The sequence below is a fragment of the Populus trichocarpa genome, chromosome 13 (assembly GCF_000002775.5).
Source record: "Populus trichocarpa isolate Nisqually-1 chromosome 13, P.trichocarpa_v4.1, whole genome shotgun sequence".
NCBI lineage: Eukaryota > Viridiplantae > Streptophyta > Magnoliopsida > Malpighiales > Salicaceae > Populus > Populus trichocarpa.
The window spans coordinates 9,304,856-9,376,944 of record NC_037297.2 but is presented as its reverse complement, the minus strand read 5'-3'; the positions used below and the strand labels follow the sequence as shown (position 1 = coordinate 9,376,944).

General features: G+C 33.3%; 2 protein-coding genes, 1 long non-coding RNA gene and 1 pseudogene across 5 annotated transcripts; 2 read left to right on the top strand and 2 right to left on the bottom strand.

Moving 5' to 3' along the window:
• Positions 1-9,237: 9,237 nt before the first annotated feature.
• Positions 9,238-13,210, bottom strand: LOC7494384 (bZIP transcription factor 18). 2 transcript variants are annotated; one of them, XM_024583321.2, is made up of 5 exons: positions 12,463-13,210; positions 10,790-10,922; positions 10,608-10,692; positions 9,725-9,869; positions 9,238-9,654 (listed from the first exon to the last, which is right to left on the bottom strand). In XM_024583321.2, exons 1-5 carry the CDS (start codon positions 12,879-12,881, stop codon positions 9,474-9,476), a joined length of 963 nt encoding a protein of 320 aa, XP_024439089.1. In that variant the 5' UTR covers positions 12,882-13,210; the 3' UTR covers positions 9,238-9,473. The 2 variants fall into 2 exon arrangements, with proteins under 2 accessions (XP_024439089.1, XP_024439088.1); XM_024583320.2 differs by having other exon boundaries at positions 9,238-9,869; positions 12,463-13,206.
• A 20,125-nt stretch (positions 13,211-33,335) lies between these two features.
• Positions 33,336-34,353, top strand: LOC7479035 (RING-H2 finger protein ATL74). Its single transcript, XM_024582952.2, has 2 exons — positions 33,336-33,393; positions 33,499-34,353. The coding sequence occupies exons 1-2, from the start codon at positions 33,336-33,338 to the stop codon at positions 34,104-34,106; spliced, it is 666 nt and encodes a 221-aa protein (XP_024438720.2). The 3' UTR covers positions 34,107-34,353.
• Positions 34,354-49,952: 15,599 nt separating this feature from the next.
• On the bottom strand, positions 49,953-56,194 carry LOC7479037 (uncharacterized). Of its 2 annotated transcripts, XR_008057054.1 has the most exons (3): positions 56,010-56,194; positions 55,853-55,919; positions 49,953-50,593 (listed from the first exon to the last, which is right to left on the bottom strand). It is a non-coding gene; the product is annotated as an uncharacterized LOC7479037 (long non-coding RNA). The 2 variants fall into 2 exon arrangements; XR_002977317.1 differs by lacking the exon at positions 49,953-50,593 and having other exon boundaries at positions 55,651-55,919.
• A 6,383-nt stretch (positions 56,195-62,577) lies between these two features.
• Positions 62,578-67,465, top strand: LOC7494386 (uncharacterized; annotated as a pseudogene).
• Positions 67,466-72,089: the final 4,624 nt, after the last annotated feature.

Genomic DNA, 72,089 nt, shown 5'->3' with positions numbered 1-72,089 from the left:
TGCCCAACACATCACAAAACACATCAAACCTATTTTCCAAATCCTTCATCTTCACAATTATTTATTTTCAGCCATATTAGCAAAACAATCAAGACAAATTAATTCTCTATTAGTCAGGCACATAACTGTCCTATTGATATCTACTACATTGACATACACTGATTGTATGCCTTTGGTGGAGCGGATTCTTTCCAGGATAAAGTTGTGGACCTCGACTTCTCTTACTTATACTGGGCATCTTTAATTTATCAAATCAGTTCTCTTTTCCATCCAGGTATATTGGTTCTCCAAGTTTATTCTTTCGTGCTCTATTATTGAAAGGATTGATTGTATCTTGGCTGCCTTTATTTGAAAAGGCTTCTCTTTTTCCCACCTAGGGGCTAAGTTACCTGGGTTTCTATTTGTTATCCCTTGAAAGAGGGTGGCCTGGGAATTAAAAGGATTTAAACTTGGAATAGAACAACTATTCTCAAGTACATTCAGAGACTCATTTCGTATAGATCATCAGTTTAGTTGGGATGGGTCCATAATGTTCTTCTCAGAGGTAGATATTTCTGGCATATCATGCCTCTTTCAAAGATTAGTGTAGAGAGAAGTTTGTCTCCTGTATTGATGATAAGACTTCTACTTCTCTATGGTTAGACTATTGGTTGCCAAATAGGTAATGATTCTACGACCTCTTGCCTTTTAGGGTGATAAAATCTTCTAAGCTCCACTAGAATTCCAAAGTCTCAGACATCATTAAGAAGGGTACCTAGACCTTTCCATCAGGTAGTCCGAAGCTTCAACGTATTTGGGACTCAATTCATTTTCACCCTATAAGTGTCTTGCCAGACCATTATCTCTTGAAAGGTCATTCTTCAAGGAAGTTCTCTATTGACTCAACATGGGAGGTTCTTAGAGATTCCAGACCCATAAACTCTATGATCTACTATGGTTCTCAGGATTCATCCTAAGACATTCATTTATCCTTTGGCTTGTTTCTATGGGTCGTCTTTACAATATGGACAAATTACATACTTTTTAAATCATTCCCTCTTTAATGTGTATCCTTTGTGGGTCTCAATTTAAGACATATGACCATATGTTCTTTTAGTGCCCCTTTTCTACTGCATTTTGGGGTGCTATCATGAGTGACACGATCAAAAGATTGATGTTTTATCCCAAGTGCAGGAGTGTCGAAGTAATAAATAACCCGGCAAGACCGGGGTCGAACCACAGGGAGGTGAACTATATAAATTACAAATAATATATATATATTCAATAAAACAAAGAATTTATGAGAATTTTATGGGATATTGATGTAAGGATAAAACAATTGTCAATGTTAGTGGTTTCACTAATGGTATTTCCAATAAGTATAATATAAACTTTTTCTACTCAACTGGAAACCACACACAAAGGAGATTCCAATCAGATTATAAATTGTTAACATGATTACATTAGTTATCTTATTCGAATAATGCTAATACTTGTAAATGTTGTCAGGTATTCATGATGTTAACTTGTGTTAACAACAAATCAAGTTCCTTTCATAGCACAGGTGTCGGTTATACCATACAGTTGGGCTATGAAAGTGCCAAGTATTTATTGTACCAAAGGTTATACAATATAAATCTAGATTAACCATTTAACAAGCAAAGTATTAAGAGTGAATAAGATAACAAATACAAAACATGTTAGTATCAAACATTAAAGTCCATGTTGAGTTTACACTATACTTATTCTTACACCATTAGTGTAACCTTTTCACCTTGACATAATAAACTTAGCTGAATATAATGAAAAAGAGAAAAAAAAATAAACAAGAGGAGAACATGATTATATAAGTATAGTAAAGGAAATGAAAGGCATAAACAAGAGATTAATGAAAGCAAAACTTAAGCATTACAAAAATATAAAGAAAGAGAGCAAGAACATGATCTTGATCTGAAAACCAAGATGCCTAAATGCATGGTAAATGCCTTCTTTTATAGGCCAAAATTCGAAACTATTTATTTGATGACTAATTGTTGAGTGGGTGGCCACCTCTTGACTTGGTAACAATCCTTATCTTCTTGTCTGCAGAAAACGTCATTGCTAACATTAGAATTTGAGCAGATAGTCCTTATAAAAGTTCTGGGAAATTGTCTTAGCTTTCAACAAAATAAGAATCGGTGCATTTGAACTTCTAGAACTCGAGATATGGGCTGAACACTGAATAGTGTCTGAGCTGCATGACAGATTCCGACTTTTCTGTTGTTGCTACAATTTGAACTTGAAAATGGTCCTTTTGAATCTTGGACTCTTCATGAAAGTTTTAGGCCTATGTCTTAGCTTTTCATACATATAAACCGAACCTAAATCCAAGCTCTACAGCTCCATTTATGATCCAATAACCAAATGGTGTTTCAGTTTGGACTGAAGCAGCATCTCTTTTCTAAGCTTAGCCCTCTCTTTGTCTTTTCAATTTCAGTAGTTAAACTCATTAATCAATCCTTTGATTTATGTGATATGCCTGCATTTAAGATGAAGATTTACCATAAATTAAAGGTATCTTATATTATCTGACATGCTATTATAAAACATGCTCTAGTTAAGGAGATATTGACACATCAAGTGCAAAATAATGATATAAAACCTTGATAAAAATGCACTTTTAAGTACTAATCACACCTCCCAACCAGCTTATTACTAATCCCTAGTAATCAAAGCGTTAAAATAGAAAAACAATTTGCAAGTTCCACAAAGCAAGGCATTCATCATTCAACTTCCATTAATCTATCCAAATAAACAAACTCTCATTAAATTTATATATCTCCTTCATACTGTTGAAACAAGATATTAATAAACCTTCTTTTTATGTGCTCAATGTATGAAGACATAGATGATGGGGCTTTTATTGGAAGAAAACATTATTCTGTTCTAATATTTTTCTAAGGTTAACTTCCTTGGGTTGGGATTATTATCTTTTTTTTTCTTTTTTTAATATATATACATATAACTTAAAACACAATGCATCTTTAACCCATGTAACGAGCTTTCGGCTAATGACTCCCAGACCAGTTGGTCTTAGGGCATTAGGTGTTGAGACACCCCTACGAGCTTAGTAACTCGGGTTGCAGATACTGATACATAGATAATGCAATATTTGATTCCCTTAAGCTTTTCTCCTTAACCCATGTAACAAGCACTAAGCCAATAGCTCCCAAGTCAGTTGACTTTAGAGTATTAGGTGTTAAAACACCCCTTCGGGGTTAATTGCTTAGGTTAGGGAGGCTACGAAACCAAACTTATCTACGTTTTTATTATCATCAATATTATCAATTTGTTTTTTTTTTTTGCAAATTATATACTTTCCCTTTCCCTTAATTGTTACCTTTAACAAAAGAACATAAATAATGTAATAATCCAATGTGCAACCCACAATCATATGTTAAAGTGTGTGTGTGAAAATGAAGGTTTAAGAATACTTGTTAAATGAGTATATGAGCAGAATCAAGTGGTAATAATGCAAGAGTTTGTAAACCTAAATATTTCAAGAAGTATTCTGATAGACCTTGTTAAGAATGTTTATCAAGATGCGTCTCAAGAGTCACTAAAGTTCCTCATTTACTCTGCCATCATAGTAACAACAGTTTTGCAAATGGTTTTAATAATAGAAAACACAGTTAGATATTTTTTTTATAATATCAACTAGTACCCTCTACCCCAAACCAAAACAAAACATTGTCCTCAATGTTCTAAGGTAAAAAGATAGAGTATAGAAGACATCACCTGAAACAACGACTACTAACAAACCTGAAACACACTTAAACAAATATAAGAAACAACAAAACACAAATATTATGCTATTAATAAAATCAAAAGACACAAGGTTTCACAATTGAAGGCTCAAATCCAATCTAAACTTTTTACGGCTTTCCATAGTTGATCAATTTATGCGACTCATGGAGGGATCAAGTACAGGGATGAACACTGAATAGTGTCTGGGCTGCAAGATAGATTTCAACTTCTCTATTGTTGCTACAATTTGAATTTGAAAACGGTCCTTTTGAATCTTGGACTCTTCATGAAAGTTTTATGCCTATGTCTTAGCTTTCCATACATATAAACCGAACCTAAATCTAAGTTCTACAGCTCCAGTTATGATCCAATAACCAAATAGTGTTCCAGTTTGGACTGAACCATCATCTCTTTTCTAAGCTTAGCCCTCTCTTTGTCTTTTCAATTTCAGTAGTTAAACTCATCAATCAATCCTTTGATTTATGTGATAGGCCTGCATTTAAGATGAACATTTACCATAAATTAAAGGTATCTTATATTATCAGACATGTTATTATAAAACATGCTCTCGTTAAGGAGATATTGATACTTCAAGTGCAAAGTGATGATATAAAACCTTGATAAAAATGCACTTTTAAGTACTAATCAATGAGCAGGACCCTTATAGACTAGCCTTCTATGACATGGCAACCATTACTTCAGTAGGCATACACGTACTTAGAAAAGAAGAAAGAGTTCATGTATCTAATTGCTCGATTAGTCATTTCAGCCACAATTTACTTCATATGGTATGAGAGGAATAATCGAGTCTTTAACCAATTTTACCTATCTCGTGAGGATGTTTGCGATGAGATTTTTGAGCTTGTCTAGTTCCAGCTGGTTGAGCTTGAACTAATATATCAGGTTTCAACTGCTTTTAGGTACATCTGGTGCATCCCAAAGTCATAAGGTATCATTACTCTTGCTGCTTTCTAGTTCTACTTTGATTTCCTAAGTTTCTATTTTAACCACTAGTCAACCGGTTGTGAGTTTTCTAGAAACTGGTTGACTAGTTAACCAGATGTTTTGTATAACAGTCTGTTTTCACTCTCTTGAGTTTCTTTTACCTTTTGCTTCCTTTTCCTGTTGCTTTTGGTAAGGTTGACCTAGGTAACAGACTTTTATACTTCTTGGGGTATACCCCTCGTACTTTTGTACAATTTTTCCCTTTAATATAATTATTTTTATATAAAAAAAACATTATTTAAAGCACCAAATCTCACACATTATCATCAAATTTCCATACTTTTCTTTTTACCCTTTTTTAACCATAATTTGATACTTAAGCATTTTATTTCATATAGATCCAAATCATGCATAAACACAAAGCCATCACATATCAAACACATCATTTCTATAATATCGTTTGAACATCAAATTTCAACACCATTTAATCAATTTCTCACATTTCCATCTTGTTATTAAACCCACACTCTTACAATATCATTAGAATATAATTCTCAATACAATTTATCCAACCTTCCACATTTTCATCATTATACAAAACACACAACTTCCTTAATATCCTTAGAACATAGATTTCAATATAATTTATACAATTCCTCACATTTCATTTTTAACATACAATATGTCATTTTTGGCTTCCTATACTAGCTTTCATCAAGTTATTTTGGTTACCAATTCATCTACTCTATACAAGTATTCATCATGCCATTTTAGTCATTAACTCGCCTATTTCATACAAGCATTTTATCAAGTCTTTTTATCAACACTTTAACCACTAACTAAATCATCTATTCCAAGCATTTTATCAAACACCTTGCATCCAATTTGAATTATTCTTTACCTAGAGACTTTGCATTCCAAACTTTTCAAGATATATCAATAATGGTTCAACCATCACAATTCCGTATATCTTCATTCATTCGTTTTATCAAACATTTGGTATGTATTTGAATTTAAATCATCCTTATTTAAGGAATGTATATAATATCTATTCTTCCAAAACATAACAATGATCCCATACATCATCAATCAATTCATAATGAAAATTTATATATTAAATATATCATTACATCATATAATTTATATAAATCTTAACTCTAATGCTTAACATTTCAAAACACAAATGCTCCTACTCAAAATTATATATTCAATTCATTTCCTCACATATACTTAACATAAATTTTAGCACACAATTCCAGCACTATTCATCCCTACTTAACCTTCCAAAACACGCCCAAAATGATTCCATACATCATAGTTCAATCATACAACAATTATACACACAAATATACATTCAAATCATCTTTATAACCTATAAATACTAATTTACAACATCTATTTTTCACTTACTCAACCTTCCAAAACACACTCATATTGGTTCAACACATCATAGTTCAATTTTACAACAATTATGCACACAAATATACGTTCAAATCAACTTTATAACATATAATTTCAAAATTTTCAACCTTAAAAAGACCCCCCTTTGGCCAGCCCTAGGTAGCACTAGTTACCCATTGATTTATTTCAATGTTTTCTCTTGGTTTATCATTTTCATCATCATTTCCATAACTATTAAGTCAATTTACAACAAAATACCATTTTCCCCTAACTTAAATCAAGAACACTACAATTGAAAATTAGGGATTTCATCCCTCTCACAACAAAACCATCAAAACAAAGAAATAGATTATGGAAAACATCTTATTAACCAAATTTGCAGCACCCAATTAGTAGATTTCTTTGCAAGCTTTTCCTCCTAATCTTTTTTTCCTCACAAATGCTTGATTCTCTTTCTCAAAGCTAACCATTTGTTCTTCCTAACCCAAATAGGTTTTTGGTGTAAATCTCCCCTTAATAATCCTCACTTCTACCTTCTTAAACCAAGTCTCCACCAATAATTTAAGAAAAAGATGAAGAATGAACAAAAATGAACAAAAACGTTGGACTCTCGTTTTTTTTTCTTTGCTGGAACTATCAGCCTTTATAAGAAAAACAAGGAGGGGTGTTTGCTTATAATTATAAAAAATGCCACCCATTTGATTTTTAACTAGTTTCCGTAAAGCTCTTGATTGCGGGATCTTTCGTACACAATTTTATTTTATTTTGTTTAATCAAATATTAATAATACTCTTTTAAGACATTTTACCCCTAATCATGATAAATTTTCTTTAGAATTTTCACCATTTTTTATAAAATTTTATAGGGTAAAATACTGGGTTTACACTGACAGTCAATATTATTCGCTCGCAAACTCAAACATTCATTTATTTGGAGTTCCATTATATTTTCTAAGGATTCTCCAACTCATAAGGATTTTGTTTTAAATAATTATATTACCTATTTGGAATTTATTCAATTTATCACAAAGTTTACAATAGGGCTGGTATTTCACGTATTAATTTATTATTTTATTTCATCCAAAAGTTATGCTAATATTATTGGAGATTTTCTCCTCTAATCATAAGAATCTTTCTCATAATTTATTGTCTTTCAGTTGAGAATTACCCTTTTTTTACATTGGTTTACAAATTTTAAACTTGTAGTTTATATTCTTACACTCTTATCCTATACTAGGTTGTTAAACTCCTCCATTACATCTACTCTACTACCAAACCTCATGCAAATGACCCTTATAAATTCTTTCCGGTTAGCTAAATTATCTCCTTCTAACAAGAACCCTTTAAATATGAACTTATTAAAAAAAACATAGAACTTAGAGTTCATTTGATATGACTTTTAAATAGTAATTTGACTTTAAATCATACTTCAAAAGCTGTTTTTTTTATAAATAATTTATGACATAAATGAATTAAAATGATTTTAATTTAAGAATATGTTTGGTAAAGATGACTTGAAGCAAATTTTTAAAGAAAAAACATAATGCAAGTTCAAGAAAATTTAACTTTTGATTAAAAAAAATTGACTTAATTTTATAACAAATCAAGTCAAAAGTTCAAAAATAACTTAAATCAATTTATAAATGTTATACCAAATATAACCTTATTCATCTTTTAGTTATAAATGAACTTTTATTGTTATTGTTGTTGTTGAAGATGATGATGATGCTGATTTTTTATTTAACTTTTCTTGTTTAGAATGTCACTTGTTTATGAGGATTACTTGATCATAGGTTGAGCTGCTTAACAGGCTGGTAAGAGAGCTATTAGTCGAGTCTGAGTAAATGTTCTTAGCATGTTAGGCTGTTATGCTCATCATTTTCTAATTCACCCTGACCAACCAGATTGAGTATATTAAAGATCCAAGAGAAACCTAACATTAAGGCCTATATTTATAACTAATATGTATAAGGAAACTCGTCTGTTTATGTGTACTTTTTTAGTATTACTACCAAATCTACAAACTACAAGCAAAATGGAACAAGGATGATATCTAATGATGTCACAGAGAAACTTCAATGGATCTTAGGCTTCCACGATTGATAATGGACTTGATTACTTCTTCGGTATGCGTGTAAAACAAAATCCTTTATATGTTTTAGAAAACCATATGATACTTAAGTTAACAAGGGTATCAGAGGTTGAAGGATGTAGAAATTATTGAGGTCGGAGTATAGAGGTGAAGGAGAGGAAATTTTTCTATTATCCATCCTTATTTTACTAGGGTCGTCTCTATCTTTTTTATCTCATTCCTTTCTTACTTGTAAACTTGTTTATCCTTCTTCTATTAAGGTCATCCGTGTCCTTTTCATTCCCTTCCTTCCTTACTTATAGCTTTGCTCTGCTTAGTCCATTGTAGCTTACCACATAGAAGAGTTGGCCATCAAAATAACTCACCATCTATGAGAGGTGGTCATACCTACTAGATAATTATGGGGGGGGGGGGGGGGGGGGTGGTGAAGATGCCTAACTTATTAGTTAAGTTTGAAAATAATGCTCATGATTTGATGTAATTAATAGCCATGTCAATGGCTGGGTATTCTAATACCCACCATTCTACTGAGTATTCCACCATTCTAATTCCTCTTAACATAATTTTTTAATAGTTGTTCTGCATAATAACTATTTTGTTAGTGATGAAAATAAATAAAGAATAATTAAAAGAGAAAGAAGAGAGAAATTGAGAGAGAAGAAAAAACATAAAGAGAGAGAAGAAAAATTATATTGTTCACCTATGCCAGACCGGCATAGACCCAGGCAACCAAGTCGCCTAGTGCAGCCCGTGCAAACACACACACAGGTCACCTAGGGCAGCCCGTGCATAGGTCGCTTGGGCCAGGGCCAGACACACACTTATTATATATATATATATGAAAAATAGTACGGCAATATGAAAGCCTGGGAGATGTTAAGCAGCCTGGATATGCATGTAATATGAAAGCACCAAAGTTTAAAAACATAATATTTGGATTTGAACTGAGTGTGAATTGTGATGACTACAAAAATATATATATACAAATATTGAACATGAACAACTTCACAAGTTTCTACAATGAGGCTCATAACATGAAAATACCCATCTCGGTCAGGAAATAACCTTGTAGTCCAGTAAGTTTCTCCAGAAAAAATAAAAATGAAATTTTAATTTGTACAGACAAATCCTCATGAATAAGTTACTTGGAAAGTTTCCAAATACCGTTGAGTACACTTACAGTTAAAGAATCAACATCAAATGAAAAATGCATTTGGTTGTCAATATGGTCAATCTATGAAGTATGAACAATCCAAGAAACAGGGTGGGGGTCAACTGTATATCAGCAAAATTTCGTCAAAGACTGCTGTCTTCACTGGCAGATATTGAGGGGCATTCAGATCTAACCAGAACAGAGCTTCTGCTGCTGATATCAAAGCCCTGCAACCATCTGAGAGGATCCTGTGGCAACATCTCTGACAAGGCATGGGAATGCGATGCAGCAATTCCTGGCTGACGAGGTGACAAGTTAGATTGGAGAGGATGAAACTGTGGGATTTGTATGTTTAAGGCATCAACTGACCCAGGTCGTGGCCTTGGTGAAACCAAGGGAGAATGGTTATACGGAATATGCTGAATTCCCAAATTATAGCTATCTGTTGGTGTCATTATTTCCCCAGTGGCAAACTTGAGCCTCTCTACTTCCTTCTTTAGCGCTTCATTCAGAGCTATATATCAGAGTCATACAACCAAAAATACAGTCAGTCAGGATACTTCCTGTCCTATATGTCAAATGAATGATGACCAAAGAAAGATGATACCCAACAAAAAATGTGCAAGGGGATTGATATTATATCTCATTGCATATTGGTAGATGTAGAACATAGTTATAAAACTTGGACCATCCTGGCGGGTTGACCGGGACCCGCTGACCCAATGCCTGGGTTGAAGAAAAATTAGAAGTAAAAAACCTGGCTGACTCGGTAAAAAAACTCAAGTCTGACCTGGTCAAAACCCAAATCTAAACTTTTTTAAAAAAAAAATTCAAAATGATATCGTTTTGATTCTTTTTTTATAAAAAATCTGGAGGGTCAAACTAAGTTGACCCTCCCGACCTGTGACAGCCTAGTATTTGTTGTCTTTTTATACTTAGAAAATACATCTAGTATTTTAGTGATATCTAAAGAGCAAATATCCCAGAGCCGAGTTGACGAAATGTCAGCTAGACTACAATTATAAATGGTAGTGACATGTTGGATGACAATCATTATTCAGGAGTACATAATGCTTTGAAGTTACAAGTAGAACCCCCATTTATTGGAGGAAAGTATTACGCCTGAACAGCACAACAGCCTTCCACTTCACCGCATAAAATGCTAAATTGTCTACTAAGAACTTCCCAAGAAAGATGCATCCAACAATAGAACAGGGATTAGCATTTAAAGCAGAGCAAGGTTATAGTATACCATCACGTAATTGAGCCTGTTGTTCCATAGCTTGTAATCGAAGCTTAAGCTCTGAGTTCTCAGTAGTCAGACTTGATGTATCCCTCTGAAATGAGAATATAAGACCACAGATAACTGGCAGTTTAGAGAATTAGAAACTCTTATTCATAGCCTTCTAAACATACATGAGTTGTTTGCCAAACCTGGAACAGTGTAAGTTGTGCAGAAAGTGTAGTTGCCTCTGTCTGAAGGGTATGCACTTTTCTTTCAAGTTCTGATACATACCGGGCTTTCCTCTCTTTCGAGCGAGCAGCAGACTGCCGATTGGCCATAATCCTAGATAAATAATATAACTGTTTAGAGGAAACTTAAAGAATTAAAATGTTGTGCATCTACATGACAATCAGATCTATCAAAAGCAATTCTATGATTAATAAAGAATCACTCTTTAGAGTCTCGTGGACAGGCTACATCATTTACTTCAGAAAACAAATACTTCACCATACATTAATAAACATAAAGTACCATGAAAAAGCTTTCAATAGTTTCCTAGCTCATCGATGTAAAGTCAAAAGTGTTCATCTTCGGCAAAAGCAGCAACATGAAAATTGTTTTTTTTTTTTAAAGAAAAAAATAACTGATAAATTAAGGTAGCAAATCACTAAAAGCCAATTCATCCCTTGAAGTTTCTATTCTAACCTTTGGAAGAGCTATTTTTTATCTGCATTTAAATGTATAGCATCCATGCAACAGAAACAAATAACTTAGAAACATGCTTAACCGTAGAGATGTCAGGTGAAAAAAGAAAAAAATTTGGCAAGCTTCATTGCTAAGTAGAAAGGTGAGACTATGCGAGGAGGAAAGGATAGGACTATCAATCAGAAAAACTTGTGCACTCTAGGGTTCCTGAGGACTTGATCCTGTCAAAGACAGCATCTCCATCAGTAAAAAGTTTCAGCATGCATTGACGAGATACGTCTAGCAATCATAGTACCCAAATACATAGATCAGCCATGCAAGTTCTCATGTACCTCTAAAACAATATAACCCGTCAATTTGGTAGATACAACAACACCTAAATCTCAATTCCAAACTAGTTAGGGTCGCTATGTGGATCCTTTTACGCCATTCATACCTATCATAAAACAAATCCATCTAAATATCAAGAGATTTGAGCTCCTTTGAAACCACTTCTCTTTATGTTATCAATTTTGAAGATTAAAAAAAAAATTAGGCAACTTCTTAGTTTTAGGTTGCAACATTTTATGCCAATTCTCTACCACTTAAAATGGAAAATAGGAAAGTGTTCTCTTGTAATCGCCCAAATATCCACAGTGGTCTGGACAAGAACAACTAACCGCCTAGGTCAACAAAATAGGATAAAATCAAGGGGGGTTATGCATATAAAAAAAAAATCCTAACTAAACACTAAGGCCGTCTTGACATGCCTACAAGTCTGCAGTGAGAATATCCTAGAAAGTCCAATTCACATCTACCAAAACCAAATATGTTGCAAGATAACTAACAACCTAATGCCAAAACCAAAACCAAAGCCAAAGCCAAAGCCAAAGCCAAAGAGGTTTGCACTCTAAATCAAAGCCACATGAAGTTTTATTACACGATGTTGTCCTAAGAAGTAATCATTCAAAACTTACTCTCAAATTCAATCTCTCACAACTTCACAAACTAGGTCAAAATTAACAAAATGGTGTATCCAGAAGGAAAACCCAAATGCTCAACAGCTACCCACAAACATAAAAACAAATTGCTTGTTTATGTATTGCCACAAAGCAAATAAAATGAGAAAAACATCAACCCATTTGAAAAGCTATATAAACCAAATCCATTTCAAAGCAAAACCCAGAAAAGAAAATACCTTTTGGCTCGTTTAGGATCAAGAGCCCACAACTCAGCGAGTTTTTCAGGAGCCATAGCTTTCTTAGAGTCAATAGATTCCATTAAAGAAGACCCATCAACTGAATTGCTATGCTTATGCCTCGGCCTCACATATGCTTTTTCTTGCTCTTCCTCCACGTCTTGAACCCCATCACCACCACCACTAGCTGACTCATGACCGGCATTGTCCTGTTTCAGCCCAGAGGGTCCTTCTTCAGGTCTGGATCCAAGTTTCTCCATGTTCATATAAGAGCAAAAGAGGTCCTCTTCAGATACCAACTCATCAGGAACCAGATCCAAGTCATCCGTGACCCGGAATGGAACATCTGAGTGGGCCCGCCTGTGACAAGAGCTTCGAAATGGAAATGCTGAAGCATCCGAGTTGGAGGAATCATGCATTCTTCTTCTTCTTCTTTTAACAAGGACCTACGTCTCTTCCCTTATCTCTTTTTGTTGTGTGTGTGTGTGTTTTAAGAAAGAATTAGAAGAGAGAAGAAGGAGAATTCTTCTCCTTCTTGTCCCTTTTGCTCATATCTTGCTTGCTCAATCACATTGGGGAAGTGGTGGTGCTGGTTTTTGACAAGAGATACCCAGAGGCTTGCTTTCGGTTTCTGTGTCCTTGGGTCTTTTTAATTTTAGCCAATTTTCCAGAATAGTAGAGAGAAGAAGAAGCTTTTCATTTTTGCCATGCATTTTTTATACCACCTTAACCTCATCTGAATTTTTATTTTGGTCAACTCATCCAGTATCCATTATCCAATATTGCTTAAATATAGATAATCGTTCTAAAAAAAAAAAAAACATTTTATATATTAGTTCATTGATAGTAAATGTTAGATGGAGAAGGGGGGGAAATTGTTTCTTGATATCAAATTAGGCTTCATCTTGGTCAAATTTATGTTAAATAATCTTGGTAATAATCAAAACCAGATTGTTTTTCCTCTCACTTTTCTCTATTATGCTGTTCGTCATATATTTTATTTTTTCGTTTTCCTATCTGTTGTGAGAAGAATGACGGGGGGATTACAAAAGAGAAGAAGAGTGATGCGCTCATAATATTCTTAATGTTTAGGCCGGTCCACACAAAGATTTGCTTCTCTTGATTTATTTATTTTTTAAAACTTTAATAGTTGAATCATCGCTTGTTCAGATTTATACTTCTTTTGTTAGGTTATGTTGATAAATCTATTTAAAAAAAACATGAAAATCTTGTGCACAAAAAAATCAAAATAAATGATATTATGAGTGGAAAATATTTTACTTGTAATAGTTGTGAGATTACAATGGTTGTAGTGAAAATAGTCGTGATAGTGGTGAAAAAAAATAATGGTGAGTTGGCAATGGAAATAAAGGAGATAGTTGTAATGATGATAGTGAACATGAAGGTGATGGTGAAGTGGCAATAATGGTAGAGATGATGGTAGATAAAGAAGAGGAGGTTATGGTGACGTAGAGGACGAGGTGAAAGAGTTAATGGTGAGATGATAGTGGTGCTAATGAGGAGATGGTGATGATAATAAGATCGAGGTGTTGATTAAAATAGTTATATGATATTGTAAGTGAATTACTTTTTGTAAAATATTTTATAAAATTTCATGTACTAAAAATATTTTTTAATAAATAAACTAAGTTTAAAAATTGATTGTAAAATATTTTATATTTATCAATTTTCTTGTAAAATAATTTACTTTATGAGAAACAAGTGCAAAAACAATTTTTAGGAAACAAACACAAGAGAATCTATAAAATATTTTCCTATAAAGTATTTTAAGCGAAACAAACAATTCTAAAAAATTAAATATTAAACAATATTAAAAGCAAAAGGTATGGACAAATAATAAGAAAAGTCCCAAAAAGGTGATACAAGAAGATAAATGATTTCTTCTTTTATTGTTGGCTTGAAAGTTGATAAATCTTGAACTTTTAAGGTGATTATTTCTTATTCTTGCTAAAAAAAACTTTGTAATGAATTGCATTTGATTTGATTTCTTCTTTTGTTGTTGGATTATGATATTTCATTAGAGTCGGATTGATAATTATAGTATTTATTTTTAAAGGAATTTTTGGATGAAAAATATGTTTTTGTATGCAACTTCACATATTTAAAGAATATAGCTAATAAAAAGAAGAAATTGTAACTACTTATCCAATTTCAAGAGAGTTGTTCTTCTCTCCTTCTTTTTGGGGTTTTTGTTTCAATATTTCCTCCTTTTAATTTTTTAATGTGGACTAATGTTTTATTTTCCATTTATCAAGTATTTTGAGTTTTTGATTGTATATGTGATTTTTAGGTGCTTTTTAACTGATTTATTAATGAAAACTAGAAAAAAAAAGTATACTAGAAAAATTTTATAAAATTATTTATTTTTAAAAGTAACCTTATTAGTTACAACTTAAACATCATAAAATTTTATAAGTATTTGTTATAATATTTCTTCCTCCCTTTATTTTTATTTTTATTTTTATTTATCATCTTTTTTATTATTATTTTTGTTATACAATGATTCTCACGAAATATTTTATGGATTTATTAACAAACTAACAAAAAAGAAAGTAAACTTAAAGATGAAATAGTTAAATTATTGAAAGAATAATTTATTTTGGCAATGTAAATCAAAACGAAAAAAAAGCTCAGGAAATCTTAGGGTGGGTTGGTATAATGCTTAATAAGAAATAACATACAATTATATCGTACAACTTATCCTATTTTTTTTATCCAATAAGAGTAAAATATTCATTAATCCATCATCATTATTATTATTGCTAGTATTATTATATGCATGTGTGTGCATAAACTAACTTTTTAAAGCAAACAAAACTAGAAATGAGAGTTTTTTTTTGTTATAACCCAATTATGGGTTATTATCTAAAATTCACTTTTTTTTTTCAAAATCAAAATAAAAAAATAAAATAACGGCTGGCAACGCAGAGAAAGCAGGTCAGATAATATAATTGCAATTTTAGAAGAAATTCAAGGGCTAATTGTAACCCATTATGCCCAAATATAGAGAAACAATGCAAATTAAAGGTCAAATTAAATGTTTATTGGACAAATTTGCATAAAAATTAAGTTCAATGACATGATTAAATTTTTAATAGGTCAATTTGATTTAATCAAGGGCCAAATTGAATTTTAATTATGTTTAAGAATTAATTTGGGTCCAATTGAAGGATTTAATTAAGTGCAAGGACTTAATTACACTTTAAATGAGTCAAATTAATTTTATTTGAGGCTCAATTGGTAAACAATTAAGTTTGGAGGTCCAATTTGGGTTTAATTAAGAAGATTGAAATTTTAAGAGACAAAATTTAATTTTTACCAATTTAATTGATTGAAATCAAGGGCAAAATCGCAAGAAAACTGAAGTTTTAGGGTCAATTAGGGGTCAAATTGAAGAAATCTGATACCAAGGACCATATTGAAAAAGACGTGTAAATTCAGGATTCAAATTCAAGTTCGGCAGGGGCTAAATTGCACTAAATAAAAAGTATAGGGTCAATTAAGGGTGCAATTAAATCAAATTTAAAGGTGGAGGACTGAATTGAACTTTGGAAAAAAAACTCTAGTACTGTTCATTATCTTCTTCATGATTTTGCTAAAAAAGCTACCTGGGTGGCTACTTTTCAGATGCATTTAATGTCTCATATGTCCATCAAAATTGACGAATATTGAACCAAAATGATCCATTGACATTTATATACAACCCCATGTGAACCGTTCAGGCCGAATGACAACACAGAATCCCCGGCACCGACGTAAAGTGACCACCTCAGGCAGCATTAAACTGTTGGATTTGACAGTTCATGGTGCCCACTTTGAACCAACGATTGGGATACTTCCCAACTGAATCAAGGGCCGCAATTTTTTTCAAGTGAAGAAAAGATTACCCTCTTCCAACACCTATAAATACGGGTGGATTATAATTCCAACAGCTCCAACCACGAGCTTCCCCTCTTCTTTGCAAGCCTCTGCTTCTTCTTCTTCCAGCTGCAACCAGCACCAGCCGCCGGTCTCACCACCTTCAGTCACACCGTGCGCCACCAACCAGGCCGCCAACTCCTTCCACACTAGGTAAGCCTTACCCCTCTCTTCTTCCTCTTCCTCCCTTCTTTGCTGCCACTGCATTCAAATAGTGAAGCGTGAATTATAATTCACGCTCCACTATTCATACACTTAGTTATGAACAGAGCAACGTGAATTATAATGCATGTTGCACTATTCATGCAACTTAGTCACTAGGTTGTGCCGATGACTAAGTTGCATTGGGCTGGACATGTCTCTACCTATCCCGAACCCAAAAAGAAAAAAAGAGAAAGAAGACATGTTGGGCCGAGATCAGCCCATCCTTTTCTGGGTCTGAGCTCGACCCAGTTAGCTGGGCCGGGCCTAGCCCACATATTTAATAATATGTTAATATAATAATATATTATATGTTATTATTATTATTATTAAAAGAAAAATTTTCAAAACTCCTTTAAAAAAAATTTGTGATTTTCTCGCATATTTTTCCATCAATTTTGCTTAATAACGTGTTGTATACTTACACTGTAAGATACAGATCCGGTATTAAAATACTCGGTTTTCTCCGAAGCTTTTCTAAAAAATTTCAAAAAAAAAATTAAAACATTTTAAAAAAAATCTCAAAAAATCTTTTAAATTAATTTTCCTTTTCAAAAACAAAAAACAACATTTTGTTTTCATGCATATGGCCGAAGCCTAAAATTTTTCTAAGCATATCTTCATAAAAACAAAAATTGCATCTTTGTCATGTTTTAAAATGCAAAATGGATATCGTAACCAGTTTATAATCATTCATTAGGGTTTGACCAAAATATTAAAAATCTTTTTTCCAATCTTTTTTCTAGGGTTCAAATGTAGACTTTAATATCCGTGAGGTGTAAAATTACACGATAAAGTACAACCTCAGATATTAAAAATACAAGTTGTAAATAAATAATATATTATATCTTATCCACCTGATTGAAAATGAATTGATTATGATTAAAAAGAAAAAATAAATGTAGTTGAATAGTAACATATTGAATCTAGGAATTCCTTGATATTTCACATAATCTATTTATAAATAGATCAAAAATATTAGAAAATGACAAGAGAAACTTCATAGTTATAAATAAAATATAAAACCAACTGATAATGATCTCATCCTTTTTTAATTAAAAAAAACTCAATATATATTTATAAACCCTTATTGGTAAGTTTGAAAGAAGATTATGATGATGTGACAGAGCTTTAAATAGTACTTATAAGAGTATCTATAAGAAAGAAATTCCTCCCTAACCTAGGATATAACTATAGTCTATGATATAAATATGGTCTATAGATCTACCCTCCAATACTAATGTATATTCCACCAAAACTCTAATGATCAAAAAGATAAAATTAATGAAATTCTTAAAATACAACACATAAAAATAGATTAATTCATTTTTTATTTTGTATTTATACAACACATAAAAAAAACCCAATTTTTGACTTTCAAATTAAAACTATACAAATGCAAAAGAAAAAAGCCAATACAAATTAATAGTGTTAAAATCTAAAAATAATAAAATTATATAATAATATTAAATTAAATATTAATTATTTTTGTTATTCATTTGGGATTTTATTTATTGTCTTACATTACTTTTGACTCATTTACAAGAAAGAATTTATAACATTACAATTATATATATATAAAAAAACCTAATTGGGGTGGTGCAATTACTATTCATCGCCTCATAGAATACTTTTTACTCAAACAATATTTTGTATTGTTTTCATTCTTGAAGCTTTTTTTTTAATTTAGTCACTAATATTTTTCAATTTCATCATTGTATATTGTGTTATTTTAATTTTGAGCCTAAGAAATTGTTTTGATTATTTTTTCATGGGATTCTCAAGCTGTAAAAAAAATCCTTGATTGATTTTTAATTTTGAAAAAATAAATTTGTTTTTATTTATTGAAAAAAAAAATTGAACACAAAGGGACCCAATTTGACATTATGGAAAAATAAATTTTTTACTTTTAAAAAATGCTCCGTTCCACTTTTTTCTACCTTTAAATTTTGTCAATTTTCTTTTTTCTTCTCTTTAATTTTAAAATTACACATTTTAGTTCAAAATTTTATTTTGTTTACATATCAATTCTTGAGTTTAAGAGAGAAGAGAGTTATTGAAAAATAATAGAGGAGAGAGAAAATGTTTGTTGGCAAGATTCTATTAATAAAAACACCAATTTTGGTATCAATGCATTCCTTTTTATGAGAGAATTATCATGGTATTTTTGTGTCTTCCATGTTGGAAAAAGTTGACAGCGATTGAGAGAGATTTTATATTTTGGTTTAATTTTGAGTTTTTCAACCGATTTGAGGGTTTTTCTTTTTACTTAAGGAATTAGTTTATAGAGGTTATAAGAGTGTTTTTAGGTGAAAATGAGTTAAAAAATGTTTTTTGAATCCAAAAGTCCCTAGTCTGATTTTCTGGCCACCTCTCTGATGATCGAAAACTGGGTTAGCAGGCTACATATAGTTTGCTTCTCTTTTTTTTCAGAAAAAGGGTGAACGACACATTTGTTAACCTTTAGGTCAAATACTCATGTTTTTATATATTTTAATGATAACAATAAAATGAAAAATGGACTAATGATATGCATTGTTGAGAATGAGTTTTGAATAGACTTATTAAAAGAACATGTCAACAAGCATAATGGATTCCGTGAAGAAATTAATCAAGCAGTACAAGAAGGAAGCAAAGTGAAAACTTAGTTTAAGTATTCATTTTAAGTGTTCAATGTAAATCTTTATATCATACTCAATAGCATAATTAAAATGAACTCTTCACTCTTCATGCATTAAAGGATTGATAATTAATTTGATATAATCTAAGATGGATGGTTTAAGAAATCATCTAGGTTAATTTGTCAAGAGTAGAATTTTGCATGAATCGGTCGACCATTTAAAATGACCAAATGAACCAGTCAACCATTTTAGTTATTAATGAGTTATAACGACTATAAATGACTAATTTTTCTTAGAAGCGCGCGCGCCCACACGCGCGCACGCGCACACACACACACACACAGATATATATATATATATATATATATATATATATATATATATATATATATATATATATAGCTTATCCAATTGTAAAATTAGAGAGGGATTCCAAACATATATAATATACAAGCTATTCTAAAAGTAAATACACTGCAAAATCATCAATCCTTAATTATACTCTAATTGGTGCTATTAAACCTTCATAATCTAGCACAAGAGTATTTAATATCATTCTCAATACATTTAAACACCTTCAAATCTTATAAGGGCTATCTTGTGAAATATTGAGATACTAAAAGTTTCAATTATAATATCCATTCTATTAAGAGAGTTAATTGGGATAAAAAAATCACTATTGTACACCTTTGAGAGTTTTGTAAATACTCTTGGTATTGGTGAGATAATTTCTCCAAGCTTGCTGGTTATGGACTGCTGTTTTCCTTCACTTTTCTTTCTTTCTTTCCTTTTCACTATCTTTTCCTTCCAAAGCTTGTTAGACCCGCTATGTTAGGCTCTTTAACCTTCACACCAAGGTTTTTTCACAGTTTGTTTCTCCATGTTTTTCCTCTCATTTTCCTTTTTTTAAGCGGTATTTATAAGATTTTGCTAGGGTTTTTGATGGATTCAAACATAAATTGATCAAAACTTAGCCCTTTGATCAATATATTTCACAACTATAAGCTCTGTACCTATGTTGTTTTTTCAATGGTGGTTTTGCAACAAACTTAGTTTTTAGAGGTTTTGGTGGTTTTCCAAATTTAGAGATTGATGAGCTTGTTTCTAGCCTTTTGATCTTGAGATAAACGTGATCAATGTTTGATAAGTGTTGCTACCCAATTTTTGACCCATGTTTTGATAAATTTTCAGAAAAATTCAAAAATAGCGAAAAACATTGAAAATCCAAAAAAATACATTTTTAATACATTTGCATCGTTTTTAGCATTTTTAGCATCGTCTCAAAAGAATTTAAATTTTCAAAGATATTTGGAACGCGTTCAACTTTTAACGCATTATTTTTAAAATCATTGATTTTCCTCATTGAGTCGATGTTGATATTGCTCGTTTTCAAAAAATACAAAAAATAAGAAAAATCAAAATTTACAAAAAAGAAGAAGTTGAGGGACCAAGTTTGAAAACCTAGCAATATTTTTGCCTATAAATACTGGTCTTCAACACACATAAAAAGGGGGGGGGGCAATTTTGATATATAAGAAAAATACAAAAAAAGAAAACCCTAACCCTAAACCCATCTTTTTCAAAGGAGCGGCGCCCCCCTCCCTCTCAGCCGATTCCTCTTCTTCCCTCTCAGCCGTCCCCTCAATCTTCAACCCTACAGCCCCCACATTTTGTTTTCCTTTGGACAGAATCCGGGAGGTAAACCTTCACCCCCGGCCAATTTCATCTTCTCCACTCAACCTCCACACCGTTCCCCATCTTCTTTTCCTTTTCCAAGCAACAACACAGAGCCCCTCCCTTTTGATTTTCTTCTCCCCCACAGCAGCCGGCAACAAACCCAGCTTCTCCATAACCGAGAGCAGCCCCGCAGCGGCTCCTTTCTTCCTCGGCCGACTACCAACAGCAACGGAGAAGCAACACCTACAGAGCCATCAGCACCGTCCATACCGTCAGCCGCAGCAGCGCCCACAGACGTCGTCCCTTCCTCATCCGCCAGAGTTGCCCGCCTTCTTCAACCAGCAGCGACGGGCCGCTCCCCGTGCAGCAGCGCCTGCCTCCTCCAGCTCCTCCTCCACAGACGCCGTCCCACATGGCCGGGCCTGCAACCAACAGAGAACAACGAAGCAGAGAAGAAGGCGAAACCAAGAACAAAGCAGATCCGAAACGGAAACAAACAGATCCGTGAACCAGAAAGAAAAAAACTAAAACCAACCGCCTTGCGTATTTTTGGGCTTTTGCAGGTGACGGTGACTCTCACCGCCGGCGCAGGGAGATAGAGAAGAGGAAGAGGTTCCCGATCCACCGGTTTCTGCAACCTTCATCGGCGGCGGCGCGTGAATCCACGTGCCGCCAGTGGCGGTGGCGCGTGGAACAACGCGCCGCCACTGTTCCGGCAGCTCCAGAAGTCGGCCTGACATTGTTCCGGTTTGTTTTGGGTCATTTTTGTAATTTCCAATTTGTTTAATGTAATATTTGTTTAGTTTTGAGTTTTTGTAATTTGTATTTTGTAAATATGGAAGAAAAAAAGGAAAAAGAAAAGAAAAGAAACAAAAATATAGTAAAAGTGAATGTGTGTGTTTGTATTTGTTTTATTTTTTTATATATTTTTTTATGATGAAATTGCAAAGATTAAAGAAGAATTTAATATTTTGATTGGATCACGGTTAAGAATTATTAACTTATACGTAAGTTGTATTTCTAATATCCGATGAAAAAACAATTATTAAAACTTCTTTAAACACATCAAATTCGCGAAGCAGCTTACCTCAGGTAGGGTGCGTTAGGGGTGCTAATACTTTTCCTAACCACAACCAGTCCCTTACCCGTGAATCTTGGACAAGACCAGTACATCCGGTTTCCTAGTAGCCTTCAATAAATTACTAGGTGGCGACTCCAACGAACCAATCAATTGCAATCAAATCAAACGACAAAGAAAAGATCGTCAGCCGATGCCGCGCGGATATTTTGACGTGCGACAGAATGGCGACTCCACTGGGGAAGGTACTGTTTCTGACATTATTGGACTAAGCTTTGTGTATTTGATATGTTTAATTTTTTGCAATTTTATCTCTTTTTTTTTCAATATTTGTTTCCATGCATTTTATAGAATTGTTTCATGCATCACTTGTTTTAATTTTAAAGCACACACAAGCTTCTAGGTTTGGTGGGGAATTAGCGATCTGCCCTAAGACTATTGGTCAGGGTTCAGATGCGTGAAACACCCAACTCATATCTGAGTGCCTGCTTGGTAATGGTGGGTATACGTGCCTTAACTATTCCTTGCAACGTCCCCATACTGTCTTTATAAAGAACGTCACTGGGCAGATATGAGACCCTTTTGAGACCAGATAGAAAACCTACCCATGTTCACATAATGAATAGAACCTGTCTTTAGGATGTATGTGCTATCGTTATTTGCATAAGGGTAAACCCTTCTTGAAGCATCTTGAACTCAAGACTTGTGGGTGACACAATGGCCGTCACTCAGAAAATTTTCATTGTAGAGTTTGGGCAAGAATCACGATTCTTGTTTCATCATACAAGAGTTACGACCATATGTCACCCCTCGAAGGGCGAGTTCATCATATAGATTACATGTTCATACATTTTTCATGCATGCACTAGAATGAAAAGTAGGTCCCCTACGAGTCTACAACACTCGATTTTGAACGAAAAAAAACACGGAAGATGAAGAGTGTGCTCGCCGTAATGTCTATTTTTAAGAAGAGTTGGAGTTTCTGAAGACATGTGTGACTCGCCTCTAGCTTACTCGAGCAAATACTGAAAAATAACTCTATGAAAGTTCCTTCCAACCGACCGTTCATCTTTGTTCAAAACCCAACAACGACTCAGCCTGAAGAAATTGGAGGCAAACATTGGTCAATATGCCTCAACGCAATCCAACGTTTCTGCAAACTTTTTTGTGGGAAGGCTAACCGAAGGGGAATTGCACCACCGGTGCATAATAGAGCCTATTCTTGTTCTGCAAAAAAAAAAAAACTACCTCAGTTTGATCATGCCTGCAAAACTTCTTGATTTTTGTTTCAACCTGTTCCAATTTTTGTTGGTAATTTGGCTCACAATTTCATAAGACTTTCCTTGTCAAATGAGCCTTTCTTGTTAATAAGATCATGTGTTTTTCTGTGTTCATGACATGCCTTCATTTTTGTTGCTGTTTCATGCAAATAACACATTGAACATAACCTTTAAGCATGAAACCATTACACCAAGAATATTTAGGTATGTTTCCCCTTTCTTCCAAAACTATGCATGATCGTACACAAGGATTTTTAGGAATTCAAAGTTTAGTACAAAAACAGAAATCATATTGATGTTTGTTCGAAACAAATGAGTTCTGGAAATTCAGGTGATTCCTTATAAAGGTAACCATACACCTAGAAAACCTAAAAAAAAAAAAGAAGAAAAAAAAACGAAAACAAAAACACCATGAAGCGACTCCAAAAGCTGAGTTTTATTTGAATGAATAATGAGAAATCACATTGTATACTCGCATGAAAGCAAGGTTTACCGATCCTAAATGCATGAGTTTGAAATGAAGAAAGGCCATCTTTGATAATCTTTTCACGAGGCTAAAATATATCATTTGCAGTCCCCTTTTGAGCCTAATGCTTTTCTTGAAAATAACATTGGTTAGGATCACACCCCACACTGGGGGCAAGTGCAAGAGACATAAAAACAAAAAAAAACTCAATGATTGAAAGTGTCGAAGCAACACTGGGGGGCATAAAAGAAAATTCTCAATCATCAAAGGTGCCCGAACAAATCTAGGGGGCATGAAGAAAAATCCAAAGGATCAAAAGTTTTGAGCATAAAAAAAAAACTATATGATAATGCTCAAAACCATATGAAGAATACAAAGACAAAGAGAAAGAGCCCAGGCCTATCATTAGGGGGCACGATAGACAATTTTCGAAAGGCATTCAAATGACAAAGGTCAAGAAACAAGCACAAGTGATCCTTAGTCGTGAAATCCCTTAAACACCTTTTGAGCTTGTAAATATCCTTTTTCTTCATAACCAATAGCCCAAGCCTACATTACGCGCCTAATCAAGCCCTTTCTGATCAAGAGCAAGCAATCTGGATCGGTAGGCAGTGCTTTTTTATGCGAAACAAAATCATTATTCATGCAAATAAAATGAATGCTTTCAAGACTGGTTCTTTGAAACTCTCATATTAAATCTTGAACCATTTCGACCAGCCAAATGTCACTTCATATTTTTCACCAAAAGCAAAACAAAAAGTTTTCATCACTTCTGATAACCTCTCCATAGGAATCACTTGAATTTTTTCAGAATGAGTTTGCTTTGAACTGATGTCAAAATGATTTCTGTGTCTGGAATAGCTTTGGAATTCCAAAAATCCTGCAAAAAAAAAAAAAAAACTCCTTGTGAAACCTTCCTTCACATAGCCTCATACCCAAACCCGAATTGAACACTTGGGGGCATGATCAAGCTGGGGAGCAATAAAAAAAAATATCTGGTAGGGCTGGCTCCATGATTCCCTTTCTAAGAAACTGCCGAACAAAATTGGCAACCCTTGAGATAAATGGCAGAGGACAAAGAAGTATGATGATATCAAGTCTTTCCTAAGGGTCAAGATCACAAGAGATGACTCGAGTAAGCAAGAGCGAAAAAGCCATCGAAGTTCACTACCAACACTCCAACTTTTGAGAAAAGAAAGACACCATGAAGAAATGGGGACCTATATTTCTCGGGTAAGTATACATGCATATTGACCATAATGCATTGCTTTCAACATTGTCAAATCGGTGTTTCATCACCACCATTTGGGTAGTGCGTTTTCTAACCCTACCTCATTCCGAGTGCGCCTTTGAGCCACCACCATTCGGGTAGTGCGTTTTCTAACCCTACCTCATTTTGAGTGCGTCTTTGAGCCCTCATTTCCTTTTGAGTGCGCCTTTGAGCCTTCACATCTCGGGTAGTGCGTTTTCTAACCCTACCTCATTTCGAGTGCGCCGTTGAGCCCTCACTTCTCAGGTAGTGCATTTTATAACCCTACCTCCTTTTGAGTGCGTCTTTGAGCCCTCGCCAATATTTTTTTGGGTAGATCACCCATTACAACGCTACCAATTCTCCATGTTTTATTTACCTGGGTAGGTCACCCATTACAATGAGGTCATTCTTCCACTTGGGGAGGTCACCCATTACAATGAGACCACTCTTTCCTTCTTCTTTGGGTAGGTCACCCATTACAATGAGACCACTTTTTACACATTTTTTGGTTTTGGTTTAATGAGGTCGCCAGATGGGATCTCATGTAGCTTTGGTTAAAGGAAATCGCCAGATGGGATTTCAGGTTGACCGAGTTACGCATATTTTTTGGTTTTGGGTTTAATGAGGTCGCCAGATGGGATCTCATGTAGCTTTGGTTAAAGGGAATCGCCAGATGAGATTTCAGGTTGACCGAGCTACACACATTTTTTAGTTCCAGTTTAATGAGGTCGCCAGATGGGATCTCAAGTAGCTTTGGTTAAAGGAAATTGCCAGATGGGATTTCAGGTTGACCGAGTTACGTATATTTTTTGGTTTTGGTTTAATGAGGTCGCCAGATGGGATCTCATGTAGCTTTGGTTAAAGGGAATCACCAGATGGGATTTCAGGTTGACCGAGCTCCACATATTTTTTAGTTCCAGTTGAATGAGGTTGCCAGATGGGATCTCAGGTGGCTTTGGTTAAAGGAAATCGCCAGATGGGATTTCAAGTTGACCGAGCCACACATATTTTTTTAGTTCCAGTTGAATGAGGTCGCCAGATGGGATCTCAAGTGGCTTTGGTTAAAGGAAATCGCCAGATGGGATTTCAGGTTGACCGAGCTACACATATTTTTTTAGTTCCAGTTGAATGAGGTCGCCAGATGGGATCTTAGGTAACTTTGGTTAAAGGGAATCGCCAGATGGGATTTCAGGTTGACCGAGCTCCACATATTTTTTAGTTCCAGTTGAATGAGGTCGCCAGATGGGATCTCATGTGGCTTTGGTTAAAGGGAATCTCCATATGGGATTTCAGGTTGACCGAGCTATACACATTCTTTGGTTTTGGAAAAGGAGATCGCCAGATGGGATCTCAAGTTAACGAAAAAAAGAGAGAGAGAAAGAAAGAAAGAAAGAAAGAAAGAAAGAAGAGGAAGAAAAAAGAAGGAAAAGAGAAAGAAATAGAAAAAGAAAAAAGAAGTAAGGTCATTAGATGAGTGAATATTCAGCAAGTTAGGAAGACAAGAAGACAAGTTTTTCTTTACAAAGCTTACTATGCAAAACATTGAGGAGTTTTGCTTCGTAAGCATTGTAAAGAGGGGGCATCTGTTGCTACCCAATTTTTGACCCATGTTTTGATAAATTTTCAGAAAAATTCAAAAATAGCGAAAAACATTGAAAATAAAAAAAATACATTTTTAATACATTTGCATCGTTTTTAGCATTTTTAGCATCGTCTCAAAAGAATTTAAATTTTCAAAGATATTTGGAACGCGTTCAACTTTTAACGCATTATTTTTAAAATCATTGATTTTCCTCATTGAGTCGATGTTGATATTGCTCGTTTTCAAAAAATACAAAAAAATAAGAAAAATCAAAATTTACAAAAAAGAAGAAGTTGAGGGACCAAGTTTGAAAACCTAGCAATAATTTTGCCTATAAATACTGGTCTTCAACACACATAAAAAGGGGGGGCAATTTTGATACATAAGAAAAATACAAAAAAAGAAAACCCTAACCCTAAACCCATCTTTTTCAAAGGAGCGGCGCCCCCCTCCCTCTCAGCCGATTCCTCTTCTTCCCTCTCAGCCGTCCCCTCAATCTTCAACCCTACAGCCCCCACATTTTGTTTTCCTTTGGACAGAATCCGGGAGGTAAACCTTCACCCCCGGCCAATTTCATCTTCTCCACTCAACCTCCACACCGTTCCCCATCTTCTTTTCCTTTTCCAAGCAACAACACAGAGCCCCTCCCTTTTGATTTTCTTCTCCCCCACAGCAGCCGGCAACAAACCCAGCTTCTCCATAACCGAGAGCAGCCCCGCAGCGGCTCCTTTCTTCCTCGGCCGACTACCAACAGCAACGGAGAAGCAACACCCACAGAGCCATCAGCACCGTCCATACCGTCAGCCGCAGCAGCGCCCACAGACGTCGTCCCTTCCTCATCCGCCAGAGTTGCCCGCCTTCTTCAACCAGCAGCGACGGGCCGCTCCCCGTGCAGCAGCGCCTGCCTCCTCCGGCTCCTCCTCCACAGACGCCGTCCCACATGGCCGGGCCTGCAACCAACAGAGAACAACGAAGCAGAGAAGAAGGCGAAACCAAGAACAAAGCAGATCCGAAACGGAAACAAACAGATCCGTGAACCAGAAAGAAAAAAACTAAAACCAACTGCCTTGCGTATTTTTGGGCTTTTGCAGGTGACGGTGACTCTCACCGCCGGCGCAGGGAGATAGAGAAGAGGAAGAGGTTCCCGATCCACCGGTTTCTGCAACTTTCATCGGCGGCGGCGCGTGAATCCACGTGCCGCCAGTGGCGGTGGCGCGTGGAACAACGCGCCGCCACTGTTCCGGCAGCTCCAGAAGTCGGCCTGACATTGTTCCGGTTTGTTTTGGGTCATTTTTGTAATTTCCAATTTGTTTAATGTAATATTTGTTTAGTTTTGAGTTTTTGTAATTTGTATTTTGTAAATATGGAAGAAAAAAAGGAAAAAGAAAAGAAAAGAAACAAAAATATAGTAAAAGTGAATGTGTGTGTTTGTATTTGTTTTATTTTTTTATATATTTTTTTATGATGAAATTGCAAAGATTAAAGAAGAATTTAATATTTTGATTTGATCACGGTCAAGAATTATTAACTTATACGTAAGTTGTATTTCTAATATCCGATGAAAAAACAATTATTAAAACTTCTTTAAACACATCAAATTCGCGAAGCAGCTTACCTCAGGTAGGGTGCGTTAGGGGTGCTAATACTTTTCCTAACCACAACCAGTCCTTTACCCGTGAATCTCTGACAAGACCAGTACATCCGGTTTCCTAGTAGCCTTCAATAAATTACTAGGTGGCGACTCCAACGAACCAATCAATTGCAATCAAATCAAACGACAAAGAAAAGATCGTCAGCCGATGCCGCGCGGATATTTTGACGTGCGACAATAAGAACCCATTGAAAAAGCTTGAAGTGTGAAAACACGAAAAGATTAGTGGTTTTTTTAAATGAGTATCACAATTATCGATGACTGAGTTGACAACTTTTAAGGTTTCGTCGGAGCAACTCCGACTTCATCGTCGTTGAAGACCACCTGATCTTGGTAAAGGGGGTGCACACCTTTTGTTTGGATCCAACCTTACTCAAATTGGAGGTTTGTAGCTCCACATTCATTCGTTTGAAAGTGTTTACCCGATCAGCCTAGAATATAAAAATGCAGTGATGACTGATTGAGGACAAGATGTTATTGAGTTCATTAAAGTAAATGAGATATAAACGTTTGATGAGAGTAGTTGATATTTGTATAGGAGGTATTTCTCAGTTAAATGGTGGTGGTTACAACCCTAAAGGATGTTGAAAATGTTATATTCACTCATCTGAAAGTGCTTACTCGATCGGCCAAAACTGTCGAAGAAGAAGCTAAATAGTGGCTGAATGACGCGTAGTCTAGGTTAAATCCTAGAAATTAAGCTTTTTAATTTGGGATTTGGAAGGTTTCATTTTGTCCATATTCTTCCAATTGCTTTTAATTGTACCCGTAATTGCTTCATAAACTCTTAATTTCATGCAATTTCACCATTGTCAAACTTAATCATCAGCCCTAAAGTTTAGCTCCATTTTCATCTTGGTCATTTGTTTCTGATTTGTGCACTTGGACCCTTAAATGACCATCAAACTTTTAATTTTTTTCAATTTGGCCCCTGATTTGATCAATTTCAGCCCCTTCAATCATGCGTTTTTTTTTTTAGTTTGATCCTTGATTTTGAATTTCTTCAATCAAGTGTCTAATTGCCCATCAAACTTCAATATTTATGCAATTAAACCCTTGATTTGATCAAATTAACTCTTTAAAATTACAAATCGACCTTTAGATTTAAATTTATTCAAAATAAAGCTTAAATTGACTTCAAATTTCATTTTTTCTTACAATTAAGTTCTCTATAAAATTAATTAAGCCTTTTAAAATTCTCATTGAGTCTAAGAGTCGTGTTTTCTTTAGTTAGTGGCTTCTTAATTCTAAGGTTTTAATTTTTAATGATCTTTTTAATTTAATCTTTTTTCTAAATTTCAAAATATTTTATTTGTTTTCAATGTAAATCATGTTAAAAGAAAGATACATTTTAATTTATAGAATGCGTTTATTTTTTAGGTAATTTTTGTGGTTATAATTTTAAAAAAGTAAGTTTTTAAAAAATATGGTTATGTGTGGTTAGTTGGATTTAGGTACGTGTTTGGTAAAAATTATGGTTGAGATTTATGTGTAGGCAAAAACAATTAATTTGAAGTAAATAAAAAAATAAAAAATTTTCAAATTTTGAAAAAAATGCTTTTGAAACGCAAAAACAAACAGAGTTTTATGAAACTCAGTTAAAAAAGCATGTAAAAACTACTTCACAAAAACTGCGTTTCAAATTCAATTTTTTGGTGGGTCCCATAGTATAAAACGTAGTTTGGTGTATTACCAAATATCTAACTGTGTTTTTTACACCGCAAACGTAAAAGCAGGTGCAAAACAAACGCGCGTGCATATAAATAATATATCAGGATCATTTAAACTTGTTAATTAGTATAAGAGATTCTATCTTATAAAATTATTTTAAAAGGATTTTATTTAATTAAATTTTAAAAGTTTGGCTTTTTTTCTTCCCTAACAGTTAGACAAAATCAATTTTTTTTTTTTATGAAAACCACGAGTTCATTGATTTTATCGAATTTAGAACGATTTCAAGCTGGTGTTTTGAAACATGATCACACACACAGCAACTACAAAAACACAGGCTCCACCCTTTGACTACCACGCACGCGAGTTCAGAAATTTGCCTGTGACTTGTGTGTCTCCCAAATCCTTCTACTTTGGTTCACCTAACAGAGCTGCTACAAGTTTACTAGCTAGTATCAGTTCCTCCATGGAAGCCGACGAAGAACTGCCTTGGCCACATGATCCTCATCTGCCGTTCTTTCCTTCACAATACAGATGCAGGTCTTACACTTATAGGGTGCTTGGGAGTGCGGTTGCGGTTGTTTTTTAAAATGCTTTTCATGCCGAAATACATCAAAATGATGTTTTTTTATTTTTTAAAAATCAAGATCAGCACATCAAAACGATTCAAAACATACAAAAAAAATTTAATTTTAGCAAAAAAAAAATTAAAATTTTTTTGGAACGCGGTGCAAACGGCCACTTAATCGTTGCCTCGTGGCACCCTGGTCATGTTTTGTTTTTCATTGTTCGGTATTTGAAAGTGAGATATTGATTTTTTTTGTTTAGAAATATCTTAATATAATATTTTTATTATTTTTAAAAAATTATTTCCAGCATCAATAAATCAAAACAATGTAAAAATATAAAAAATAATTTTAAACAAAACAATTCAGATTTTATTAAAACTCAGTTAAACATAGCCCCTTGTACACGGTCCAAATCATTCAAATATGCTTTATGTACCTTTGCTGCCAGTGGTGGAGTCAGAGTTTTTTAAACAAGGGAGCAAATTACTAACAAATACTATATTATGTAGATATGCGTTAGAAATCATTTCAAAACATATATAGTAATTCATATCAAGTAAAATTAATTTAAAAATACTTTAAAATGAAAAAACTTACATTATAATTGTTCTCTTCGAGTTTTCATATTTTGAAACCGCTTCGTAATAACCTCATTATCAATCTTATCGAAGTCAGTTGAGTTACACAATAATTCTAAATCTTTCATAAGAAATTCATAGCAAAATACACATCAATTCATCAAAATTAAAACCCATTTCAATTCATATTTATATGCATATAATAAGTATGTTGATTAAACTATATGTAATTATTTTTAGACATTTAATTGAGGAACAATGCCTAGTGTCTGTTTAAAAGGAACAATGCTTGAAAAACGTGCTTTCTACTTGATATTTTACTTACAAACAAATCATGTGAAAATATTAAATTTCAATAAACTACTCTACCAATGCAAGAGATACCAAGAATAGTAGTTTTGCATGAATATTAATTTATTCTTTTATAATAAAAAAAATATTTAATTGATTAAATTAGCAGATTCAAATATTTATTCTGAACATATTCATATCAAAACCTTTAAATTATCATAAATCCTAATATTTTTAATAACTAATTATAAAAGAATAAAATTAAAATTAGATAATAAAACAAACAAAAAAGATGAAGGAAATTTATTTAATAAAAAACAAAAAAAAATTAATTACTTAAATGTACTTGTAGAGCCAAGTAAAAGAGAGCCAGGGAACTAACTGGACATATATATGGGAGAGGGGCAGGGAAAGCAAAAGAGAAATTTGCATAGTTAGGGTAAGAAAAAGAAAGAAAAGGGAATGAGCTGCAATAACAACTTTCCTATATCAACCATTCACTAAAATATTATATTAATATTTTAATATAAAAAATATTAAAACAAAAATTAAGGGGGCAATGTGGTTGCTGCAACAATGTAAACCCTAGTTTGTTCAAATGGCAAAATCCCAAGTCCTATTTGAATTATTCTCAATCTCGGTTAGCGGAGAGTATTGATATGCATGATAGTGTGATAACAGTTGCTTTTCAAAATGTTTTTTCACAAGAAAATACATTAAAAAAATATTTTTAAAATCAGCACATAAAAAAACACCTATAAAAATACAGTTCCGTTTAAATTAGCATTAATTTGTTGTGGTGGGTACAATAAAAACCAACTACTATTTTTTATTTTATTATAACAATAATAATTGTATGTTTTCCAAATCTGAAAATAAAAGGATCCAAAGGAGGCATGGAAATTTACTTTTAAGTTTTAATTAGAGGAAGATAAGGGGGAGTGGGAGAGAGATTTGGTGCTCAAGAATAAGCATTAACCTTAAGCAACTAATTGTGATTCTCTAGTTTAGCCTTCTGTATTGTCATTCTCTCGGAAGTGAAAAAGGAACTACAAAGCACTAATATCCTTCTTTCATTTGGTATCTTCTCTCCCATCTGTGCTCCAGTTTCCTTACCCACATCTGTAAGAGTACAACTACATGCACTTAAACAGCTTCCCTAGCTATATTATATTCCTCGCAAAATATTAAGCCAGCCCTTATCTCTCCGTACCACCACATCAAATCATCAATTCTTTAATATATAGTTAATTACATAATTAGAAGCAGAGAAATTATTAGTATACTATAAAATTACATCTTAAAATCTTAAAATTTTACTTAATAGTTTAAGTTTTTTAATTATAATAATTATTTAATTAAATATTAAAATTTTATTAATTAAGTGATTATAAATTCAATTAATCTCACTACTATATTTTATTTTATAAAATATAAATACAAAACAATTCCGTACAAATTTAAAGTTAAAAAAGGTAGCTAAAGTAAGGACAGAACATATTTCTCTCTATCCTTAGTATCATCCTTGGGATTTTCGTGACTTTAGAAGCCACAAAGTGTGCATTAAAAATAGCACTTAACTTTTGCTTTCCGGTGATTTTGGTAAGAGTTTTATAATTATTAATATGATATTGATTAAAAATATATATATTTGTTAATTTTAAAATCTTTAATTAATATATATAAATTAATCCGACCATTCATATTAATAATAATAAACAAAACACTTAACTTGAATTTTTACCAAGAAGATGCTTTTTTAACGTCTTTTTATCTCGTTGGAATTCTGACAGACACTGCCATAACTCAAAAAGGCTCATCTCTCTCGTTTTGGTTGAAAGCAGATCAACAGGAACAGGAAGAAAAATAAAAAACCCTCATAATTTATTGGCTTGCCTTCACCTCCTCCTCTTGAAGCATCAAAAGCCATGATTTAGCCTTTAAATCCCTCCGTTACAGTCAGCTCAGAAATCCAGGACCAAACAGAATTCAAGGCCTTGTTCTATATACGAGTGAAATGAACTCCTTACTTTCAGTCTCCTTTGTGGTTCGGTTTGAAGCTAGGAAGCATTGGAGTCATGAAATCTCCAGCTTATTTGCATAAATTCATAGTAGGTCTAAGTAAATTGTAGTAAGGCTAAGAGGGTATTGGTGTGATTCCGAAGTGTTGCTGGATTGAGCCATAATAGCTATGGTTACTCTACATCATCGTCCACACCGGCTACTCCTGGATACAGAATCAAGCACACGACCGGCAGCAAATGAAAGCAGGACGCGCAACACTTACAGCAGTGATGCCAATTTTGATTCCAACATGGTGATCATCCTGGCCGCTTTGCTTTGTGCATTAATTTGTGCACTTGGACTAAATTCAATAGTACGATGCGCCTTACGATGTAGCCGGAGGTTTGCTTTTGAGACTCCTGATCAGACTGCCGCGCGTCTGGCAGCAACAGGCCTCAAAAAGAGCGCATTGCGACAAATCCCAGTGATCATATACGGGGTGTCAGGGATACATACTATTGCTACGGATTGTGCAATTTGCCTTGGTGAGTTCATAGATGGTGAGAAAGTACGAGTTTTGCCAAAGTGTAACCATGGTTTTCATGTTAGGTGCATAGACACATGGTTGGTGTCGCACTCCTCCTGTCCAACTTGCCGGCACTCACTTCTAGAGCAACCACCAGAAAGTGCTGATGCCGCAGAATTTGAGGTTGGGATTAGACATCCGGGAAATGCATCTGCAGGAAATGATGTGCCTGTTGCAGGAGATCACGAGGCAGGTTGATCCTGCTTTGAAAGTGATTCGACACCAAAGAACAAGGGAAAAAAGGTCGCCTTTGCTTCTCTATTGTTTAGTTTTTAAGACGTTCAGTTTGTTTATGTAATTATGCACAGTGATCTAGAGATCTTGGTTGAAACTTCATTGGCTGGCAACACTTTGTTTTTACAGGCATGCCACTTGCTATGTGTTGAAACTTGAAAGGCCATATAATATTATAGCAAATGCACCATTCTCTGATTGTGCATGCTGCTTGCACTTTCTTCAAAGAAATTCTTAAACTTATTCTTGCGAGGAGAAATGGATGAAGTTCAACTGTTTTGAATTTATTTTTTAAAAATTATTGATTCGAGTCCTATAAATTTCAAAATTATTAAAGATTTATATAGTCATTAACTTTAAGATCTCGAGAGATTAGTCGAGATGCGCGTAAACTGTTCCGGACATCTATAATTTAAAAAAAAAAAATCATAACCCAAATTGGACATGGGATTAAAAGAGGCTCATCAGAACAAATTAGAGGCAGCAGTGCTCCGTCCGGAAAAGTGGATTTTTTTTATACCTCCACTGAAAATCAAAGCATCTGACTTGCTGCTTATAGTATCCATTTTGAAGTGAATATATGCCTTTCTATAGGAATATCAATTTGCTGCTTATGATCTTTGGTGGCGCCGGCACGTGCCACCCTCATGGCAGATGTTTATCACGGTGGTTATAATGTTCCAAAGGAAACTCAGTTCTTTGATTAATTTGGATTCCTTCCATAAAATTGAAGGAGCATCCAACCCGTTGAAAACTTTTCATGTCCCCTTCACACACACTTTGGACCATATTCCAGTTCGTTGCTGAATGCCTAATAACTTTAAATTGTTGTCATGCTAATTAAAATTAAAAAAAAAAAAAACTAATACCCTATACTCATTAATTATACTATGAATTGAAACAGAATTACTTTGCAAAAATTCTTTAACTAATGTCCATTGGATTTTTCATATTTTCGCTATGGTTTTTTAGTTATAATCAAATTGACTAGGGAACAATTTGATTTTGTAATAAATTAAAAATATAAATTAAAAACAAAATGGTTGTCGCGTATAAAGCAATAACCAACAGGTAGAAGACATTTGCGCTCCTCTAGCGATGCATGCAACATCCTCAGGTATCCAAATGTCGCCTTCCACGATGACATTGAAATCGTCTCAGCGGTCACTTCTGTGAAACCCGAGAACAAATTATACAAAAAAAGGGGGATTTATAATAATTTAAATTTTTATAATACAAAAGTAGTGTAACTATAAAAAAAATAATTATGATAATAATTATGATGATAAAATTTAATAGTTTTGGAGAGAAAAAAAACAGAGAGAGAGAGATAGAGAGAACAGATGAAGGTGACCGACCACTGGAGGGGAAGAAAGGAAAGGAGGAGAACTTATGATTTCCTTGCTTAATTATTTGAGATGTGCTGTTATAATGTGGTTGCTAATTAGAAGAAAAAAAATGCATCACTGACAAGGAAGAGGAACCCTTCATTCCTTTAGATAGGTTCGGCCAAAGTAGAAATGAATTAATTAACTTTGGTACAAATGACCTTGAGAGGTCACAAAGAGATGGGTTGCCATGTATAAGGTGAAGGCATGGCTGTATCTAATGAGGAAAAAGGGATTGGAGAAAAAAATTGGAGATACCCTGCCCATTTATAAAAACAGGGCAGGTTCGTCGCCCTGATTCCTGAGGGAGTTCAGACATGAAGACGATAGAATCCAGGGAAGGTTCTTTTATAGAAATTGTAGCTGGGAGTGTTAGCTTTCCTTTAGCAATTGTTTAATTGGAGATTGTGCTTCATTATATTTTTTTTCTATTTTCATTATATAGGATTTTTTTTACTAATTTTAAAAATAAATCGGGTTATCTCGGTTCTATTTATTTGTCGTTCATTGATAAATTTAGTTTTTTTAAAGAAATCTTGTAATAATTAAATAAAATTAAATTAATTGATTAAATATAAGCACGAGATGCTCACTTTATAATATTTTATTTGGTTTGTTTTCTGGGTCATTGATTTGACAACACGTGTGGCCTCTCTTGGCGGTGTCGTACAACCTTCTGAAATGGTGTTAAAACCCTTTTGGTTAGCGCTTTCTAGTGGTGGGGTAATATCCATAACGAAATGATAATGAGTTTTCAATGGACTTTTCTTTCTTCAACTCTCAGTATGATATTGACAACTTATTTTTTATACTTAATTATTGTTATTTTTCCACTTTATTTTAATTCTTTTTTAAAATTATATTATTAAATTAAATTAAATGAGCTTATTGAATCTAGTCAAGTAAATTTCTCAGGTCACTTATTTTTCTTGCTTCTTTGAAATTTTGACGTCACCTAAATATGCTTTTTCTACTCCGTTTACAGTGTAGCATAGGTCACTTATCTAGTTAAGACCATTACATCTCATGAACATTTTTTTTATCCTTTACTTTTTGGCATGTAAAATAAAAATAAAAATTAAGCATAGTTTTGGTGTTACCTTGTCTGCTAAAAGATCTGGTATGCTTTCTTTTTCTTTTTTCAATTCAGCCTTTTTTTTTTTATTTCTATCCTTTTTATATTTTTTTTGATTGAATCCATTTATGGCCCAATTAGATTAGATTAGTTTTGAAATTATGGTAAAAAGATCAAATTAAAAGACAAAGCACTTAAATGTAAGACAGAGAAAATACATAGCTAATTTCAAATTCAAGATATTTTTTTATTTTGGTTTAAAAGTTCATTTATTTTATTTTTTTGTCATTGAATTTGAAATAAGAGAGAGAGATTTTCTGAATTGTGGCAAAAGAGAGAGAGAATCATTGTTGGCCGCATTCCGACAATAAATAGGTCGTTCTAGGTGTAACAGGTTCTATTCGATGATGGGTTCTTGTTGAATTGTCTTTGAACCTTCATCTTGCATGAAAAGGTAGATCAAGATCAAGAGAGAAAAAATTTCTTGGTTTGGTTTTGTGTTTTTGGACATTTTTTATTCTTTTTTAATAAATTAATTTTAGGAGGTTATAAGGGTATTTATTAATTTTTTAAGGCAAAAATATATTGAGAATGGATTTTTAGGTAAATAATCTTCCACCCTAATTTTCCAGCCACCATTGTGATAACTGAATTTTAGACAGAAGTAGATGAAATTAGTTTTTCAATTTTAGTAAAAATACCAAATTAAAAGACAAAGGATTGAATTGTAAAACACAGATAAACTACATGGCCAATATCACATCCGTGACAATTTTTATTTTGATCCAAAAGTTCATTTAGTTTGTTTTTCAAGTCCATGGATTGAGTGAGGAGAGAGAAAGCAGCTAAAAATGATAGAGAAAAAAAAAAGAAATTTATAGGTTGTTATGATTTCAGTAATCAAAATGGTCAACCTTTGTATCATAGGGTTCCATTTTATAATAGGAGTTCGATTGTAGTGGTCCTAATAAAAAACAATGTTGTTGTTTCGAAGAAAATTGAGACTTTTTTTATGATGATGATATTATTGATTGCTTTATGAAGAATTATGTGTTAGCATGATATGAGAAATCTTGATAATAATATACTCATTAATATTAAATGAGAAAAAACATTTATATTTATTCTATTTTTAAAAAATTAAGAGCCCGTGACAAAAAACAATTATTAAGAAAAATATATCAATAAGAAAAGCAGGAATTATACTAGATTTTTTTTAATGGAGTTTAAATTATTTATGCTCTAATAAAAAAACAATTGAGATCAAATATCTTAATATGTATTTTTATTTCTGTTTTCTAATTCAGTATTTTGTTAAAATCAACATATTCATTATTATTTATTATTATTTATTTAGATATATAATTCTTAATTTATTTTATTTAATACAAGTATCATTATTTTAGTCAGGGTTATTTTTTTATGGTAGAAAAACTTTAACAATACCTATCTTTCTTTTTTTTGCCATAATAAAAAAATTGTTTCACCCCACGTGTCAAACTAGTTGAGAAGTATAGCCAATAGGAAGTCGGGCGGATAAGTTGGAATGGAGTGAAGCCCCTAGATTGGATTGTCTATTGCTGGTAAGTCTCTGGTGTTTCACTAACCACAGGAATTATTTCAGTGCAGAAAGTTGAAAAGGAAAGAGTCCTTAGTTGAATGCCTCTGTCTTGCTTCCTATCAAACTATTATTGGCTCAAGGAGAATTGTTGAAGCCAGCGCGCAGTAGTGCATATTATAGAGAGAACATGGGAGTTTAAAGTCCACTTTTCCCTGCATATTTCCCAATTGGAGTGGAAGAATATGGAACACCAAGAACCATGATTTTGTGCTCAAGGAATGGAATCTCAAGTTCGTTTCTTTCCTCCTTTTTTTTTTTATTTAATATTTATTTTTTGGAACTTTTGAGGGTCCACCACAGCCACGAATTTCATTTACGAGCTGAGCTACTGCCAGAGCTCGAAGTGCCGAAAGAAGATGACTAGGACTTGATATTAAGCAGCATCACTGGACCACCTCTTTTGTATATGAATTCATCCATATCCATCCATCCATCCATGTTTATCTCTACAAAATCTCTCTGCAAATAATTGTTTCTCCTTTATTAGTTGTTTAGTGAGGGATTGAAGTCATGTCAAAAATAAGTCCCCCTAGTACACTACTTTTGCCACTAGCACTACCATGTATAATGACACCACGTGTTGGATCCCTTTTTTTTTTTTTTTTTAATTTTGTATTTTTCTTTTAGAAAAACCCCAAAAAAAAACCATTTAAATCATTTTCTTAAATATGTATTTGGTAGGGGTGAGTAAAAAAAACAAAAAACCGAGAAAACCAGAAAAAAATAATCGAAAAAACCGAACCGTGAAAAAAACCGATTATACCAATTAAAGTTTTCAAAAAAACCGACCGGTTCAGTTTCGGTTTTATAAGCCTAAAACCAAAAAAACTGAACCGAACGGAACCAAACCCAAACCAAAAACAAAAATCGAGCCAAACTAGAAAAAACCGAGCCAAACAGACAAAACCAAGTCAAACCAGTTTGAACCGGTTTTTGTCCTAAAAAACCGAACCGAAACCGGTCGGTTTGAACCGGTTTCGGTTTTTTTTTTAAAAAATTTCAGTTTGGTTATTTTTTTTTTGATAAAAACTGAATCAGACGGAAAATAATCACCCCTAGTATTTGGGTTAAAAATTGTTATGGTGAGATGCGAATAGTGCTAACTTGAAGGGAATTTAGTGATGATATTGGTGGTTAGATGAGAGGAATGGGCGTGGGAAGCTCCTTAATGTTCAACCATTGAAACTGACATGAAAAGGCAGGAAAAGTTTGTTAGGTTCCCGAAATCTAGGAGATCATAAGTCTTTCATTTTCATTCATTATATCCTTCAGTCTGTTACAATGCATGTATATATAGCCTTCTTCTTTCTACAGGGTTTCAGGAACCTTTAGAAGAAAAACTAAAACGGTGTGTAGTGATACTTATTTAACAAAACTAAAACGGTGCATTTGGCTATAATTGAAACGGTGCGTATGGATCTGCAACGGCTAATTCGGTTTGAATTTATAGGATGACTTTATTCTTCTTCTTCTTCTCCTTCAGCAGGTATCAAAAACAGGCAACGGTTTAATTTACAACTTAATACAACATCATGAGCACAAGCAATTGAAAAATAAACTGAGATTAGTCAAGATTGTACAAATTGAATGATTGAGAATAAAAACGAACAGGCTAGTAAAATTCAGGAGTCTAGCTGAGGGTCTAAAGAGAAAACTGAATATCAAGGTGAAATTACATAAATTGAAGAGCCAATGACCTAAATGAAAGAGATGGAAAATTGAAATGGCTTAATTGATCCAATTAGAAGCTTAATTGAGAAAAAAGTCAAGATTAGGAGTTGATGTAGTCAAAATTGAAAGAATTAAATGTCCGGTGATTGAAGTGTAATGGACATGGCAATTTGAGGGGTGAAATTGACTCAATTAGGGATAAAAGTGAAAGCAATTTGAAGTTTAAATGTTTAATTAAAGATCAAATTAAATGATTATGATATCAAGACCATTTTGTAATGTACTTTGAAGTCTAAAAGTCTAATTAAGGATGATTAGGGGTGAAATTGAAAATATTCTTAAAATTTGATTTGATTTGGGACTCAACTGAGAATTCTCACAAATCAAAGACTAAAACCGAAAAAAGGTTAAGGGACCAAATTGAAACCCTAAAGGAAATAAGGCTGATGAAACGACGCCGCGCGTTTTAATTGAAACTTTGGGTTTCATATTAAACGGCATCACTTTGAGCACAACAGGGAAAAAAAAAGAAATAATTAACAAAGAAGAAGACGATGTCGTTTCAAGTCACTATTAATTGTATTCTCCCTTCTTCCCAACCATTAACAATAAACTAAACCTGCTCAGTGTTTGACTGTGCAAGTCCACAGTGAAATGCTGAGCAGTCTTCTTTATTTTTTTTTTATCTTTTTTTTTGTTTTAATTTTTTTCTCATTTTTTTTGTTTTTATTTTTTTTTGTTTTTATTTTTTTTTGTTTTCCATACCTTTATGGGTTTTTTTTTTGCTTTTTTCTTCGTGTATTTTTCTTTTAATGAATTTTTTTTGTTTAATTTAGTTTGTTAATGTTAATTTTTTTATTTAGTTATCAGATTTTCATAACACGGATCCCGGGTTTGACGGGTTAACCTGGTTTGACGAGTTAACCTGAATTTTTTTTCTTTTTAATTAATTGTAAAATATACTAAAACTGCTCAGTGTTTCACTATGCAAGTCCACAGTGAAACGCTGAGCTGTCTTCTCTCTTCTTTTTTTTGCTTTTTACTTTGTTTTTTTAAGCAGTTTCTTTTTTCTTTGTTGTTTTTAATCTGTTTCTTTTCTTGGTTTTTTTTAATGAATGTTTTTTTGTTTATTTTTTTTTGTTAATGTTAAATGTTTTTCTATTTAGTTATTAAATTTTCATGATACAAGTTCCGGGTTTAACGGGTGAACCCGGATTTTTTTTTCTGGTTTATTTTAATTAATTTTTTTGAGTGCAATCCACAGTGAAACGTTTAACTGTCTTTTTTTTTTTACTTTGTTTTTTTAAGCTGTTTTTTTTTCTTTTTGCTTTTTCTTTGTTTTTTTGAAGCTGTTTTGTTTTCTTTGTTTTTTTTAACGAATATTTTTTTTGTTTAATTTTTTTTAATGTTAAATTTTTTTCTATTTAGTTATCAAACTTTCATTACATAGGTTCCGGGTTTGACGGGTTAACCCGGATTTTTTTTCTGGTTTTTCTTTTTAATTAATATTTTCGTTTAATTTAGTTTGTTAATGTTAAATTTTTTCTATTTAGTTATCAAACTTTCATGACATGGATTTCGGGTTTGACGGGTTAACCTAGCTAATTCTGGGTTAACCCATAATTTTTTTTTTCTTATTCAGTTATCAAACTTTCATGACACGAATCTCAGATTTGACGGATTAACCTGGTTTGAAGGGTTAACCCAGTTAATTCAGATTTTTTTTTCTTTTTCTTCATTAGTTTTTTTCTTCATGTAGGCTTTTCTTTCTTTTTTTAAAAAAAAAAATTAATATTTTTTTTGTTTAGTATTTTTGTTTTTTTCCTTTTTCCTTTTTTTTCCTTTTTATTTTTTTTTTAAATTTAGTTTGTTAATATTAAGTTTTTTTCTATTTAGTTATCAAACTTTCATGACACGAATCTCAGGTTTGACGGGTTAACCCAGTTAATTCAGATTTTTTTTCTTTTTCTTCATTAGTTTTTTTCTTCATGTAGGTTTTTTTTTCCTTTGTTTTTTTATTTTTAATTAATATTTTTTTTGTTCATTTTAGTTTATTAATGTTAATTTTTTTCTATTTAGTTATCACACTCTCATGATACGAATCTCAGGTTTGACAGGTTAACCTGATTTGGTGAGCTAACCCAGTTGATTCAGATTTTTTTTCTCTTTCTTTATTAGTTTTTTTCTTCCAATTTCATCTTTAAATATTGTAATTAACTATAACTAAAAGACATCAATCTTTTTTCTTCCAATTTCATGACACAAATCCCAGGTTTGACGGGTTAAACCAGTTGATTCAGATTTTTTTTTCTTTTTCTTAAGTAGTTTTTTTCTTTCAATTTCATCTTTTAATATCGATTTGATTAAGAATTAAACTTTATTATTTGTTTTGTTTACTGGTCATTAAATTATTATGATCTCATGAGGGGATTTTACTGTACCCCTCCTTGCAAAGCACTATTCATCGGAATAATGCTTTGCTTTATTGTTTTTTTCTTTTCAATTAATTTTTTTTTAATTTCATTCTGTAATATTAAATTTTTTTCTTTTTTAATTATCACACTTTTATAACATGACCTTACAACCAGACTCATATCAAAGGCTCTAGGTTTGATGTTGCAACCAAACTCACTTAAACTTGGGTCATGCAAGTTTAATATTATTATTAATATTATAAATATAACTTTTGGATTAGGAGTAACAGAGAGACACAATGCTCTTAGGTATAACTTTGTAGAAAAACCTAACACTCTTAAATTTTAATTTTTTTTGATATTTTTTATACAAAAAAATTGACCCGCGGCGTAGCGCGGGCCACGTTTCTAGCATATACTAAAAGGGATCAGTGTTTTACTGTGGACTGCACACTGCAGTCCACAGTAAAACACTGATGCTTTAGGGGTTTTTTTTTATATATATAAGTTGTCTTATTTTTTTTAGCTGTTTTTTTATGCTTTGGGGAATTTTTTTTTGCTTCTTTCTTTGTTTTTTTTTAACAATTTTTTTTGTTTAATTTAGTTTATTAATGTTTAATTTTTTTTTTAGTTATCAGACTTTCATGACACGTTTTCCGGATTTAACGGGTTAACCTGGTTTGACAAGTTAACCCAGAATAATTTTTTTTTTGCTTTTTTTTGCTTTTTAATTAATATTTTTTGTTTAGTTTAGTTTGTTAATGTTAATTTTTTTTCTATTTAGTTATCAGACTTTCATGACACATATCCCGAATTTCACGGGTTAACATGGTTTCACGGGTGAACCCAGTTAATTATGGGTTGACCCATCAATTTTTTTAATTTTTTAATTTTGATAAATTTTTTTTGTTTAATTTAGTTTGTTAATGTTAATTTTTTTTATTTAGTTATCAGACTTTCATGACATAGATCCTGGGTTTAACGGGTTAACATGGTTTGACGAGTTAACCCGGATTTTTTTTAATTTTTTTTAATTAATTTTTTTCGTTTAGTTCAGTTTGTTAATTTTCACTTTTTTTTTATTTAGTTACCAAACATTCATGACACGGATCCCGGGTTTAACGGGTTAACCTGATTTGATGAGTTAACCTGAATTTTTTTTTTTGCTTTTTTTTTCTTTTTAATTATTTTTTTCGTTTAGTTTAGTTTGTTAATGTTAAATTTCTTTCTATTTAGTTTTTTTTTCTTCTTAGAGGTTTTTTTTCTTTTCTTTTTTCTTTTTAATTCATTTAGTTTATTAATATTAAATTTTTTTCTAAGTAGTTCTCGGCTGATACCTTCAGTTTTTCTTTTTCTTTTTTTGTTGTTTTTATGCCTTTGACTGTGGACTGCACAGTGCAGTCCACAGTGAAAAGGCTGATGTCTTTTGTTTTTTTTTTCTTTTTAATTAATTTTTTTCATTTAATTTAAATTGTTAATATTAATTTTTTTTCTATTTAGTTATCAAACTTTAATGACACGGATTCCGGATTTGACAGGCTAACCTGGTTTGACGAGTTAGCCCAGTTAATTCTGGGTTAACCCATTAATTTGTTTTTTCCTTTTTAATTATCAAACTTTCACGATGCGAATTCAAGGTATGACAGGTTAACCTGGTTTGAAGGGTTAACCCAGTTAATTCATTTTTTTTTCTTTTTCTTCATTAGTTTTTTTCTTCCTGTTGGTTTTTTTTCTTTGTTTTTTTTCTTTTTAATTAATCTATTTAATTATCACACTTTTATGACATGATTTTGCAGCCATACCCACGTCCAATGCTATTGGGTCTGGTATTGCAGTCCAGACACTTTTATGCTAAGGGTTAACCCAAGTTTAATGTTATTATTAATATTATAAATATTATTCTTGGGTCAGGCGTTGCAACCAAACCTAAGACTCTTGGGTATAACTTTGCAAAAAAACCTAATACTTTTAAATCTTAACATTTTTTGAAATGCAAAAAATAATTGACCCGCGGCATCGCGCAGGCATGTAACTAGTTTTTACGAAGAAGAGTTTGAGAGAGCACCAACATTGCAAACTTGATTCTCCCTTACCTCTCCATCAAACAAGACAAAGAGCCCGCCTACCTTGCAGCATGGATTGTGTATTACAACTCTAGCATGATCTTCTCCTGTCTTGATCTCCAAGGCTCCCTGCAAAATACAAGCCAAGATTGCAAGTTGTGGCGTCCTCCCATTGCCGGCTCTCAAAACCAGACAAGAGGACGTCCTTAGCTTCAATCGAAAATATGGATGGCTTTCCTACCATCCCATTTCTCCTATAAAACCCTACCCGAAATGGGCGAGAAAAAGCAACAAGACAACCTTAGGAATCAGCCAAACTTCATCCCCTTTGTGACCCATTTTTACTTGGTTTAATTGCTGCTCCCAGTTTCCTAGAGTTATTCCTTCCCTCAAGCTTTCAACCTTCTCAAAGAAGAGGAGTCTGGATTTCTTTTGGAGCAAGAATCGCCAAACTACACCAGTTAAAACAGGAGGAATCAGATTTGTAGCAGCGACCGGTGTGTTTGTGAACTAGTTTTTAGAGTTCAAGGGGCTCTAACATCATGTTAAACTATAGGAAGGGCCGGAGACCAGCAACGGTGTATCGATAACATCCACATACTTGGATGGCTGCTGGATTTGTATAGAGAAAATAAGTATCTAACTAAATTAATTAAACTCTAGGAAATCTAAAAATTATAAGTTTTTAAAAAATTTAAAAGATACTCCACAAATTTAAATTTTTTTTATAATTCACATTTGCTACCATTTCTTGAAAACATTAAAAAAATTTCATTCTTATCAATACTTTCAAATATCTTTTTTTGATATAAATAATCAAACAATCATTTAACCAATAACTAACCATAAATTATTTATTTCAATCAACCAACACGTAATTATTAATAATTTTCAATCAACAAACACGTAATTATAAATTATTTATTTCATCAATTTCTCTCAATCATATTGACATTAAAAATCCAACTACAACTAAATAATATAATTAAATCCATTTCAATATTCATCAACACAACAATACATTCTAAATACAAATACAGATAGCTAACAAGCATTTATTTTGATCCTAAAAGTTTTCATCCTAGCTGGTTCTACTTTTTCCATGAACACCTAATTTTTCTTCTTCAATTATGCTTTATTTAGAGTCATTTACATCTTATTTCATCCCAAGAACATCATATTTTTACAATTTCACTTTTTCTTAATTTAACATTTAAGAACCTTAATTCAAAATTTAAGAATTTTGTAAAAACTTTGTTAATATTTTCTTAAAATTGTACAATTGAGTTTATAACGTCTTACCTGATAATGATATGAATTCTGAATGTTAACCAGTCGAAGTTTTCTGTTCCTTCTCATTTTTCCTCTTATTATCTCTCTACTCTCTTTTCTTTACTTGATTTTTCTCTTAATTCTTGAATTAGATGTGTTCAATACTCACTTCATCATCTATCTTGCTTTAAGTCTTGGTTTCTCTCTAGAGTTTTAGTAAATAAGCTCTTAATTGTTTTTTCTCTTTTAATTTTTTTCAACACTACCCGATAGTTTAAAGGGGGAAAAGAAGATGAATTTCTAGTTTTCCTAGCTTATTTATAAAAATACCATTAATAAGCCTATATGTTATTTTTTGTTCGATTAATTATATTCTCGCATTATATTTCCAAACTTAGATTACCCCAAAAGTTTAACTCAAGATAGGGCAATATGTCAAAAGGATTCTCGTAAACTTTTAATCCAATCCGACGATCGGATTGAAAGTTATATTCAATAGTATAAAACTGGTCAGTAGGTGATTTTATGTCAAAATTTGAATTTTTTTATTCAATCATTTCTAGAACCATATCAGTTATTTTACTAAGTACTCAAGACCATTTTCTTATTCCAAAATATATTTATTTTTCTATTTCATCATTTTTTTTATTTATAAACTTACCATAGTTTCACAATAACATTATTGATTTTTAATTGGGGTTTAAACTAACACTTTTTTTTTGCAGTTCTTTCTTAAATTTTATTTCTTATTTCCATTATAATTCATCAGAATTATTTTTTCTTTCTCCAAACACATCTATTTTAATTTTTTTCCTAAGTTTTCTATCTATCGAAACTAGTTATCGATTTCAGTATGATATATACTTCATTTGTGTTTTTTAGGCAATATGGGTAAGTGCCCACATGCTGGATCCGTCCATGGATATAAGGACCCAACATGGAAAATTTTCTTCTTCTTGCTAGGATCACAAAAATAAGAAGTATCTTAACTTTCACTTTTTAGACATGGTTTGTGAGATGTGGTTAATAATAGAAGTAGAATGTTGGGTAAAAAGAAAGCTATATAATAGTTTTTATAAGCATTATGCCTTGAAATAAGAAATTTTATTGGTACTTGGTATCAAAGAAAAATGTAGTAAATAAAAATTAGTAATTAAGTAGTAAATAGAAATGGATAAATAAATAGTGGGTTCCATCGTTTCTATGGTTATTTCTATAGATCTCATTCCTAATTCAATCAAGTAAAGAATATATTAATAAAATAAAAATCAAACAAGGACCTGTCTCTCTTATAGAGAGAGGGAATGGATAATCTTTTTAAAAGGTTTGTGCCAAAAAACAATTCTAAAAAAAAAAGTGAATTTAGTAGAATATTCAATTTTTTTTATACTGTACTAGGACTTATCTTTATCACACTTTTTTTTTCCAATTCAATAAGATTAGATCATTAAAAAAAAAAGAGTTTAGAACATAAATCCCCCTTTCCCATTTCACTTCTTTTATATTTTTGGGTTTGTTTTTATTTTATTTGTAGCTTATGTAAGTTTTTTTAAAAAAACTTTGGGATTGTTAAATCACCGATGAAATAAAGCAACGGAGCCACCATAGTATTTTTTTTTTCTTAATTCCTCCCAAGGAAAGGGTGGTCATTGTATATTTATCGACCTAGGCTTTGTAGACTCTCTATTTTTCTTTGGTAAAAGTTAATTCTCTTATAAAGCTATATGCAATGAGCAAGCAATGCCTGTATGGTTGTTCAATTCTATCCTTTTTTTTATTCTTTATCTCTTCTTGTGACCTTCTTATACGAGATAAAGTAACCTTCTATTATCTTGTATCATCAAGGTAATAATCTATCAATCTTTTGTTGCTTTTTATGAAGCACAAATAAAAGAATTTATACTGGAAGCGGAAAAACTACTGAAACTGCGTGAAATCCTCACAAGGGTTTATGCATAAAGAATAGGCAAACCCTTGTGGGTTGTATATGAAGAAATGGAAAGGGATGTTTTTATGTCAGCAGCAGAAGCCCAAGTTCATGGAATTGAATGAAGAAATAAAAACTATACAATTTTTGTTTTTGTATTTGAATTTTATTTTATTTTTTTAGGGCTATACAGACTCGAACCATAGACCTTCTTTGTAAAACTGATCAAACTAAGTATTCTCAAAATGATTCAAACTATTTTAAAGATCACATGCATTTCTTTTGCATTGGGCTTTTCCATCAACTGATATAAATAACCAATTAGTCTACCATAATTCTCTTGACAAGAAGATAAAAAGATGGCTCCATGTGCTTTGATTTTCTCTTAGATGCATCTAAGGTAGACAAAAAGACTTTAAAAAGAATGACAATGAAATATTACATAGATAAGGAAATCTTACATAAATTGTCATTTGATGGTTTTTTGTTAAGATGTTTGGATGTAGTAAAAGTTAAGAAAGCCTTACAAGAAATCCAATAAGGAATTTGTGCCGCCTATATAAATGGACATATGATGGTTATGCAGATGTAGAGAGCATGATACTTCTGGATGACTATGGATTGAAAATGCATAAATTATGTCAGAAGATATCAAAAGTATCAGGTGTATAATGATAAGATTAATGCACTGCTAATATATTTATTCAACATGATATCACTTTAGCATTCACAATGTGAAGAATAGATGTTATTGGAGTAGTTAATTTGAAAACTAGTAATGAACATCAATTTATCCTGGTAGTAATTAATTACTTCATAAAAGGGGTAAAAGATCTCCTATACCAATGTGACTTAAAAAGTAGTTAAGTGATATGTTGAGAAACACTTAATATGACTCACATGAAAAGATAGTGATAAACAACGCTAAGAAATTCAATGGGAGAATGATTATAGAATTACATGTGAAATAGAATATTAAGCACTCAAACTCATCTCCCAATAGGTCAAAGATAAATGATGTTGTGGAAGTTGCCAACAAAAATATCAAAAAAAAATCATAAAATTATTATCACCTATAAAGGTCGGCTTGAAATGCTCCGTTATGCCTTCAATATATATTGCATAACAGTAAAGACATCAACTAGAATTATGCCTTACTATCTAGTTTATAAAATGAAAGCGGTAATGCATTTGGAAATAGAAATCTCATATTTAAAAGTCTTAATAGAATTTGAGTTAGAAGAGTCTAAATGGGCTAAAATATGTAAGTTATCTTGACATGACTAAGTCTACTTGGTTAGTCTAAAGACAACCTGACTAGTTGATAAAAAAAAATTTGAAGATGAAATTAAAAAAAATATATTTAAATTAATAGAAAAAATTTTCTCAATCTACTTCTTGCATGGTTTGAGTTTAAAATTAATTGTGTGGATATTGTTACCATATAAAGACAACCTGGAGAACCATTGATGGAATTGTAAAAAAAAAACAAAACTAAATAGGGGGGGGGGGGGAATGAAAAAAATTAGTGAAACTCAATATTGATATCCAAGTCTTTTGGTATAAGAAGTAATTTCCAATTAATGGTCCTATAGTTTTTTAAAAGTTCCAACGACGCCCTTGGCAATGACCAGCAGACATTATCACATGTATATGAGTTTGGAAGGAAAGCTAGTAAAACATGAAAAGGTGAAGGAAAAAGAATCAGAAAAATGTTCGGATAATTAAAAATCCCGTCCTCTAAGAGAATTTTGTAGACTTGAGAACCAAAGTTACTGTTAGATTCACGAGGAGAAAAAGGGTCAAAACTAACATGCAGCAAGGGACAAACAAATCATGATTATGTCTGTATATGTAAAGCAGAAAAACTACATCACAAATTCGAAAGGAAATACATACTGAGTTTGAATAGTGTTTTGTTTTTCATTAAAAAAATAATAATAATCCATTAAACCTAAAATGAAATGATGTGTTAAAGCTGCGGCATTTATCTTTACAAATATTAAACAAAAAAATTATTATAGTATTATCAAAAACATGTTTTTGACTCACAAAATTATATGATTTTACGAGTCAAAACATATAAAACACATAAAATTAAGTTAAAAATTCAAAAACTAGTAAAACATTTCCTTAAACTCTATATTAAATAAAAAAATTATTATAATAGTGCATTTTAAGGTGCTTGAATTTTATATGAAAAAATTTCTTTATAACTTTACGATTCAAATTTATTTTGTATTTTTCGTTTTTCATGCCGTGTTAAAAATATATTTTTAAGAACCTTGTGTCAAATATATAGGTGTGGCACTGTGAAAGAGCATCGTGTTTTCCCCCCTGTTTTTCAGAACCAAACAGATTCAACAAGAGGCAGAACGATAATACAAATTATGTATCAACTCGTTTTTCCTTGAAAAAAAAAATAGAAGGAGCAATGGCAGCAGAGTTTCATATAGCAACAAAATTCATTTCAATGCTTGTTGAAAAAGATTATAGCTACGTAAATATCCTTAGTGCATGGAAGTGCCCTAATAAGGAATCTGTAACATCATATCACATTCTTTCATTCCAGAGGCACAAATTCCATTAGTCCTCTTCATTACTTCTAGCTAACTCGTTGGAATCCATGATTTTTCTCTCGTAAAGTGAAAGTGCAAACCTTGCCTCCTACATTATCAGGCAAATTAGTCTGTACAGTTGTGTCCTCCAGGAAACAGATCAGTTATTGCCATACCACGCCCTGTCTCATATGTGTCATCTACCATGACATCCACCAAAACTTCAGGCTTTGTCTTGTTCTTACCTATGTATTGAGAAGCAAATGTACACAATTGCACAGAATCAAAGTGAAAGAGGGTAAAGAAATAGATAAATCATAAAGGTACAGAACTTGGCATCGGCAGTATGCAACTTTTACTCAAACATAAACTTGCCTTAGCGCTTCAATCGCTTAAGCTTCTTGCCTTTGTTCATGTGAAATCTAGTAGGTGTTCTTTTGGCATCTTTGGTTGTAACCTCTCCTGCAACAAGTAAAACAACTGTCAAGGGTTATTTAACAAATATGCTCTGGAGGGCCAGACAGAAACTTGCATATTTCCGAAAAAGGTAAATACGGACAAGCATTGACTTTGAAAATCTTGACAAGAATTTCTAGCATGGTGTGAGTTAAGCCAATTCCACCCCCACAGCAACACAAATTCTTTGGAATATCTAGATTTCTTTTCCCATGTAAATTAATAAAGAAGAGATTGAATTCAATGCAGCGATTTATTATTGATATTGTATCACATATTTATACAAGGCTTTTGCTTTACAGTAGGAAAGAAGAATTCTGCAGATCTCCTATTCTAAGTAGGAAACATAATTACAGTAGGAAACATAATATCTACGTATCTTCTATTCTAAGTAGGAGACTATGATCTTTGTTCTCTCAACACTCCCCCTCAAGTTGGAGAGTGAATATCCTGCACTCCTAACTTGCGAACCATAGGCACAAAGATTTCTTTTCCGAGAGGCTTGGTTAAGATGTCTGCTAGCTGATGTGCAGAATCCACATGTCTTGTAGTTACGGATCCATCTTGGATTTTATCTCTAATGAAATGGCAATCCATTTCGATATGTCTAGTTCTTTCGTGAAAAACTGGATTAGCTGCAATGTGTAAGGCAGCTTTATTATCACAATACAATAAAGCTGATTCTTGGTGCGAAATTCCCAAATCCCTCAATAGATGGCGAAGCCATGTCAATTCACAACAAGCTCCTGTCATTACACGGTATTCTGCTTCAGCTGAGGAGAGTGAGACTGTTTTCTGTCGCTTTGATCTCCAAGATATCAACGATGATCCAAGAAAAACACAATAACCCGTTGTGGATCTCCTAGTGAGTGGGCATCCTGTCCAATCTGAATCACAATAAGCCCTTAACCTGAAGTCACTATTTGAAGAGAAGAATAATCCTTGGCCGGGTGCCTTTTTTAGATAACGAACAACCCGAAGAGCCGCCTCCATATGATCTTTCCGGGGTTGATGCATAAATCTACTCAAGACATGTACTGCATAAGTTATGTCTGGCCTTGAAACAGTTAAGTAAATTAATCTGCCAATCAGTCTTCTGTACCGGTTTAGTTCTTTGAGCAAGGTGCCTTTGTCTAATAATTTCAACCCTCGTTCCATAGGAGTATTGATTGGGGCAGCACCCAGCAAGCCTGCATCTGCAATGATCTCTAGTGCATACTTACGCTGGGAAATAAAAATCCCTTTCTTGGAAGCCGACACCTCAATTCCAAGAAAATATTTCAAAATGCCAAGGTCTTTGAGACGAAAATGGTTATGCAGAAATTGTTTGGTTGCAGCAATTCTAGCCGGATCATTACCAGTGATGAGAATATCGTCAACATATATCAGAAGAGCAGTAAAGGACTCACCCCGTTTGCTGGTGAACAAGGAATAATCAGCACGAGATTGTATATATCCAGCTGAGCAAATTGCTTCTGAAAACTTTGCAAACCATTGGTGAGATGCCTGTTTCAGCCCGTATAATGACTTATGAAGGCGACAAACAAGATGGTTCTCCCCCTGTCGCCGAAGACCTGGCGGTGGTGACATGTATATTTCTTCTGCTAAGTCACCATGGAGGAAAGCATTGTGGACGTCCATTTGGTGGAGAGACCAACCAGAAGAAGCGGCCAAGGCAAGTAAGCAGCGGATAGAGATGATTTTAGCCGTGGGAGAGAAGGTATCGTGAAAGTCCACACCTTCCAATTGTGTGAACCCCTTGGCGACTAAGCGTGCTTTGTAGCGCTCGATAGAACCATCAGAACGATGTTTAATTTTATACACCCATCTACAACCAATTAGTGTCTTGCCACCCGGGAGTGGTGTGAGGGACCAAGTACCATTTTCCTGAAGAGCCTGCAATTCATTATGCATGGCTTCCTGCCATGCAGGGTGAGCAACAGCTTCGGAATAGGATTTGGGTTCGGTGACAGTATGGAGCTGAGTAACAAAAGATTGGTTTGCAGGTGTATAGCGGTGATAAGAAACAAAATTAGCTAGTGGATAACGTGTACCTTTAGTCGGACCTGGTAGTGAGGAGGTCGATTGGTGGGAGTAAATATTGGAGCAGAAGTAATCGTGAAGCTTGGCTGGTGGCATAATGTGTCTGATGGAGCGACGAAGTAGAGTGGCGTCAGAGGTGGGCTGGGGAGGATGATTGGTTAGGGAAGGGTGGGGTTGTAGGGGAGGCTGATCAGGTGGTAGTGAAGGAGGAGCAGAGAAGATGAGTTGGGATGGGTCTTGATGATCGGTAAGTGGCACATATGGGGCGAGAGGTTTAGGGCGGCGGGTGTAGGTTTGTAGAGTGGACATGGGTTGTGGAGATGGTGGATCGGTGGCAGGTGTGGTGGGAGCTGAATCAGTGGGAACAGGGGACAATGGTATAGGTGAAGGGGAAACTGGAGGTGGAATGGGAGGGGAAGTAAAAGAACTGAAATCAAAGGAATTTATATCATGGGATATAAGGGGAATAGGGCCAGAAGGTGTGTGTGGAGGAGAGATGGTGGATTTGGGTTGGACAGAAGCATATGGATATCCAATAAAAACTGAGGGTATGGAACGATTGTCAAATTTATGAGAAGGATGGACGTTGGTAGCATAGGCTAAACAACCAAAGACACGAATATAGGAAAAGGAGGGTGATTTGGAGTAGAGAAGTTCGAAAGGAGTTTTGAAAGAAAGGGTGGAAGAAGGGAGTCGATTGATGATGTGTACTGCAGTAAGTGCACACTCGCCCCAAAATTGGACGGGAAGGTGAGCATGAAATTTTAGAGCTCGGGCTACCTGTAAGATGTGACGATGTTTGCGTTCCACAACCCCATGTTGTTGGGGCGTGTAAACACAAGAATGTTGAAAGATGACACCGATGTCTTGAAAAAAAGAACGGAGTGAGAGAAATTCACCACCATTATCACTTTGGAAAATCTTAATGTGAGAGTCAAATTGAGTATGAACGTAGCTGAAAAACTGCTTTAAGAGTGATTGTGTTTCATTTTTGTGTCGCATTAAGAAAATCCATGTAAAACGTGTATAATCATCAACAATAGTAAGGAAATAATAAGCACCAGAAATAGAAAGGTGTCGATAACGACCCCAAATATCACAATGAATTTTTTCGAAAGGTTTTGTGGAAGAAATAACACTAGGACTGAAAGGTAAGCGACTTTGTTTAGCCAATGGACAGACAGGGCACACATCATGAAATTGTGCGAAAAAATTTAAAAAATTATTGGCAATTAAATTGAGGCGATGAGGTGATATGTGACCGAGGCGATTATGCCACAGATTGGTTGATGAGATGGTGGTATTGCAGGCTGGTAGGGTTTTTTTTGGTGAGGTGGAGTTGATCGTAGATGTCTTCGTTGCTAATGCCACCAAGTAGTATAATCCGTCACGTTGTTTACCCAAACCAATCGTCCTCCTCGTAACCAGATCCTGCAAAATACACCAATAAGGAAAAACAAGTTATTGAGCAATTCATCCCTTTTGTCAAACGACTTACTGACATTAGATCAACTTTGAATGTGGGTACACAAAGCACATTGTGGAGATAAAAAACAGAATTCAGAGGCAGTAATCCTTTGGTAACGATTTTGGCCTTTTGGCCGCTAGGCAACAAAACAGAAGGCAAAGAACAATTTTTATCTGTATGTATAAGAGATTTTGACGAAGAGGAAATATGATCTGTCGCCCCACTGTCAATAATCCAATTGCGAGAAGCGATTTTAGGCAAACCTGGACGGCATGTGCTTGGGAGCTAGGTCCTTCATTTTTATTAAGAAGTGATAAGAGCTGCTTTAATTGAGTTTCTGAGATGCCAACCACTGATTTGCCATCTTCTTTAGAAAAATCTTCTGACACATGATTAGCTACATATCTGTTGTTGTTGCCAAAATGCTTTGAGCCTGAATTATGCCTCGCTTTGGGATGGCCAACTGGATATCCATTCAGCTCATAACATGTTTGAACCCAGTGGCCTGCTTCTCCACAGTGGGAACAAAAAGGACGTCCCTTTCTAGAGCCAAAACGACGTTTGTCTTGGTCATGTCTGCGTGCGAAAGTCTCTGGTTGCGATCAAAAGTCATGCGTCCCATATGATTGATAAGAATGTTCAGATTTCCCTGTACCTGTTAATGAGGTGGTCTTGCCACTATTGCTGCGGACGGTCATGGCAGCACTGTCAACAGAGTCATTTATAGTGTGCATTGAGCTTAAGAGACGTTGCTTCTCTTCTTGAGAGACGGAGGAATAGGCTTGACGAACAGATGAGAGTGGATTAATTAGGAGAATTTGTCCACGAATAGCACTGTAAGAGTCATTCAACCCCATCAGAAACTGCATTAACCTTTGCTGATCTTGTTGTGCTCCATGGACTGTGTCGTTGTAGGAGGCTAATTCATCCCACAGGCCCTTCAGTTTTGTATAATAGGCTGAGATAGAAAGTTGGTCCTATCGAAGACAAGCAATATCTCGTTGAATCTCATAGATACAAGGTGCATTGCTTTGAGAGAATCGATCATGAAGATCTTCCCAAACTTCTTGAGCTGTAGAGTAGTAGATCACACTGTCTGAGATCTCCGGAATGACAGTGTTAATGATCAATGAGTGAACCATATCGTTACATCTAGACCATATGGCATAACCTTCAGGATCAGTCTCCTCTGAAGGGATTCTGATTGAGCCATTGACAAAACACAATTTGTTCTTGGAATTTAAAGCTAGAGTCATAGCCCTTTTCCAAGTTGAATAATTGTCCCCATTCAGGGGTTTAGAAATCAAGACCAGACCTGGATGATCTGAATGATGAGTGAAGTATGGATTTGAGAGATTTGTTTTTAGAAGTTCTGCAGGAATTTCTGGGTTTGTAGAAAAGCCAGGATCGGTAATTTTCTTGCCAATGATAGAACTTTCTTGGTTGGCCATGATAGCTGAATTAGAAAGGGTGCTACACGAGAGATTAGGGTGTAGAGAAGCTGCAGGGTTCTAGTCCTGCTCTGATACCATGTAAATTAATAAAGAAGAGATTGAATTTAATGCAGCGATTTATTATTGATACTGTATCACATATTTATACAAGGCTTTTGCTTTACAGTAGGAAAGAAGAATTCTGCAGATCTCCTATTCTAAGTAGGAAACATAATTACAATTCTATTCTAAGTAGGAGACTATGATCTTTGTTCTCTCAACATCCCAGGTAGCCGACAGACATCAATCAAGAAGAGAAACCTGGAGCAAAAGCCATCTCGACGTCTTGCATAGTGACCAAACCCTTATCTACAGCTTCCTTCTGCTCCTGCAAAGCAATCACAAGACAAGACAAAGAACAAAAAAATTACAATATATAGGAGTTGTTAAAAGTAATCGAAAAGAAAATGAAGCATACTCTGCGCCATTTTTTAAAGAGCTTGCGCTTGCGCTTGCCAGAGAGAGTGAGGGGCTGGGTTTTGTCCTTAAACTTTTTAGTTAATGGGTCTCCGTGTATTGCTCTCTGCTATTTGTGCTCTTCTTCTCTTCTGCACTACGTTGAACTTCGCCATCTGATCGATCTCTCTTTCCCTCCTCACAGCCCTTAACTCAACCCTAAAATATATTTTTGTATTTAGGGCATTTGCTTATTTATGGGCTTGCGGGCCTGCTGCATTCCTCGGCCCTGGCCTCCTTTTAATTTTATTTCATAAATGTCCTAATTTTTTAATTTTTTTTTTATTATTATTACTACCATAGTTTTTAGACCCGGTTTGGTCCAAGACTCGTGTTCCGGGTTTTGACCGGGTCGTCCGGGTCAATTTCTTTTAAAAAAACTTAAAACGACATTGTTTTAATAAAAAAACAAAAGTCAACGGGTTGCAATCCGGTTTTTAACCGGGTTTTGCTGGATCAGCCGGGTTTTTCCTTCCCCTGCTTTTTCTTTAACTTGGCGTGATTCCAGCTTCGGATTGATCGGGTCCCGAGTTGATCCGCCGAGCCCAACAGGAATTTAAAACTATGATTACTGCTACTGAGAAAAACTAAAGATAATGAAGGAAGGGTAGGGTAGCTATGAACAATTTAGCTGTAGTTTTCAAAACGATGCCTTTTTGAGTCATTTGGCTCAAAACTGTCTTTTTCTATTAAAAAAAAAAGTGATTTGGTTTTTGGTGTATTTAAAAGAGGTCCTTGGATGTAAAGAGAGAAAAAAGGAATCAACGAGAGAATTGATGAAACTTTTTTTATTCTTATAAAGGGAAAGTTTATAGAGGCTATTCATGATGGTCTTCGAGTTATCCTTTTCTTAAAAAAAAAAAAAAAATTGGATAAAATCTTAGGATCTAGAGAAATTAAGGAGTTGAGTTTTCAATAGTTAGAGGCTTGAATTGCTAAAGATTTGTAACTAAAATTTCATTGTTGATATAGGAAGAAGATAAATACATAAAAGGTCTTTTTTTTTTGGAAAATTCAATGAAGTCTTGAAATTTTGATGCATGTTTCATTGTAGTCCTAAACTTTTATTTTTAATTCCATTAAGGTTTAATTTTGGATTGTTTCTTCAATTGAGTTCTTAAATTGAATTAATTGAACCTTCTTATTTGACTTATTTTTCTAATTTAATCCTTAATTTGCAGTTTTATGCAATTTTGCCCTAATTCTTACTTTTTCTCTTTAATTTCACCTTTGATTGAATTAATTAAATATTTTAATTTGGACTTCTTATACAATTTAGTCATTCGTCTTTTAATTCTTTTAATTAAAACCAAATTAAATCATTTTTCCTCAATTACTTTTCAATTGAGTCCGCAATTGCAACCCCGAATCATTCATGAATAAACTCCCCCAACTCAATTATAAACTTGTTAAACTCAATTATTTATTCAATTTCTATTCTTGATTGTATTTTCTTCCTAGAAAATAATAAAATGATTAAAATTGATTATATTGATTGAAAAGACACTTTTTTTGAAATTTTTTCTATATTTTGAAATATATAAAAGAACAAGGGCTAAAAATTAGGTTATGATACTCATGTTGGGATAATCTTCTTTGCTCAAATGTTATTAACATGATCTAAAATCTACTTCAAGTAAAAAAGTCAACTGTGAAACCAAGACCGTTGTAATCAATAACTCATAGTTTGAGGAAGTTGGAACAACAAATAAGGCAAGATCATAAATTGAGGGCAAGTTGTGAATGAAGCTATATATCATAGAACAACAAACAAGGCAAGATCACTTACTAAGGGTAAGTCGTGAATAAAACTAAAACATCAAACAAGGTAGGATCATAGGTTGATGGGAAACAAATTGATAATAATTAGTGCAAATATGGGTAGCCATAATTACTATGAGAAACCCATGTAGCATCAAAATATAAGTAAGGTATCCCTTCTAGCAAATATGAGTAGGCTAGTGAGTTAAATAATAATTGAGTATTCAAAAGAGGATGGTCAACTTCAATTGACAACACGATGACTGGGTCTTTAATAGGGACCTATATTTTAAATGGGTAATATTTATTTTTTTCTTACTCAATATAATCTTACAAGATTCATATGAAATCCTTGCCTTTAAGGTACACAAGGCTCAAGCAAATTTGAACCGATAAGGTTTTAACTTGTTTGAATCCAACATAGTTTGATTTTTATTTTTTTTTTGCAAAGAGGGTGGTCACCTTCCGGTTGACTTGGTTTTAATTTCTTTTTTAAAAAATATTATATTTTCTTTATATGTTTACTACACAAAGTATATGAAAAGGAGTTTTTGATGATTATGTACCGTAAGAATTCTTAATTTTAAAGAAGAGATAGTTATCATAACCAAATTTTAACCCTATTTTTTCATAAAAATATAAAAAAATCCAAAAATAATAATAAAAATCATTATTTTCATCACTCGTGTTTATTTAATTTTGTGTATCAAGTTAAGTTAGAAATAGCGATAAATAATCAAAACAATAAAAAAATAACAGAGAAGGGTAAAAATATAATTGCGGACAAAAAATGGATAAATAATTGAATTTGACAAGCCAAAGATTTAGTTTAGGATTCAGTTGGGGACATAATTGAAAAAAACATGGTTTGATTTGGATGAAATTAAAAGAATTAAAGGATCAGGGATGGATCTATAACAAGCAACCAAATCTAAGGGTTCAATTAATTCAATCAAAGATGAAATTGAAAAAAAAAAAGATTTATGGCAAAATTGACCAAAAATACATAATATTTTAAACCAAGGATTAAACTGAAAACAATCGACAAAATTAAAGGGTTAAATTAATTCATTTAAGGATAAAATTGAAAATAAAAGCCAACATTGCTATTAATTTTATGGGTTTTATAGTTAATATACCTCCATACACACCAGTGTAACAAGTTGACTCTTTAAGAATTGTGATGTGTTTTTCTTAGGTATTTCAATCATCAAAATGAATACCAATGTTATCATCCTCCAATTTAACAAATATTTTATCACAATGGATGTTGTTTTTCACAAAACTCTAGAGGGAGTATCAAAATAAAATTCAGATTATAAATTATAATTTTCTAGATATAAATTTGGATTATAGAAGTGACGATTCACAAGTTAGATCAAATAATCAAGAAAAAGGTGAATTGAGTTTAAGTGTTATAGTCTTAGATGAAAGATGATGAACATTTAGAAGATGAAGATGTGACTCCAAAAAATACTTCGTTCGAGTTAGAATCCATCGCAAATGATATACCAAACCAATCATTAATGATGTTCCTAACTTAATATCTGAGTTAGTCAGAAAATTACAATATCATCACATTAGAGGTATTCCTAAACCCACATATGACTTAAACTTTCTAATTAAATCAAATATCATACGAGTCATTATGTATCTAACCATCATTAGGTATTCCTAACAATATGTAGGAAGCCTTAGTTGACCCTAGGTGAAAAATAATTATGAATAAAGAGATGAAATCCCTGCAAAAATAGAACTTGAGAACTCATTGATCCTCCACCAGGAAAGAATCCAACTATGATTTACATGCTAAAGTATAATTTAATGGCATAATTTAATGCTTTAAAACAGGGACTGGTGGTGAAAAGTTACACTCATGATCAATTACAAAGAGACATTTACATATATAACCAAAATTAACACAATTTGAGTCTTATTATATTTAGCTAAGAACTTAGACTATAATTCAATGTGAAAAATACTTTTCTGGTGAATTATCTAAAGAAGTCTACATGGATCTCTCAATAGGCTATATGATTCCTGAAATGCACAATCAGAAGGTATGCAAGTTGAAGAAATCATTGCATGGATTGAAACATTCTTTGAAAGCATGGTTTCGAAGGTTTATAAAATCCATAGCTTACCATCAGAGCAATTCAAATCACATATTATTCTTGAAAAAATAACGGGAGAAAGATACAATACTCATTATATATATTAATGATATAGTGGTTATAGAAAATGATCTTGAAAATTAAAATGAAAGATCTAGGTCTTTTGAAATATTTACTTGGAATCAAAGTGTCTTGATCTCATAAAGTAACCTTTATATCTAAAAACAAATATGCCTTAAATCTTCTATAAGAGACTAGCATGCTATAAGAGACTAGCATGCCATTATGTTAACTAGTTAATACACTAATAGAAGAATGCTTGAAGTTATATATTGAGTCTAATAAGGTACTAACTGATAAATGAAGATATAAAAGAATTGTAAGTAGATTAATGTACTTTGCATAAATAAGACCATATTTGGCATATACATTGAGTATTGTTAGTCAATTTGTGCATATTCTGAGAGAGAAATATATGAATGCAGTTAAGTATATTTTGAGATATATGAAGGTTGCATCTAGAAAGAGAATTTTATTCACTAAAAATGCAGATTGTCAAAACATAAATGATACGAACTCGAAAGGCTAATCCTTAGAACCCACAATCAAGAGTTAGAATACTCACCTAAGAAAGATAAAATCAGATTAGAAACCCAACTCAATGACCTGAAACAAGAACCGAAGGTGTATGGTTTTAATATCATAAAGATGATATCTTTGATAAGTTCTATAAGTTCAAACCAAAGAAGAAGAACACTCAAATTATTCAATCCATAATGACAACAAAAAAAATTATCCTTTTAATGTTATTTCAACTTTTTATATAATATGGCTTACAAAATAAACCCTAATTAGCTAATGAATTTAAATTAAATCCACATAAGTAACTAATTTAAATCCAAAATTAGATAAGACAATAGTATAAAGCCCATGCTTTGTATATAATGAAGCCTAATTCATACAAGCCTTATATGTTTTATATATAATAAGGCCCAAGCTACACAAGCCTTGTATTCTTTGTTATAATAAGGTCCAATCCACACAAACCTTGCATATTCAACCCCATAAATGTTACATATTAAACAACCCTATTTCTTGTTTAGATTATATTGATCAAGGAATGATGATAATCAACAAACAACATTACGAGATCCATTATATACGCCAATTGAATCTATTACAAATGCAACTACTCTTTAGAGCTTTTTAACTCTTGGAACAAAAATGAGGTATGTAATTGCAAGCTTTTTGAAACTATATAAGTTGGTATATTGATCAATTATCATTAGGTCACACATTTGTTTCCATCATTGTATTTCATTTTATGATTGTGGTTGGTCTGGTTGGCAAGAAACTTATTTATGCACATGCTCAAACATGTAGTGTTTAATTTTTTTTTGTTTTGTCTAATTGAGTTAAGGCCTATAATCTTATGCTGGTGTTTATTTTGAATATAATTGATGCAAATTAGTTCATTACATGTAATAATAATTGAAAAGTGTTGGTGTGTTTGAACTGAAGATCTTGATAATTAGGCTATTTTGTAGCTTGCTTCCTCGTCAGCTTATATTAATAGTGTAGTTTAATATGTTTGAGTAGGTGTTTGTATTGTCACTTTCATTATAGATTTTGTTATTTGTTACAAACCATTGAAGCAATTCATAGTTTTAGTGTTTAATAGGATTGTCATCATAATAAATCTAGTGTGAAAATACTAAATTCATTTAGTTAGATTTTGATGCAACTTTTAACCTAATCACTTTGATTCAAAGTTTTCTTTATGAAAGTATAAACAACAATCTATGAAAGATCTTGAATTGAGCTGCTAGTAAAAATTAGTTTGGTTATTATAAAAAATTTATGTTTTGATGATATCTTATAAATATATAATATCATATGATATTTTCATAACGGATTGAAATGAATTTAAAATAAAATTTGATAGAATTTTTAATTTTTAATTAATGCATCATGCAAGAGGAGCAACATCAAGAAAAATGTTTTGTTAATGGGAAAACATAGAAAAAATCTCAGGTTGAACAATTTGTTAAAATACAAAAAAAAGAGGGAAAAGATAAAAAGAAAATAAAAAGATGAGATTGTGATTATAGAAAGCCAAAACAAACACCTACCGGCTAGCATATAAGAGGAAGAAATATTTAATATTTATAGTTTATCAAAACTATTTAATTAATATTTATAGTATAAAAAATAACTAAATAACTCATTAAATAATGTTGATCATATTTAATTTAGCAATTGTTTTATTAAAAAATTTCCTTGTTTTCTTACAAACCCCCCCTACTTTTTTTTTTCCTAAAAAAACAAAAACAAAATGAAACTAGAAAAGAACATATGAAAGAACTAAATTATAAATGAACTAAGAATCCAAGGATTATTATAAATAATTTCTGAAGCTACAAGGACTAATTTATAAGTTTTACTGAACCACAAGACTAAGCTATACTAATTAACTACATAGCATGTAAAAAAAAAAAAGGTGGGAAAAAGATGGGGCCCAAACAAGCATCCCTCCAACATCATCGTATTTGAATTTATAATGAAAAAAATAATAATATTAATATAGTAGTAAATTGAAATCAGACAACAAATAAGCAAAACAAAAGCGCTCTCTCTCTCTCTCTCTCTCTCTCTCTCTCTCCCTGTAAATTCAAAACACGGATCATGCCACTCCATCTCCTAGTTCAAAACCCTAACTCACCACCTCTCTCTCTCTCTCTCAAACCCAAGTAAAAGTATTCAACACAGATACCTTTTTGAAAGAAATCAAGATTGGGCCAAAGGGTTAGTGAATCTTGTATGCCTGTTTCTTTAATTTTGCTTTTTGGTTCAAGTCTTCATTTTTATTGGGGTTCAAGAATTTTTCCTTTTTGAAGTTTTGTTTTTTGGGTTTGGTGCTAGAGTTGTTAATCGAATTGGGTTATAATCTTTTTTGTAAAAGTTCGGCTAATAGGTTTGTTGCTAAAGTTCAATTTTTTTTTCCTTTGGGTTCTTGAGTTTGGTACTCAAATTCTTAAATTTTAAATTAGGCTCAAGGTAATGGAAGATCGAGGTGACGCGGGGAGACCCAGATCTGATTCCAAGGTTGGTTTCTCGCTTTCTTGGGTGCTTTTGAGAAGTTTTATGTTTATGTTTTTGGTTTTCTAATTTTGGGTTGTTTTTAGTTGGCTGGTGAGAAGCGAACGGGTGGTGAATTGAGAGAGAAATCAGAAGTTGCTCGAAAAAAGATTAAAATGCGTGAGCTTGAATCTCTGCTGGGGTCTGAAGATAATATTTTTAAATATGTTAATTGTTTGCTGTTGCTGTTAGGGTTTTTTTTATGACACTGAATTTGAGTGTATTTGGTATGTTAAAATGCAGTTAAGTGGAAGTGCAACAAACAATCTATTACTCCTAGTAATATGTGTAGTTTTTCATTTTCAAAATTGGAGCTTTTCTGTGTTCTTTCTTTTGAAGATTGCACTTATTTTTTTGTGTAGTTTTTTTGTTTGTACTTTTGAAATTGAAGCAGAACTTCTTAATGAAATAGTAAAATGCTTGGTGGCTCAATAATATGAGAACAAGACCAATAAAAAACATTTAATTAAAAACAAATTACAATGCCTATTGAACTTCCGACTCAAACATATGTTAAAGCCCTATCTTCCGTACTTTATAATGCCACCGAAGCAAGCTCCAGTCACTTGAAAAACAAAGAAGACAGTAACCACTTTCAGCTTAGTGAACAGATGTCCCAAGTTACCAATGTGCCAATAACCTTGGACCTCAATGCTTATCAAGCAGAAAGACGTGGAAGGACCACATTATCAGTTGAGGTCACTGCTTCTTCTAGGCCACTGGATCTTAATAGTGAAGCTTGCATTGCTAATAATTTGGTGAGAAATGATATTGCAGAACACGCTGATAATTGTAATGAAGTCCCATTGCTCAAGAAGCATGAGGACAAACATGGCAATAAATGTGTAACCTCTGTTGGCATTGGTTTGGATCTGAATGCAGAGGATGATAGCTCTGTGAACCAGGAGCTGTTCCGAACTAACAAGGATCATGATAAGTCAAGGGATGTTTCTGAGTGTGGCAGTGCTACTGGTCCAGTGCAGGAAAAAGATCCATTAAGAATGTGGAAGGAGATGAAGCAAAATGGTTTCCTCTCATCTTCACATGGAGGGATTTCAATTCAAAGTGGTTTTATGTCATCTTCTCATGGAGGGATACCAATGCCAAAGCAATGTGGGAGGAAACCCAAAGATGACGTTCACAAGAAAAAGATGGAACTTGCAAAGAGAGAGCAGGTTGATAGGCTTACAAAGATTGCTGCTCCAAGTGGACTGCTAAATGGCTCGAACCTTGGGATCATAAACCATGTGAGAAACAAAAAGCAGGTCCATTCCATAATAGAGGCCTTGGTGAGGTCTGAAAAACTCGAAAATGGTTGTCTTGAAAGTAAACAAGCAATCCATCTAAAATCTGGAACTAAAGAAACCAATAATATGAGTGATTCTGGAATATAACGACTCGGTTTTTCTCATGGAGATGGGAGTTCGACTTCTTTAATTGGGAGCAAGCAAACAAGTGGGTGCTCTATGTCCAATGGGCAGGGTGATTTCAACATAGTAGGCACAGTACATGCCAGAAATTTCGTTTCATACTCCGCTGTCAGCAAAGATGATGTATTGGCATTGAAGTTGTCTTCATCAACTAATGCCTTGGAGGAGTCTAGAACGGTTCTGAATGAGGAATCAGCAAACAGCACCAGTGTTTCTTGTCTTTCTGTGAGAGGTGAGTATTTAATTTTTGTTTCAGAGGGAATTAACAATTTAATATATGCACATTTATATGTGAAATTGAGTTGGTATAGAAATTGCAAGACACTAAATGAATTGTATATATTAGGGCTGAGCATTTTCGGTCCGGTCCGGTTTTGGACCAAAATAAACAACCAAACTGATTTTATTTTATTTTTAGTTTTGGAACCGAACCGAACCGAAAACCGGTTCAAACCGATTAATTTCGGTTCGGTTCGGTTTTTTTCCCTTTCAAACCGGTTCAAACCGAAATTTTTATACTTGCTTCCATTTTCCAAAAAATCAACTCCAATTTTTGTTTTGTTCTTCTTGTCCATAAGTTAAACCCAGCAAAAAAAATACACAAAACCAAAGGATTTGACTGTAAAAAAACGAAGAAAAAATCAAAAGTTATTGAAATGTAAAATCATCAAAAAGCATGGAGGAGAAGAATACAGATTTGAGAGATGAGAGACAAGAAAAACATCGATAGCATTGATACAGAAACTGTTGAGAGTGCAGAGTTTTTAGATCTTGGTTTCTCTGAAATCCCAAGAAAACCCTTTCATGGTAAGCAAAACGGGTGCGGGGATGTTTGGTGGTAGCTGTGTTGGTATTGATTCAAGTAAACTAGTAGTAGGCTCTCTTTATTGTATGATTGCCTCCAATTCGTCAATGGAATCTAGGTCCAATCATTCGAATTCTCTCATGGAATCTAATAGTCAGGATTCATCACTAATTGATTTGAAGCTAGGGAGATTGACTGATTGCAAAGATGCACAGGATAATAGGTTTTTGAAAGAGAGATTTTTGCTATCTAAGGAGAAGAAGACAGATTTGAGAGTGAGAGACAGAGAGCAGGGAGAGGGGCGGCTGAGAATGTTGAAATTTAGGGTTAGAAGAAAATATGTTATTTATACTTGTTTTAGAGGGAGGGGGCGGCTATCGGGCTATGTGAACTGTAATCTGCTAGGGTTAATGGGTAGAAAGCGTTTTTTTATTTCTAAACTGAACCGGTTTGGTTCGGTTCGGGTTGTCCGGTTTAAGCATTACAAAACCGGAAACCAAACCGAACCGGATATTTTCTAAATATTCTAATCGGTTTTTGTTTTTGGTTCGGTTTTTTCGGTTATTTATTTTCGGTTTTCTTGGTTTAATCGGTTTTTCAGTTTTTTTGCTCACCCCTATTATATATCCATAGAATTGGGGTATTCATGACATTGAATTACACAAGTCTGAAATCAAAGAACACCTTAGCTGAAAGTAATTTGCTTTTGTACTTTCAGCGGCTTCAGTCTCTTCTCAATGGTTGGAACTCCTTCATCAAGACATTAAAGGACGAATAGCAGGTAGGGCTTTTATAACGTGAATGGTTACTAATTACTATTTAGTATGCTACTTGATGTCCTTATGGCAGTAAACCATCTTCAAAATTTTCAGCATTGTGCCGAAGCAGGAAGAGAGTCCGAGCTGTGATTACTACCGAGTTACATTTTTTATCAAAAGAGTTCTCGGCTATTGAAGTGGACAGTTCTTATATTATGCAAAGTTCTTCAGAAGTAGTGTCCAATAATACAACAGCTGCCCTGCATCAAGCGAGATGGAGACCATTGTTTGATCAGTTGGATAAAGCACTTTATGAAGAAGAGAAACAACTTGTAAGAGTGATAGCAGAGACTTTCTTTTCTTTCTCATGCTATTAAATTCTACTGGTAATCTAGGAATGTGTGTGTGAACTCGACTCTAGTTATTCTTGTGATTTGCGATGCTTTGGTTTTGACACCTCTGACTGGACAAATTCAATTGCCTGTATTTATAACACAGTTTCTGAATACAAAAGTTGTTTCCTGCATGTAATAGGATTTTTTTTTAAATAAATCTTCACAAGCTTATGATTGTTTCCTTCTGTGGAGCTTATGATTGTATAGAAAGTTTATTATTTTAATCTAATTTCCTTAACAAGCTTATTTAGGCTCTCTTTTCTGGTTTGAATTTCAGGAAAGATGGTTGTGCCAAGTAAAAGAAATGCAAGTGCACTTTGATCAGGGACTGCAACATTTGAGCTATAAAGCAATTCTAGGTTACCCCAGGTAAATTATTGCCATTATACTGCTGTCAAATCTGTGGCTGGATCGGGTATAGCATCTTAAATTGCATGATTGAACTCATATAATGGGCATTGGAACTGTGATGAGTGATTATCGTGTTGACATTGTCATCAACATACACAATCTGTTTTGTCAGCCTTCTTTTATTCATGCCTCTTCATATGGCAAATATTCTGCAAGTTACCTTTATAATTCTGTAGTTTTCTTCAATGTTGCAGGACTGAGAAAGCTGATAGCTTGCAGAAGGAATTGGCTGTCAGAGCTGCTGCAGCTTCCATCTATTCAACATGCAATTTCCTGACTTCAAAGGAGAACGTATCTTGTTTCTGATCTTACGAACAAAAGTGGCTTCCTCCTGTCTCTTTTACCGTGTTGAATTCCCAAATACTAGCAATTTACTGATCAGTTCTTTAGCCTTGGCAAAGCTATAACATCAATGCTCCCCCTCCCCTTTTTTTAACCCCAAAACTAGTCAGAATTATCTTAGTGTAGATTGTTTTAACTTATAACCCTGGTCGATAAAGGATGTTGAAAATTATCAATCATGGACACTATCAGGTACTTTGATGTATTTTTCTCTTGGCCTAGTTTCGAGTGTAGTATGAAATTGGATCTCATTTTTCATGAAATGACACTCATACCCTTCTTTTTTTGTACTTCTGTTTTTATGTCAAGATCAACTTAACAAATCAAGAAGACGAGGGTAAGAAACATAATGCTGTTAGCAGAGAAAAGTAAGATAAGAGAGAACTGAGATCGAAATTGGACTGCAATCTATTCATATCCAATGTGATCCATACACTGTGCTTTTATAGTGATCAATATCAACTATTAACAGATTAATCCAACTAACTCTAACTAACTAACATAATCTTTTAACTAACAATAGGTGACGACGTGTCCCTAATGCTTTCGACTTTCAGCTCATCTTTGCCTTCCCACAACAACCTTCTTCTTGTTGTTGTTTCCCACCATTATTTTGCCATCGAATCGTAACAATACCTTTTCCTTGAAAAGATTCTTGACTCAAGAATCTACGGATCTAAACAATTAAGGATCAATATTGAATTCTGGAAATTGCAATTGAATTTCTGTCAGTTCTTTCCATGTTGTGTCTTCAGGAAATGAGTTAGACCATTGAATTAAACCTGCCATTACAACTCATTTGTCTTTTTTAATAAGCTTTCTTTCTAGTATGTCTACTAGGCAAACCTTGACTCTGCCTTCTTCCTCATTGCCTTCGATCATGTGTAATTCCTTTACATTGCATTTGTGCCCTGGTATGAACTTATCCTCACACTTGAAACACTGCCCTAGTCTTTGCCTCTGTTCATGCATGGTCTCTGGAACTTTTTGTTTTTGCTGGTTATCATTCACATAATTGGTTTGAAGATTACCTACCGGTCTCCCCGTTTGCACCACAGTTGCTGGCCTGGGCATGAACTTGTTTTTTCTTGCCAACAACACATTGTTTGACTCCTCTTGCCATTTAACTTGATCAAAAGCTATCATCAGTGTCACCAGCTTTAATATCTTCAACATAAGTTTGCTATCTTCCTTTAATCCACTAATGAAGTTGAAGTTGGAGATATAGTAGGATTTAGGAAGTAAGGAATTTAATGAATGCATTAGTGACTTTAACTCCTTAAACCTCTTCACATATTCATCAACATCACCTTCTTGCATTGGCTTGTTAATTTCCTCTACAATGTCAGTTCTATTACCAAATCGACTGCATATTGCTCCTGAGAATTCTTCCCAATCAATAATACCTTCCACTCTACACATGTAGCCTTCAAACCAGATCTCTGCCTTTCCCTCCAGATAAAGAGATGCTAGTTCTACCCATTGCTGAAAAGGAGTTGTGTTCAGCTTAAAAAACTTCTTGCACCTCCTCAACTAACCCCTAGGATTATCTCCCCAAAATGTTGTCAGATCCATTCTTGGAAGGGCAGCATTATGCACCACTTTCTGTTGCTTCTAGCTATAGGTTTGATCTCCCTTAGCAGGACCTTTTCCTCTTGATAGCATTCCCTCTAGACTGCCCTTTGCTGGAGTCTATAATATTTCTCTGGAAGTGTTTCCCAAATATTTTCTTGTCATTTGATTAGCAAGGAACGTTTGAAATTGAATCGATAAGGCTTCAATTTGTGCACTAATCTGATCAGTCATCCTGTTCTGTTCACTGAATTGTTCTTGCTATTTAGTTTGTTGATCAGCTAAGGATTCCTGAAATTCTTATTGAAGGATCTGCATTCGCTCCTCCAATTTCTTGTAGTGTTCTTCCACGTTTTTAAGCTTATGATTTTCCACCATAGTGTCAGATCTTAAGGCTCTGATACAAATTGTTAAGATCAACTTAACAAATCAAGAAGATGAGGATAAAAAGCAAAATGGTGTTAGCAGAGAAGAGTAAGAGAAGGAGCAAACACCATAAGAACCTAGCCAAACTTGCACAAAAAAAAAAAAACATAAAGGCGAAAACTTAGAAAAAACAGGGGAAAAACATAAACATGAAAGAAAATGTTGAAAAAAAAAGGCACAACAACAATCACTGAAGTCAAACTTGTTATTTGTTTTTATATTAAAATCAGGTTCCCCGTTAAAATCAGCCAAAGCTATCATTTTGTAGTTAAAACCAATTTATCATAGCAAAACTAGTTAAAAATAACTTATCATGGTCAAATTCATCATTTCATGGCTAAAGTATTTTTTAGAGTGAAGAAAGGAAATTCCTCATGGTCAAAATTGATTATTTGGTGGTCAAAATAGTCTTTTTATATTGATTTTAACTTACACACACACAAGGTTTGAGAGATGAGATGGAATGCCATTAATCACATCATAGCTAGTGTTTCATTTACTACTTTTTTTTTTAACAGTTTAGGTAAAAGAAGAATTGAGAGAATAGAGAGTCTCTTTTTCATTTCTAACTTTTGCTTCACCTCAAAAAAAAAAAAAAACAAATAAAGAGAAAAGATCACAACCATTAGATCCACTCCCTTAAATCCTAGCCATTGATTTGAAAGGCTTAACCTAAGCTCATCCACACCGTATTAACACCCAGACTAATACCATCCATTCATTTCACAAAATCAAAGCCCTGAGTCCATAAGCTTAATTTAGGCTCACTCACACCTAGTCACTACCCAAAAAAACCCCAACCATAAATTCAATTTAAAAACATTCAAATCTGACCATCAGATCAAATCAACCAAGTTCAAGACTGTCTAATAAAAGCGGGCTTATAGATTTAGCATAAAATGCGCCACACTATATCCTAACCCTTGTCAGCAGTCAATAATAATTTTAGTCTTTGTATCTCTATTATCTAGCCACTAAACACATCGTAACCACCATAAAAAGGAGCAACAACCTCCCTTGGTCAAGTCCTAACCATATTTTATTGTTAGCACCAATGTTAAAGGCCATAAAAAGCAAAAAAACCATTTGGCTCACCCAAGCCTTTAATTCCGCCAATTTTCATCCTTGATTGGCTGTGAGGTACACGATCACCATTGGTAGATGGACAAGATTAAGATCTTTATGGTGGGCTATTCAACGCACCACTATCTCATTAGGATCGTTGTCAGACCATCAACAATGTTAACACGTGAGGCTCAAACATCGAATGAACAATACAATGCTCTATCAGGGCATTTCAACAATTTCACAATTTGACTAAGGATGTTTTGGTAATTTACAGATCTAATTTATATATTTATTCATTTGTTTATTTATTATTTGTATTTTTAATTTAAAGTAATTATACTTGTATGTGTATTTATGGATGTTTGATTGGATGAAGTATCTGCAGGGTGCCAAATCCAAGTGGTCTGAGACTGTTAGGGGATTTTAATAAGAAATAAGGGTCGTTAATGTTCCCTAATAGAACTGGAAGGATGGGATTGTGATCTTATTTTTTAGGATTATCTATGATGAATGATTTTCCCAATGTTTTCTAAGTTTATGTTTGAATGATTAATCAACCACTGGTTTGCATGTTTGATAAATTAATTAGCTGTTATCATACATGATTACCTAATAATTTATTAACTAATTGTGTATAGTGCTTCTTCAAAAAATATATTTCACCAAGTAAAATACTAAATTTTGCATTATGACTGTGAATGTGTGATTCAAATCCAGATACAAGAGGATTCAATGAATATCAATCAACATTGATTGTACGGGTTGATTCCTGATATAAGATGACTTGATGAATATTGAGTACGTGATTATTTTTGTGTCTTTATTATCGATATGGGATGATTAAAGGATTATTAATTCTTTTTAAAACTTATATTCTCTGATCGGTTCACACATGAGAGATTTATTTCCTATCAATCCTTTTTAAAATGTTATGTTTAACCGGTCCACCTATGAGTTATTTGTTTTGACTAGTTGATTTCAAAACTTGTGTTTCCTAATTGGCTCATTTATGAGTGATTTGTTTTTTACTGAACCTTTTCAAAATCTTATGTTTAATTGTCCACCCATGAGATGTTTGTTTTGATCAATTAATTCTAAATAACTTATGTTTTCGATCGGTTCACTTATAAGCAATATGTTTTTAACTGATCTCTTTTAAAACTTGTGTTTTCTAATGATTCATCCTTTGGTGATTTGTTACCGATCGACCAGTTGTAAACATATTTTTCATATCATATTTTTATATACATATTTTTCCTTTTATGTAATGAAAATATATATAAAATTCTTGATTTTACCATGTTTTTAATGTAAGGAGAAACGCCTAACTTGATGGAATAGTACATAAAATATTATCATAATCAAACAACCATCCTAAAAAGAATATATATATATATATATATATATTTTATCTTGTTACATTGATAATTGTAGTCTTATTTGCTTATATGCTTATGTATTTGTGTTATTGTGTGTGCTATTGAGTCTTGAGGCCACCATCTTTTTAAGGAAGGGATTCCTACATTTTTTCTTGTTTATTTATTTTAGTTCACTCTTTTCTTGTTTGCATTATAACTACAGATTTCTCTTACTACTAATATGTGCACTGCAGCCAGCCTTAGGCCAGGCGTTGGAGGGGTATTGGTTGTTGAGTTCATCTTCCCTCCTTTTAACCAACCCCTTATCTAGACTCTAGTAGATCAGTTATTAGGTTCATAGGATCATTAACCCTAGGTGGTGACTTGTATGATGTGTGACCATCATTTTTCTCATTTCATAGGAGGGCTTATCATAAACACTACCCTATAAATGCACGAGGATC

What these genes read in the sequence shown, in the direction of transcription:
- LOC7479035 (XM_024582952.2), top strand. Translation starts at nt 33,336, where the DNA reads ATGAACTCCTTACTTTCAGTCTCCTTTGTGGTTCGGTTTGAAGCTAGG. An exon ending in TGAAGCTAGGAAGCATTGGA is followed by an intron (nt 33,394 to 33,498) that starts GTCATGAAATCT and finishes TGCTGGATTGAG; the next exon opens with CCATAATAGCTATGGTTACT.
- LOC7494384 (XM_024583320.2), bottom strand. Translation starts at nt 12,881, where the DNA reads ATGCATGATTCCTCCAACTCGGATGCTTCAGCATTTCCATTTCGAAGC. An exon ending in CACAACTTACACTGTTCCAG is followed by an intron (nt 10,693 to 10,789) that starts GTTTGGCAAACA and finishes TTCTCATTTCAG; the next exon opens with AGGGATACATCAAGTCTGAC. An exon ending in ACAGGCTCAATTACGTGATG is followed by an intron (nt 9,870 to 10,607) that starts GTATACTATAAC and finishes TCTGATATATAG; the next exon opens with CTCTGAATGAAGCGCTAAAG.